This window comes from Sparus aurata, chromosome 15 (genome assembly GCF_900880675.1).
Source record: "Sparus aurata chromosome 15, fSpaAur1.1, whole genome shotgun sequence".
NCBI lineage: Eukaryota > Metazoa > Chordata > Actinopteri > Spariformes > Sparidae > Sparus > Sparus aurata.
The window spans coordinates 29,438,827-29,507,965 of NC_044201.1; the positions used below are offsets into that span (position 1 = coordinate 29,438,827).

At 40.2% G+C, this 69,139-nt stretch overlaps 9 protein-coding genes across 10 annotated transcripts; all 9 read left to right on the forward strand.

Moving 5' to 3' along the window:
- The first annotated feature begins 13,943 nt into the window (after nt 1-13,943).
- LOC115596952 (ovarian cancer G-protein coupled receptor 1-like) lies at nt 13,944-16,500 on the forward strand. Its single transcript, XM_030442450.1, has 4 exons — nt 13,944-14,010; nt 14,231-14,413; nt 14,913-15,097; nt 15,859-16,500. The coding sequence occupies exons 2-4, from the start codon at nt 14,249-14,251 to the stop codon at nt 16,409-16,411; spliced, it is 903 nt and encodes a 300-aa protein (XP_030298310.1). The 5' UTR covers nt 13,944-14,010; nt 14,231-14,248; the 3' UTR covers nt 16,412-16,500.
- A 4,046-nt stretch (nt 16,501-20,546) lies between these two features.
- Nucleotides 20,547-21,792, forward strand: LOC115596811 (mas-related G-protein coupled receptor member A6-like). The gene is made up of 3 exons (XM_030442223.1): nt 20,547-20,714; nt 20,945-21,129; nt 21,239-21,792. The coding sequence occupies exons 1-3, from the start codon at nt 20,547-20,549 to the stop codon at nt 21,744-21,746; spliced, it is 861 nt and encodes a 286-aa protein (XP_030298083.1). The 3' UTR covers nt 21,747-21,792.
- Nucleotides 21,793-24,837: 3,045 nt separating this feature from the next.
- LOC115596910 (G-protein coupled receptor 183-like) lies at nt 24,838-26,803 on the forward strand. The gene is made up of 4 exons (XM_030442380.1): nt 24,838-24,924; nt 25,149-25,287; nt 25,585-25,769; nt 25,872-26,803. The coding sequence occupies exons 2-4, from the start codon at nt 25,153-25,155 to the stop codon at nt 26,398-26,400; spliced, it is 849 nt and encodes a 282-aa protein (XP_030298240.1). The 5' UTR covers nt 24,838-24,924; nt 25,149-25,152; the 3' UTR covers nt 26,401-26,803.
- Nucleotides 26,804-28,050: 1,247 nt separating this feature from the next.
- LOC115596812 (G-protein coupled receptor 4-like) lies at nt 28,051-29,708 on the forward strand. Its single transcript, XM_030442224.1, has 3 exons — nt 28,051-28,245; nt 28,718-28,899; nt 28,975-29,708. Exons 1-3 carry the CDS (start codon nt 28,051-28,053, stop codon nt 29,501-29,503), a joined length of 906 nt encoding a protein of 301 aa, XP_030298084.1. The 3' UTR covers nt 29,504-29,708.
- A 6,146-nt stretch (nt 29,709-35,854) lies between these two features.
- LOC115596813 (psychosine receptor-like) lies at nt 35,855-37,148 on the forward strand. The gene is made up of 3 exons (XM_030442225.1): nt 35,855-36,031; nt 36,328-36,503; nt 36,605-37,148. Exons 1-3 carry the CDS (start codon nt 35,855-35,857, stop codon nt 37,128-37,130), a joined length of 879 nt encoding a protein of 292 aa, XP_030298085.1. The 3' UTR covers nt 37,131-37,148.
- A 3,600-nt stretch (nt 37,149-40,748) lies between these two features.
- LOC115596900 (proteinase-activated receptor 2-like) lies at nt 40,749-45,225 on the forward strand. 2 transcript variants are annotated; one of them, XM_030442360.1, is made up of 5 exons: nt 40,749-41,095; nt 42,614-42,695; nt 42,922-43,114; nt 43,395-43,579; nt 43,681-45,225. In XM_030442360.1, exons 3-5 carry the CDS (start codon nt 42,923-42,925, stop codon nt 44,201-44,203), a joined length of 900 nt encoding a protein of 299 aa, XP_030298220.1. In that variant the 5' UTR covers nt 40,749-41,095; nt 42,614-42,695; nt 42,922; the 3' UTR covers nt 44,204-45,225. The 2 variants fall into 2 exon arrangements, with proteins under 2 accessions (XP_030298220.1, XP_030298221.1); XM_030442361.1 differs by lacking the exon at nt 40,749-41,095 and having other exon boundaries at nt 42,582-42,695.
- A 789-nt stretch (nt 45,226-46,014) lies between these two features.
- LOC115596814 (psychosine receptor-like) lies at nt 46,015-48,765 on the forward strand. Its single transcript, XM_030442226.1, has 4 exons — nt 46,015-46,061; nt 47,502-47,628; nt 47,927-48,105; nt 48,211-48,765. Exons 1-4 carry the CDS (start codon nt 46,015-46,017, stop codon nt 48,737-48,739), a joined length of 882 nt encoding a protein of 293 aa, XP_030298086.1. The 3' UTR covers nt 48,740-48,765.
- Nucleotides 48,766-55,129: 6,364 nt separating this feature from the next.
- On the forward strand, nt 55,130-56,418 carry LOC115596815 (ovarian cancer G-protein coupled receptor 1-like). The gene is made up of 3 exons (XM_030442227.1): nt 55,130-55,303; nt 55,603-55,787; nt 55,890-56,418. The coding sequence occupies exons 1-3, from the start codon at nt 55,130-55,132 to the stop codon at nt 56,416-56,418; spliced, it is 888 nt and encodes a 295-aa protein (XP_030298087.1).
- Nucleotides 56,419-65,533: 9,115 nt separating this feature from the next.
- On the forward strand, nt 65,534-66,949 carry LOC115596816 (mas-related G-protein coupled receptor member A4-like). Its single transcript, XM_030442228.1, has 3 exons — nt 65,534-65,707; nt 65,998-66,179; nt 66,289-66,949. The coding sequence occupies exons 1-3, from the start codon at nt 65,534-65,536 to the stop codon at nt 66,812-66,814; spliced, it is 882 nt and encodes a 293-aa protein (XP_030298088.1). The 3' UTR covers nt 66,815-66,949.
- Nucleotides 66,950-69,139: the final 2,190 nt, after the last annotated feature.

The window sequence follows — 69,139 nt, forward strand, 5'->3', positions numbered from 1 at the left end:
GAGCCTAACTCACCTACAGCCAAGGACGAGTCCTCAAACTCTTGGAGCTGCTGGAGGTGTCACCCTGAGCCTGATCCGAAGATCCTGATGACTAATAACTTTAGAGAGTTATGGTCACTCCCTCCCCCATCTCCTCCTTTACTCCCACTACTGTAGCAATTACATGCAAGTACATCAACCCCCAACACCTTACTGATGCATCTGCATCTGTAATTATCAGTAATGGTTCATGCACAGTTACACCACATGTTATGTTTCCAGTAAGCAGCCTCCATGATCTACAAAGGTTTGTTCTTCGGAGTCTGGGTCAGCTTTGGAGTCATTATTTGGATTGAGTTTCTGGAGAGGTCATTTCAATCTCAAGGTCCCTTTAAAAACGGTGAAAACGCTTTGTCCAAAGTCGCTCTTTTGATCACTCATTAGCTAGATTTTAGACAATTATATACTTGGATGGATTGCAAGTTTGGTAATCCTAGTTTACTTTCATCCATTAGAGGAGGAAATTTCAAACCATTGCAACTCGCCATTCTTTTTCAGTAAAACTTCATTCACTTATGCAGTAACTGGCAGATTAGTCCATGGCAGGTGTTCCCAAAAATGTTGACGGTCATGTCAACCTGTAAAACCTCAAAAATGTCATGCCCTCCTCCAAGCCCTCCCTGACGCCTGAGTCAACGAGCCTGTTCGGACACTGACAGTCGTACCTCTTGTTTTTCCAATCGCACTGCGGTGACAAACATATTCGCTGCCTGGAAAATGTTCAGCAACAGCGACAGTCACAGTGGGTGGGTTGGGTGGATGGTGGGAGTGGTAGAGATTCTTGCACATAACTGGAGTGTGCGAGTTGATTATAGACCACTATAGCACACCGTTGTATAAATAAAAGACAAACAAGTTCATCGTCTCATGTGTATATGAGAGGCCCACAGGAGAGGTCATCAGCTGTCAGTAGAATCTCTCACTAACGCTTCTTGATTGTCATTGACCTACTTACACTGTAATGAGAGTCGACAGCCTCTCTCCAGTTAGACGAGTGTTCGACTTCTCCACAGAGGCTTCTCGATCTGACAATGGTCTGAAGGCTCCAATATGAGTGACCTAATTCCTAGAAGAATTTTGCATCCTGACCGAAAGACTCTGAGATGAAATTAATAAAATCACGGAGCCCCACGGGAGCGACAATAAACTCATTTAAGTGTTATATATCAGACATGCTATTCTCTGACAATGATTCCTTGCTTTGTATTCAGTGTGTCTCTTTGAATGTTACTCACATATTGTTCGCGCTGCCCCTTTTGTGTTACTCTCATCCTATTTTTTACTCTCCCCTTTCTCAGGTGCCCCTAATCAGGTGATAAGTCCCCCATACTTGAGTGAGACTGAGGAGAAGGAGCTCTCATTGCAGACCAAGTAGTCCATCTGATAGTGATTCAGTCTTTTTCCTCTAGTAGTGTTTTTATTTCTTTTAAGAATGGCGATCTGGTAGTCCTCCATCCTTTGTCCATATGGCCAGGCCTCCAGACTCTCATAGTTTAATCGTGGTATTATTTGTGAATAAAAATGTCTTGTTCTTGGGTATGGTGTCCTCTTTGTATGTTGCTGGTCACAAGGTAGAGCCAGCTTGGTATTTTGTTGTTGCCGTACCACATATCTCGCAGCAGAGGGGGCGTGGCTTCAGCGCTGAGGCTCCGTGGCTCGGCGGGTCGTGTCACACAGCAGAAACACCACAGATATTTTTCTCTCTAATCTTAAACATGCACACACCAATAGAATTAAAATAATGGCAGATCACACACTACACACACTATCATACCAGATCACGTGATCTCACGGGGACACACGTTAAAAAATGGAGATTAAGCTATTGTTTATGTTGCATATGCTATTTTTACTGAAATCTATTTTTTACCTGTTGCTGTGCAGCACCGTCAGCCTCTTTCATTGTTTTTTGTAGTCCGATTTGGAAAGTACAGATTTACTCATCCAGGTTTTGATTGTATATAACGTGTCTGCCGACCTGATGACTCTGGGAGCCGTTCAGGAGGCTTAAGAAACTGCATTTGTATACTCCTCACATAACCAGATAATCTGAGCGGGACGGCATGTTTTGGAGTCTTTCAAACACAAAGACATTGTCGGAAAGTTCTTGGAAGACTTCAAGCTGAAAAACCTCCAGGGAGGAATGCAATAAATCCCTTTTTTAAAAGGAAGCCTGAACCTTCTCACAGAGATTCTACTTTCCAGGAGAGACGGCGCCTGTGTGTCACAGCCGCAGGTTAATGGGCGCTATGTATAAAAGCAGCTCGCGCATCTCGACTAAGTGCATGACAGACACTTACTCATCTTCTCTTTCTATCATTTGGCTCCTCGGAGAGGAAACAGTATCTAAATAAATAGCAGAGGTGTCTGAAACAGGTAATCTTCTGCCCATCATCTTCAAAATGAGACACTGCCTGACTTTTTGAATTTACAATAGAATTCAAAATGCTGCCTCAGATACCAAGATAAAATGCATCACGTGTGACACATGGTTAGAAATGTTGATGACCTTGTAGATATGAATGAGCTCATTCTAAGGCAACATAACACATTTTAAGAGGATTATAGACTAATGAAAACACAATTATCCTAACCAATAATCATAATAATAATTATTGTATTCAGTCTCTGCCAATAGATCCCTGTATGTCCTACACACTGTACATCTTTACATGGAGCGAGACCAGTTACAGATGGCTTTTTGCAGCCTCAGATTTCAGTGGGGACACAGAACGTCTTTCATACAGAGCTGCCTCCACCTTGTTACCGAGGATCCATGGCTCGAGTGGGACCAGTGGACACTCAGATAAATCCCAGAAGCCATTAGAGTGTGCTTCAGCATATAACCCAGCTCTGTAATGAGAAATGCTTTAAAAAAATGATATGGACTGAATGTATTTTTCCTACAATCTTGCTACGTTAACCATTATTTTAGATTACTGCTGCCTCATTTTTTAAGTGCATCCAGAGACTGAATGAACAGTGAAGGCTGTCAGACTGCACGTAAACTGGGAATTAACCATACTGGATATGTCTCATTAGAGTGCTGTTGATGTTGTCCTGAATTTATTATTCCCAGTCAATCAGTGGGCTCTGGTGTTTGTTTGCATCATCCTTACTTCCTTCCTTTAACTCCTCTCCTCACATGGTAGCTCCTCCTCTTCCACCTCAAAAAGCCTCCACCTGCTCAGCGTCTTGTACAACAATGCCCCCCCTGGAACAGAGAGGCTGCTCTTTACTGCCCGACTTATGCTGTTATAACACAGCAAAGCACTCTGCCTACCCCTCAGTTTGTTACTCACATACAGCCATGCCTTAAAGGTATCTTCAATGCTGTTAACTTTTAAAATGAAAAGCCTTGGAAGAAGACAAAAAGAGAGAGAAGTTGAGGCAATAGGCGGCACAGTGAGCAGTGGTCAGCACTGTAACCTCAGAGCTGGAAGGGTTCGATTCCCGGCTGGGGAAGGGATTTTCTGTGTGGGATTTGTATGTTTTCCCCATCCTAAGCTCTATTGTTGGACTGTACCTTGAAGGGTGCTATACTAATAGTAAAAGGCAGAAGTTTGATTGTGCATTTGTGCTAATATGACCTACAATAAAGGAACATTTGCAGAGTTCTACTCATGCAATAGTTTGTGTACTCCAGTTGTGTGTCATGAGTACAGATGTGCATCCAGGCTCATAGCTCCTCCAACAAGCCTCCTCTCTGCTCACTCCCCTCTGATTGAGATGCATTCTAAGAATGGAGACATCCTGCAATAGATCAATTTCCAGGTCACAGGAAGGGGAAAGGAGGAGAGAGCAGACCATCAACGTATAATAGACCTGGATCCTAGGGCGCCTCTCATCCTTGCTCCTATCTTTGCCCAGCAGCTTCTCGTGTCATTGCAGTGAAAAACTCCCCTACGACCCGAAAAGAACTTTCCCCATAAGCCGCTATTATAAAAGAAACGCCTGCAAGACTGTTGACCGGACACCCCGAACTGCAAACAAGGTCATTATGACTATGTTGTGAATTTTGGATCCCGAGATGTGAAGTCTGTGGACCAAGCAGGAACTCGCAGGTGGGGTTAACAGGAGAAACTCTAATCCGCCTCGTCAGTGGGTCGTTAGTAAACCCAGAAGTTTAAGAGCTGCTTCAGCATTATATGCCAGGCATCACCTATCTAGTTCTATTTAAGATCTATGGAGGTACAACATAGAAAAATGAGCAGAGCCCAGCCTCCTGCTCACTGTTCCCTTTTCAGGTACCTCTAGTTACATCCTCCTTGATGCAACCCTCATTGGTCAGTTGGATGAGCACTTTCCTCGATTAGCATTTCAGTTTTTCTTTTTTACATTGCAACTGTCATCTTTATCTCCTTTTCCCCCTTGCATCTTTGTGTGGGTGTGTGTGTGTGTGTGTTATTCCTCCTATATCTCATATGTAGACACACAGATCTCAGTGTGAGGACAGAAACTTTTAGATATTCAACTACAATATTTAAAACATAATATCATGTAACATATGCTGATGTTTTCCGTGAGGACACCGTGGCTCCAAGGATGTTTCCTGACAGTAGGAGATGTCAGCTACATGTTGCGTTGCTGAGACATGCTCCACGGCAAGCAACTCAGCATAATCTCCCTCAAACTGCAGGATTTTACCAGGCACGACTGTCAGAGCTCTGCCACAATGATTTCCAGCACAGCAAAATCATCAGTGCTCATTGAAGTGTAAGGAAAAGAAAAAAACAGTGCCAGTGTTTATAGGTTCATCCCAACAAAGTTAATTTAGCCGCCCCAGAGGCATATCAGCTATTTAGGGGAACAAACAACTGTATAATCAGCACCTGTCAACACCAAATAATCAGTTCCTGAAGAATCAAAACGCAATATCACTGCAGAATTTGCTGTGTTGTAATTGACATGATGACCGCAGCAGCAGCACTTCTGTATCTGTAAACAGACTTCCTTGAAAATAGCAAATTCATGTGGGTGCAATTTTTTTCAGTTGAAAGCAAATGTAGTTAATTGTGCCGCCACAGCAGCAAACATCAAGGGAGCTGAAAAAGAGTCCTGATATCACAGGGCATATTCAAAGGATGTTGTAATGGGGAATTTTTAGTCCATAATGACCCTTTCTTCATCTCAAATTGACATGAGTTTCTTTACTCTTCAGAATCCCAAGAGTTCTCCTAATTTTGCCTCAGGCATCAGAGTAGGCCGAGTGCTTATTTCCCAAGGATTCATAAATGGCTAGATTGTTTTAATCTAGGAGATATCAAATGCGTGCACGTCATGGATGGAGCATTCACGGTTTTTGGGGAAAAAAGCCCTGTTATAAGTATTCATACTGTCAGTTTTCAATTCAACACATAACTGCCCTTAAGATGCAAATAAAATAAGACATTTTAAACAATTCACACTGATAGTCCCGCCTCTGCAAATCAGATTTCTAATTAGTAGTGAGAAAATATACAAAATCTTATTCCAGCTGGATCAGTCCAGTAGTCGACCTGCCGTGTCTGCTGCAGTGGCTGCGACGGTCAAAGTTACGCCCACTGAGAGTGCTTGCTTTTGCCACTGACAGGCTGATGTTGTTATAAGTGTCTTACTACAATAAAGAGCCCTACAGACATTTTTCTCTCTTTTCTTTTTAAAGACTCCATGTGGCAGGAGGTAGAAGAATAAACTGAATAAGAGGTCTTTATCCTTTCACTGCTAATCATTATTCATTTATTTTGACACATTGCTCTTATTATTCCTATGTCACAGTCATACTTGAATAAAAGCTTCTTTTCCTAGATTCCACCTCCAGGCGTCATGTCACCTCTTTGAAAACATACGCTCCTTTTTGAAACAATATCTACCAGAAGTGATGTGTGATAATGATGCGGTGCAGGTGTGAAACGGCAGCATCGGGGGGGTCACACCTGCCCCTGTCACAGTAGACATGTTATTCACTTATATCCAGTAACACCCACACTTAATTAACGATAGATAGATAGATAGATAGATAGATAGATAGATAGATAGATAGATAGATAGATAGATAGATAGATAGATTGATTAGGGGTGCACAATATATCAGCATTAATATCGGTATCGGCAGATGTTTTTTAACATATTGGCATCAGTCCGATGTTTATAACTGATGTTTATATCCGTCTAGTTGCTGTTTGTGTATGTGTCAGGAGGGGGAGGGGGATTTGGCCATGTGGTATTTGTTTGGGCATGTGACAGTGTCAGTGAGTGTTAAACTGAAGAGGTGAAAAACTGTCAGCGGTTTAGTCGTTTCACACGGTGTCGAAAGAAGAAAAGTAGTATGCAACACTTAAAGTCGAGGTAATGAGAGGAGGATGCCATGTCAATTCATTCAACATGACAAATTCGGTATGTCATTTGAAAAACCGCCATCCAGATGTTCACAACCAATGGTAGGAAGCTAACGCTAACATTAGCCTGCAGGCAAAAATGAAGGCAGTAGCAGCCGCAGTTGGGAGCCCAATACAGCAAGTACTCGACCAAACCAAGAAACTTGCCAAGGACGGTGGTATCTCTTGACGACCAGCCATTTTCCATAGTGGAGGCCGATGATTTTGGCGGTTGATAGAGCATATTGAACCCCGCTACAGCCTTCCAAGTCAGCGCTACTTTTCTGACGTTTCCCTCCCTGCTTTGCACAAAGTCGTGGCCACGCATATCCACAAACCGTTATTTTGACACAGTCACAAGCAAGCGGCTGTAAAATATGCTCCAGAGGCAAGTGGACAAAATGATGCAGTGACGGAACTACGGAAACACCGGACACAGAAGAACCGCAAGAGAAGAAGATAAGAACAAGCGACGAGGGTGGAAAGTTGCTGCTTGTCATGCATGGTGAAATTCTGGAGGAAACCTCGATCATGGAACAGCAGGCAGGCCTGACAAGCCACACAAGTGTGCAGGTACAGTATTATCAGACTGAGAAATAAAATACCTTTATTTTAACATATATCAATATCGGTAAATATCGGTAATCGGCCATAACAGCAATATTAATATTGGATATTGGTATTGGCAAAAACTGTTCATATCGGTGCATCCCTAATAAATAAATAAATAAATAAATAAATAAATAAATAAATAAATAAATAAATAAAGTCAGCATCTGTGTTTGTAGATCTAAAAGACGGACTCTTGATTGTTTGTAAGTGATTTGCTCTTAACCTGGACTCGTCAGTGTCGGGGCGCTGCACTTCTGTCCTGAGATCATAATCCTTCACACTCAGTATCTTCCCGATACCTGAAACCTTTTTGGGAGTTTCCGAGCTGCTACACATGTCTAGTAATGTCTTCCTTTGTCCACTGGGTGGTGGTGTTCAAACAACTTCTGTTCTAGAAACCTCCCTGCTGTTTTTTTTTACACTGAAGTGAATCCTTTGCTGATGTTGTAATTTATTTTGTCTACATTTCAGGACTCAGAAGATGCTCAGCTATGTGATGTCAGCACAGTGTCCTTTCCATTACAGAGCAGCAGAATAAGGAGCTGCTCCTGTAAGGACAGGTCTCTGGAGTGGACACGCAGTCTTCCTGTAGAGATGGCAGATCATTTCACTTCAGCATTCCCCCCCGTGAAGCAGCTGCTGACTTTGATGTTGTGGTTACATTCCTGCAAGAGAGTCGAAAAAGAGAAAAAAAAATGACTGTGTGTGCATGTTTGTTGAAGAGGAGCAGGAATAAAATGGCTCAAAGGCAAGATTTTAACTTTGTTGTCCTGCATTTTATGGCTTTGAATTTATTCCCTGACATATATGCAGGACATTTTATCTGACATTTAATCACTAACCCTTAGCCTCTACCTAACATGAGCTACATTCAAAGATGAGCCAACAACCCCATACCTATAAATGGCAACTGACTTATAATTCCCTCCTTGTGAGGACAGCGAATTCCCATAAAGTTCATTCGAGAACACACACCAGCGGCTGCATCAGCTCTATTTATTTTATGAATCAAAATATGACTTCAGCTAACAGCGAGACATGATGGAGGAAGCAGGAGGATCATGCAGAGAATCCAGATGCAGCAGGGAGAGGTCTTAAAATGCTCTGAGCACGATTCTTTCATACAAGTCAGGCACTGCTTTACTGACATCTAGTGGTGGTCAGTGTGAATTGCAACAAGACTGAGAGGTACAGCAGAAAGTCAGATATCACACTGATGGTAAAAATCAGCCTGCTACCACCTTAAAAACATTGCAAGAATTAAAGGATTTCTTTGAGGTCATACGCATGAACACTGATTACTCATGAAATGATGTACGACTCAGTACGACAAATCACTGATCGCAGTTTTGCTTTGTTGCAGTCACAGTAACACATGGAATAACTCTAGAACTAAACTTTTCTTTCATCCTTAGATTACAGTGGCTCATGTTGCACCATCTGATGCCGGGTACACTGGTGTATCCCAACACAGAAGTAGTTTGAAGTTTACAAAAAGAAAATCATAGCTGACGTGTGATAAATACTTATGAGCCAGAAAATTAAACCTGCAGTCACGAAACCCACTCAGAAGTAACCACACACACACAACATTTCTTGTTTTTACTGCCTTTCTACGGGATCTAACCCTCACATAACATCGATTAGTTTGACACCACATACTGGGATGTAGCACATATTTACATCTGAATCATTTTTGACAGTTTAAGAAACTCTGTTACCGAAATATAAACAGAGTTCAGGTGAGTTTAACCCACCAAATCCCAGGCGGAGAGGAACAAGAGTATCCATGAAATAGAAAAATGTAGGAAATGTTAAGAAGCTTAAGCCTTCATATTTGTGACAAGGATCTGGAGATTTTTGGAGGATTAGTGTCTGTGACTGTGTCCCCACATCCTGCCAACAGAACTGATCAAAAGAGCAACAAGAACAGGATAAAAAAAAAAGGCTGATCAAAGGAGTCTGTGCAGTTATTAGGTGTAATCTGTAGTCACTGAATGTGAGTCACGACAAGTTCATGCCTTCATGGCGCATTTCGCTCTGGAGTCATTGTTTAGAGGCATTCATTAAATTAAGAAACTCACGAGCCTTTTATTAATCACCAACTACACCATCATGCATTTGTTTCCTTGATTATAGTGCAGGAAACCGTGTGGCCAGGATAAAATGTTAGCAGTTAACTCTTCTACAAACCACAGAGATGTGTTGGTTACCTGAACTCAAATCAGGAGACTGGAGGAGCTGATGGTGGAGTTACAGGTGAGAAGGCAGCCAAGTCAGCGACTGAGCTGTGAGTCTGCGTTTCAACATTTGTAAGCCCGACACTTCTGGACAAGTCGGGAAATTTGCAGTTGTTTCATGGCAACATAACCAGGTGTTTGAAAGAAGACCTCAAGACATGTCCAGCCGTGTCTTAGCAATCAAAACAGACGCTTGAAGCCCAAATATAATGTTCTCCTAACCCCAACCAACCAGAGCATGATCACAGCATTGTGACAAGAGAACAAAAATGAAGATGCACTGATACGTTACAAGTGGAAAAGTAGAGGAGGACTCTTCCTGACCGACCCCGGAGGATACTTGAATCATATGTATGTTGAAATTCTCGTGGAGTTCGCTGAATATAGAAGAGATAGTTCAGACACATCTGGCCCCAGGACATCATCCTACATGGAGAGAGAGAGTCTGATTGATGTGATGAATATGAAACAGTCGGGAACAGAGACAGGAACCATCTGTAGTGGGACATCTGGTGTACAGAATCGGATGTTGGCTCACATCAGCTTGTTTGGGAAATTAAAGAAAAGTGATGTTTCAATTTACCTCAACAAGTGAACAAGCAATGAATACATTGTTTGATAGTTTGGACCCTTTTCACAAATATCAGCCTGTGAGTGTTACTTACAGCTGACATGATGAAGCTTCCATCCTGATCGTCCTGAAGCCTTTTCTTTACCCGCTTCTCAATCAGGGTGTTCTCGAAGTTCATGTCACTGATGTCACTTGTGTGTTCAAGGCAACAGGATTGAGGACCCAAACACTCCGGCACAACAGGTCGAAGAACAGGCTTACAAACAAGCAAATAAATCCATGATGGCAGTTAGGTTATAAACAGACAGCCGGTGCGTCAGCAAGCAGAGGCTGATTGGCGAATGTGAACGGGTGAAGAGGTGGATGAGGGAGTCGGGGGACCATTAGCATCCAAGGACAGCTGGAGGAAAGGTGGAGAACGGCAAGTCTGAGTCTCAGAAATGCATTGTGGGATGTGAGAGGTGGCTGGAGGCAGTGACAGAGGAGCACACTGACTGAAGAAGCCGTCATGAAGGCTGTATTAGAATATCCATCAGAACATGAAGTCTGTCTCTAAGACTGCTGTTTACGTCACTTCTCCAGCCTGAATGTGTTTCAGACTCACGATTAGAACGGCTGTATGCACCTGAAACTTTGACTTCTTCTTGATACACATGAAGGTGAAAGTTTTCTTCTTTCTGCAGATTCCTCCCTCAGTCTGATCTCCCTGCAGAGGAGTGCTGCACAAAGACATGAAAACATGGAGGGAACATGTGAAATCGTGGGCCGAATCCCAGCTGGGACAAGTCAGAACATTACAAAGTGAATACATGAACAGAACCCGGGCCAGTGGGGATGAAATGTTAGCAATGTGGTGCCCCGGTAGCTCAGGACAGAGAGCGCTGTGAGGTTGTGTCCTCGCCTCCTCGGGACAATGTCCTGCTGAGTTTGTGCTGACAAAAAAATAAACATACTTTAAAAAGACAGTGTGATAATATTAGGTCTAATTTGTCAGGGTGCTTAGAAAGATACCATACCAATATTGTATTTCTAGAACTGTAGCTAACACGCAAAAAGCAGACCTGATAATAACGTGTCCCGTGTGAGTGCTGCTGCCTTAGATCCCTAATCTGAATACAATACCCATTAAGTCCATGAGAAAGTGTCTTATCTTCAAAGTGACAAATCTGAGCCCAATTAACATCCCACAGAATAGCAGTTCTATCAGATACTGGATGCAGTGGCTGCTCAGCTTCAGAGAAATGAGTATGTTGCGTGTTTACAGCTGGTATTGATCACTGTGTGGGCTGTGTCGATTGCTTTGTTCCAGCTCTGAGGGAATTCCCCACCGCAGGATCAATCAAGTAATTATAATGCTCACGCAGCAATTACAACCAGTGATAATCACCGTGTTACCAGAGCGCGTGTGTGTGTGTGTGTGTGTGTGTGTGTGTGTGATGGGGTTTCCTTTGGCAGACAGCAGGGGTCAGAGGATTATCACAGCTCCCTCCGTCTCCGGCCATCTCTCGCTCCGTGGATTAGTTTTTATCTACAAGGTAATCGGGGCTTTAAACTCTTGTCTGACAGGACTACAACTCCCACAGTCACACACAGCATATATCAACACTGCACGGCCTCATACTGTCTGCTGTGGTATTGACTCGAAGACTTTAAAACAGACAGAGAGGGCAGCAGGAGTGATAAAGCAGAAAAATCTGCAGGAACCCTTTTGTACGGAAAGTGCTGCTATCAGTCGAGACAATATGAAACCACCTGAATGAGATTTTCCACTCTGACCGTCTCTGCACTCGACATTAACAAGTGCTATAGGCGTTTGGTTTTCATTCAAGAAGCGCAGAAAGATATGGAAGCTCAGCGTGCATATATATCTGACACATCTTGGAGATGGATGATAATACAAAAACACTGCAGGGAAAAGTCAAAGTTACGTTTGGCTCCAGCAAAAGAAGCACAAATGTTGTTTTTCCTCTTCTTATAATTCGAGCCTGCAAAGAAATAATGAAAGCGGCTCTGCAGCTGAAGGTCTTGTCCTTGGAAAATATTTATGTGTGTTTAGAGGCCTGTGGGAGTTTACCGTCGTCCATAACACACATTTCAGACATGCTGGATATTTGAAGGAAGGACACTTTTTAGACTCACATACAAAAAGAAATGAATGTAACGATCAGAATGTGGAACAAAACCTATATAAAACCACAGGCTACATCACACGATTGAGATCAACATAGAAATCGTTTTTCTGATATTTGCATAAAGCTTCATCAACATTGATCAGGTTAAGATATGTGCACAGTTGTTAGTTTTGGACGTGTTTCTACATTCTCTCTCTAGAATCTAAGCTAAATTGTAAATCACTCGCGTGGCTTTTCTTCATATACTGTAGAATTTGATGTTAAGTTTTGAGCTCTGTATAGTTAAAATTTGGATAACTGGCTTATAAACCCTGATTTGATTGGTTTAATTAACATTTCAGCTGCTGATTGGGGCAATTAATATGATTTTCAAATATGAAAAAATCATAATCACATCAGTGGGATTTACCATCCGTACAGTGAGCGACATCCTCTGTCCTTACATCCTCGATTGGAGTGAGGAAAAACTTGCCATGTTGAGGGAAAAAAAAGATTGAAATACAACTAAGACATGTAACATAAATGTAGTGGAAAGTTTAAATATCTAATTGACTTTTAATACTCAGTGACCTGCTCACTTGGGGAAGGAGGAGAAGGAGCAGCAGCTTTGGTGCAGCTGTATCACCCTCAATAAACCGCAAACTCGCATGTGAAATATAAATGATATAATACATTTCATATGTCAGCTCTGTTAATATTCCTTCATGGAGACTGTCACTTGTGGTTGGCTGTGTGTGAGCATCATTATATCTCTCTCCATAAATGTTCCAATAAATTACAGACTGACAACTTTCATGCCAGACTGTTAAATGTTACACTGCAAATCACAGACGACCTACATTTGACTCGACATTTGTGCTGGTATTTGTAGAATACATTTGATGATCCTCCTCTGCGTTTCTTTTTTACAGGAGCTGTAGGTAACACAAAACTTTATTCGTATGAAATACCTATTTTGACCAGCAGATGTCACCATAACTCCATGAATCTTCTCTTTAGGTTGTTCTCTCTAGTTTTAGTCAGACCCTTCCTGTGCCAACATTACTCACATTACAGCGATAAAAAAAAACAAAATGAGCCACTGAGAAATGTCACTCTCTTCCTCCATGGAGTCTACGCTTACACATTTAACCAGTGTTGTTAAAGTATCCAAAAGTCAAACTAGAAGAGAGATATTGTGTTAAAATATGACTTTGGTAAAAGTGAATGATATCAGATTCTGATTATAGGAATCAGTGTTTTTTTATGCATCTGCCTTCCTGATACATTTGTGTTACTTTGGCTCTGATGAATTCTGGGAAACTTGGTTCTGGTGCTGCTTAGTGACACGTGGCTGTTCCTGTCCACCATTATTGGGCACCTGGCAGCGGGTGACATACATGACTCTTCTATAGAAAACACTGGCATCAGCAGCATTAAATCAGAGAACATGCAGCCTCGCTCTCAGGCTGTATTCGTTTTCCTACAAAAACCTTTTCAACTTGCTTTTCAAGTATTTTAAATTAAGAAAAAATGCTATATTCCTTTTTTTTTAAGCCAATATTTTGAGATGCTCCTCCACACTTTTAGCTGATGTGAAGGCAGACAGCCATGTCAGGATGCCCAAGTAGTAAACCATATATACAGCATCTGAGTCATTTAAATGTGACATAATTTTGGGTGCCGTTTAGCTCAGTTGGTAGATTGGCGTCCCATGTGCTGAGGCTCTGCAGCGGATCCCGGGTCCCTTTGCTGCGTGTCACTCCCCCTCTCTCTCTCCCTGTTCCCTGTCATATCTTCAGCTGTACTGTCAATAAAGCCATTAAAGGCCAAAAAAAAAACTAAAGAAAACATAATTTTCCTCATGAAACTAGAACAGAATAATCATTTCAAATCTCTGGCCAGCACAGCGCTGGGGTTGGGGCACATATTTGTTCTGAATGTTTTTCTTTCACTTTCCTGCAGGAAACTGCTGCCTGATATAATCTGTTTATTGTCTGTAGATCGTTGAATGCAGAGGACAAAAACATCAGACGCTGGTGGAGGGAAGTCTTTCCTACAAAGTCCTTCAGCATTCAAAGGTAAACCTTGTGTCACTGCTGTTTTCTTAATTATAGAAATGATGAAAGTTAATCTACAGGAATATTTATATGAATGTTTTAAACCGAAAATACAAACTTTTTGATTTCGTTTTGAGTAAATAGGTAAAATACATTTGTGTTTTCTCAAACATAGAACTGAACAGTGTCAGGTAGATATTAAACCTTGTGCTCCCTTTCTACAACCTGATCTGTCAAACAGCAGGTTTCTCTCTGAAGAATGGCAGATTTCAACACCAACACCTCACAGAACTACAGCTATGATAACAACACCACCGACAGCTACTCTGAGTATTCCATCGAAGTCATATATGTGGTGACATATGTAATCATTTCTATTGGACTCTTCCTGACCCTATTAGCCATCTATTCTCTTTATACTATGGTATGTATGCATTATAACTGAGATTTGTTTATTAACTGCCACTGTCAAAAAGATTCTCAAAGGTATTACTGAAAAAATGATTATGTTCTAATGTAAACCATAATTTGTAGTACATTAGGAGGGAACATATTCATGGGAAACGAAAAGCAGATGAAGTGTTGGGAGAGCAAGTGGGGGCAGGTTCAGGTGGAGCTGGAGATGGTGTGGATAAGAAAAGTAACTCTGAGGTCAAGTCAGCCAAGTACACACTGTAGTTATCACTCCAGCATCATTTCTTGGCACGCTTCTTAGATGCAATAGTATCATGAGCGAAAGAGCAAGAATGTCCAGGTCAGACAAACTTTAAAAATGCATAAACATGTGACTACAGTTGCCGGGCAAAGTCCATCCGTCCATCCATTTTCTTCCGCTTAAAAAGTAAGATGACATATTTTGGAAGAGGTGGAGTTCTCAACATGTTTAAAACTGTTTGCTTACTTTTAACAATGTTTCCCTGCAGGTGAGAAAGGATCATGTTGTTCCGATCTACGTCATCAACCTTCTCATTTCAGACCTCATTCAGCTCTGCTGCCTGATCCTTCTGGTGACAGGACGTGAAGGGATGATGATTATCATTTCAGATTTAATCCACTCAGTTTGTCTGATAGTCAGTGTTTGCTTCATGGTGTGCATCGCCCTAGAAAGGTAACTATCTGTCTCACCAGTATGTGTGTAGCTTCTTCTGTGTCTTAAGGCCCCCACACACTGGCCCAACCATTGGACGTCCGAAGCGTTTGGAGAGACTCGGACGAGGTTGGGAACAAATATGTTTGGTGTGTTTAGCTGCGTCGGAAGCTTTCAGAGCCGCGCGGACGTTGTCGGATCCGACTGAGCATGCAAAGTCTGAGGAGGTGGGCTGTCGGACATCTCAGCCATTGGATTCTCTGATTGGCGGTGTGCTAGCGAATCAGCGCGGTGTGTGGGAGGGGCGGAATACTGTGTGCGCATTGGTTTTCGACGCACTCCGTTCCATCATTTCTTGTTTTCATGCTTTGGAGTACTGGCACGAGACTAGCTGTTATTATGTCTGTTCAGGATGAATAAATCTGTGTTCGTTTGGTAATGCCTCGCTGCATATTTAGTATGCAGCTGTTTGTGTCTGAAATAGTTAAGTTTTGTTTGATCGAAAGTAAAGAGAGTTGCGTGCATAAACCTCTAGTCCAACACTAGAGCCACCCGTTTATTGCATCTCATGCAAGCGCAGAATGTACACACTACTGTGAAGCAGGCAGCACGTCAAAGCGGTGTGTTCAATGCAACTTTTGTGCCAAACGGGTCAGACGAGAGGCAACAGAGTGGTCGGATAAGGCAGTTGGACGTCTGGGCGGTGTGTGGGGGCCTTTACAATTAAATTGTGATATAAATGTGAAGCCTCTTGAACACAGTATGTTCATCTTGTTTTACAGGTATCTGGCCATCACCCGTCCACTGTGGTACCGCTCCAGACACACCATCAAGTTCTCTGTGGTTCTCTGTGTTATAGTCTGGGTCCTTTCTTCTGTCCTGTATGTCCCCACACATCGGGCGCCGCAGGATGATTATATCAAAGACATCATCATAGGGACTTTCTTCCTCCTTCCTCTTCCACTGTTCATCTTCTTCCTGGGTGGGACCATCAGAGCTCTGTCTGCCAGTTGTGTCGCCTCTGATGAAAAACGAAGAATTGTTGGAATTTTGGTCCTGGTGTTGCTTATTTACACACTGCTGTTTCTGCCATCCATCATTTGGCTCATGGCAGATAAGCACCGTCACCACCACTTCACCAACCTGGTTTATGTGTTTATGCTGTTGAGTCCCCTTGCAGACTTATTTCTGTATGTTTTCATGAGGAAAGCGACCATAGACAAGCTTCTGGTCTCTCTGTGTTGCTGCAGAATGGACAGCAATGACAGCAGCAGAATGGACAGCAATGACAGCAGCAGAATGGACAGCAATGATATCAGCAGTTCAACAGCATGAATGATGAAAACATTCACACAGTCAGCTTCATGTAAGCAGAGAAAGAAGCGAGTTCGATCCTGTCATCTACTGATGTGATTTCCAATAAGACACCTAACTGTTAGGATGTGTTGCTGTAACTCTGCTGTGGGAGAACTGGCTGCTGGGAAATGTTTTGGTGAACTTGTTCTGGTTCACTGTGATGACTCCAACAAATGTAAATAACTTTTTGAGTTGTAAGTTGATGTCTATCATTACTATCCTATAATCACCCAAGTAAATCAGATATGATCATTCTATTAGCTGAGCTCATTAAACTCACCACACCGTCTTGTTCCTGAATCTTTTTACTCTGACTGTTAACACATGGAGAACATCTGAACAAGTCTTGAGAACATCTCCCTTTATTGGTCATTGTGATAACTAATTTTTTATTATATTGTTGAATGTAAGAGACACAAGACTACACACTGTTTGTTTACCTTGAAGTTGTATTTTTGGTGTTTTTGTGGTAGACATGCTAGTTTTTAGGATGGAGCAGCTGTTGTGTGCTTTCAAACAGATGACATCATGTATCACTGCCCATGTTCCATATGAAACTGAGCATGTTTTGGATATCTAATTAAAAATCTGTCTCCGTACAAAAATGTGTGTTTACTTTTTACTAGCTCGCTAAATTAAAACCTGATGAATGAAGTTTCAACTAAATCTCTGCTGGTTGACAAACCTCTGGACAGAAGGTCAAACTCTTAGCAGGGAGGCTTCATGTACTCTTAAAATGATCCTAGTTTTTGCATGATAATGTTGGTTATGAATCAAGGTAAATAGTTTTTAGGGTGAAATATAATGGTATAATCAAAAGTAGTCAAAAACAGCCAATTATATCCCTGACGTCCCACCTTCAAACACAGGCTCATTTGGCCATCCATGAAAAAGCTACTTAACCTCCCACTTTTTTATAGAAATACATGCTTCCTACGATGCACTAGTTAAGATGATTCTAAACAGATTTCTGCAGTTCAAACAACTCAGAATTGTACTTGAGAACGTCAGTTATAACAGCCCACATATTAAAAAACTGTCTGGTTTAAATCGGGCTTGTGCTCATAATTACAGTGTGTCAGGCCGGGCCGGGCCGGGCCAGGCTCGGACACAACGTGCACAGACTCGGGTCGGGCTTGATTTTTTGGGCCCAATCTGAGCTCTAATACGGGGTTCCACGGTAGAGAAAATGTAGTGCCAAAAGAGATGCCAGTCTGACGGCGATGTAAAGCGATGTGAATTTTCCCTATACAGCGTACACTTGAACTGATATAGATTTTGCCTTGTTTTAGGTGGTTAGTTTTGCTTTTTGCCTGGACCCCGTTCACTGCAGTACAAAGCTGAGCCTCTGTGCTGGAGCGGCTCTCTACTTAACTGAGGCTGCGCTGATCGGTGATTACGGTAGGAAACAGATAGACTATAGATATGTACTTTATATGACCCCACTTCAAAAAACCCGAACTATCCCTTTAAAACAGAGAGGGCAGCATGAGTGATGAGCAGAAAAATCTGCAGGAACCCTTTTGTACAGAAAGTGCTGCTATCAGTCGAGACAATATGAAACCACCTGAATGAGATTTTCCACTCTGACCGTCTCTGCACTCGACATTAACAAGTGCTATAGGCGTTTGGTTTTCATTCAAGAAGCGCAGAAAGATATGGAAGCTCAGCGTGCATATATATCTGACACATCTTGGAGATGGATGATAATACAAAAACACTGCAGGGAAAAGTCAAAGTTACGTTTGGCTCCAGCAAAAGAAGCAAAAATGTTGTTTCTCCTCTCCTTATAATTCAAGCCTGCAAAGAAATAATGAAAGCAGCTCTGCAGCTGAAGGTCTTGTCTTGGAAACACACATTTCAGACATGCTGGATATTTGAATGCAGGACAGGACACTTTTTAGACTCACATATACAAAAAGAAAAAATGTATTGGGGCAATAAATATGATTTTCAAATTAAAAAAAAAGGAAAAACAAAAAAAAGATTGAAATACAACTAAGATCTATAACAATTAATGTAGTGGAGAATTTAAATATCACTCAAATTTCTAACTGACTTTAATACTCAGTGACCTGCTCACTTGGAGAAGGAGGAGAAGGAGCAGCAGCTTTGATTCACTGCATGTGATCCATCCACTGTGCAGCTGTATCAGCCTCAATAAACCGCAAACTCGCATGTGAATCATAAATGATATAATACATTTCATATGTCAGCTCTGTTAATATTCCTTCATGGAGACTGTCAATTGTGGTGGGCCGTGTGTGAGCATCATTATATCTCTCTCCATAAATGTTCCAATAAATTACAGAATGACAACCGTCATGCCAGACTGTTACATGTTACACTGCAAATCACAGACGACCTACATTTGACTCCACATTTGTGTTGGTATTTAGAAAACATTTGATGATCCTCCTTTGCTTTTCTCTTTTACAGTATGTGTTGGTAAAACAGAAATCTGTGTTCTTATGAAATGCCCAGCTTGACCAGCAGATGTCACTATAACTGCCATTAAAGTTTTACTCAGACCTTTCCTGCAACAACATCACTCACATTCCAATGATTAATGATTTATTCTTATGAAATACCTATCTTGACCAGCAGATGTCACTGTAACCGGATGAATCTGCCCTTTAGGTTGTTCTCTCTAGTTTTACTCAGACCTTTCCTCTGCCAACATTACTCACATTACAGCGATAAAAAAAAATAAAAAAATGAGCAACCAAGAAATGTCACTCTCTTCCTCCATGGAGTCTACGTTTACACATTTATTGAAGCTTATATGGCGAAGTTTCAGGAGCAGGACCACACCTCAACAGCGCCAACTTCCGATATTCCTATAAATAACCTCCTGTCCCTCTCCTCGTCTTCGCTCTCGTATTCTGCGCCCCTCCCCCCCCACCCAATTTCTCTCTCCCTGTTTCTTCTTTCCTTTCTCTCCTTCGTAGGACCATGAGGGGATCCGTCGCTGCCCGAGTGCGGCAGCGGATTCTCTACAGAGCTTCCCCACAACGCACTCGAAGAGCTCGAAGAACCAAGATCTTCAACATTTTCGTTTTCTCTTTCTTTCATGATAAATCGTTTAAACGTGTCTTGTTGAAGGTGTGGTCCTTGCTAGTGAAACCAGTGTTGTTAAAGTATCCAAAAGTCAAACTACAGGAGAGATTCTGTGTTAAAATATTACTTAGGTAAAAGTGAATGATATCAGATTCTGATTATAGGAATCAGTGTTTTTTTTATGTAACTGCCTTCCAGGTACATTTGTGTTACTTTGGCTCTGAAGAATTCTGGGAAACTTAAGGTTCAGGTGCTGCTTAGTGACACACTGCTGTTCCTGTCCACCATTATTGGCCACCTCGCCGCGGGTGACATATATGACTCTTCTGTAGAAAACACTGGCATCAGCAGCATTAAATCAGAGAACATGCAGCCTCGCTCTCAGGCTGTATTCGTTTTCCTACAAAAACCTTTTCACCTTGGTTTTCAAGTATTTCTAAATTAAGAAAAAATGCTATATTCCTTTTTTTCTAAGCCAATATTTTGAGATGCTCCTCTACACTTTTAGCTGATGTGAAGGCAGAAAGCCATGTCAGGATGCCCAAGTAGTAAACAATTATACAGTATCTGAATCATCTAAATGTAACATCATTTTCCTCATGAAACCAGAACAGAATAATCATTTCAAATCTCTGGCCAGCACAGTGTGGGGGTAGCAACACATATTTGTTCTGAATGTTTTTATTTCACTTTCCTGCAGAAACGTGCTGCCTTATATAACCTGTTTAATGTCTGTTGACTGTTTGAATGCAGAGGACAAAAACATCAGACGCTGGTGGAGGAAAGTCTTTCCTACAAAGTCCTTCAGCATTCAAAGGTAAACCTTGTGTCACTACTGTTTTCTTAATTATAGAGATGATGAAAGTTAATCTACAGGTATATTTATATGAATGTTTAAAACTTAAAATACAAACTTTTTGATTTCATTTTGAGTAAATAGCTAAAATACATTTGTGTTTTCTCAAACATAGAACTGAACAGTGTCAGGTAGATATTAAACCTTGTGCTCCTTTCTACAACCTGATCTGTCAAACAGCAGGTTTCACTCTGAAGAATGGCAGATTTCAACATTAACAACGCCTCACAGGACTACAGCTATGATTACAACACCACCAACAGCTACTCTGAGTATTCCATTGAAGTCAAATACGTGGTGACATGTGTAATCACTTCCATTGGACTCTTCCTGACATTATTAGCCATCTATTCTCTTTATACTATGGTATGTATGCAGTATAACTGAGATTTTTTTATTAACTGCCACTGTCTAAAAAGTTTCTCAAAGGTATTACTGAAAAAATGATTATGTTCAATGTCCGGGTCACACAAACTTTAAAAATGCATAAATGTGTGACTACAGTTGCCGTGCAGAGTAAGATGACATTTTTTGGATGAGGTGGCGTTCTCAACATGTTTAACTGCTTGTTGATGTTTACCAATGTTTCCCTGCAGGTGAGAAAGGATCATGTTGTTCCGATCTACGTCATCAACATTCTCATTTCAGACCTCATTCAGCTCTGCTGCCTGATCCCTCTGGTGACAGGAAGTGAAGACATGATGTTACCCATGTTATCTTTAATCCACTTAATTTGTCTGATGGCCAGCATTGGCTTCATGGTGTGCATCGCCCTGGAAAGGTAACTATCTGTCTCACCAGTATGTGTGCAGCATCTTCTGTGTCTTACAATTATATTTCTATATAAATGTGAAGCCTCTTGAACACAGTATGTTCATCTTGTTTTACAGGTATCTGGTCATCGCCTGTCCACTGTGGTACCGCTTCAGACACACCATCAAGTTCTCTGTGGTTCTCTGTGTTATGATCTGGGTCCTTTCTTCTGTCCTGTGTGCCCTCACACTTTGGGTGCTGCAGGATGGTTATATCACAGAAATCATCATGGGGACTTTCCTCCTCCTTCCTCTCCCACTGTTCATCTTCTTCCTGGGTGGGACCATCAGAGCTCTGTCTGCCAGTCGTGTCCCCTCTGATGAAAAACAAAGAATTGTGGGAATTTTTGTCCTGGTGCTGCTCATTTACACGCTGCTGTTTCTGCCAGCCATCATTTGGTTCATGGCAGATGGTGACATACATGACCAGACCCTCTCCAACCTGGTTTATGTGTTTGTACAGTTGAGTCCCCTTGCCGACTCACTTTTGTATGTTTTCATGAGGAAAGGGACCATAGACAAGCTTCTGGCCTCTGTGTGTTGCTGCAGAATGGACAGCAATGATATCACCAGTCCAACAGTGTGAATGATGACAACATTCACACAGTCAGCTTCATGTAGGCAGAGAAAGAGGGAGGGAGAGAAAGGAGAGAAATCCGAAGGAGAAACATGAGCTAATAGAAAAGATAGACGAGACAAATCCTGTCATCTACTAAAGAGATTTCCATTAAGACGCCTGACTGTAGATAACAGGAAGCAATGCTGTAGCTCTGCTGTGGGAGAACTGGCTGCTGGGAAATGTTTTGGTGAACTGTGATGCTCCAACAAATGTAAATACTAGCTGAGCTCATTAAACTCACCTCACCGTCTTGTTCCTGAATCTTTTTATTCTGACAGTTTGTTAACACAGTGAGAACATCTGAACAAGTCTGTAGAAACTTTCCTTTATTGGTCATTGTGATAATTAATGTCTTTTCATTTTTCATTATATTGTTGTATAAATAAGAAACAAGACTACACACTATTTGTTTACCTTGAAGATGTATTTTTGGTGTTTTTGTGGTAGACATGCTAGTTTTTAGGATGGAGCAGCTGTTGTGTGCTTTCAAAAAGATTAAATCATGTATCACTGCCCATGTTCTATATGAATCTGCGCATGTTCTGGATATCTGATTAAATCTGTCTCTTTACAAAAATGTGTGTTTACCTTTGACTTGTTCTTTATATTAAAACCTGATGAATAAAGTTTAAACTAAATCTCTGCTGGTTGACAAACCTCTGGACAAAAAGTCAAACTCTTAGCAGGGAGGCTTTATGTACCCCTGAAACGATTAGATTTTTTGCATAATAATTTTGGTTATGAATCACAGATTGTTACAGGGACAGTCACAACTGATAAGACACATAGTTCTTAATGTAAATTAGCAAAGTCAATTGTATGTTTCTAACCAAAGCTGATTATGAACTGAAATCCAGCAACATCAAGCACACACATCACAAAATGTCGGACTGTCTCTTTAGATTTCTTTTAGCTCACAGTTACAGTCATGTTCATCTATTTGGCACGCTATTTGACGCTTTTTATTCAAAGTTCTGTATTTGAGTTAGATTGTGGAGTGTAACTCTATTTGTTTTACATACACTTACACACTTTAAGAAGCTGATGCAGAAAAGCAGGAGGCTGCTGCAGGAGATCACTGAAACACCTGTTAATCTACAGATCAGCTGTTTCAACATGTGTGTGTGTTTTTAATGCTGTACGGACTGCACATTAGAGTTTAAGCATCAGGTAAGATTATTAATTGAAATAAATTATCTGGAGTTTAATTTTCCACCCCAAAACTTAACTGATATTTCTATAAAGCAGATTTCTGTGTCTGTGTCGGATCATCCTGACAGTATTTATATTTCTTGTTGTTTAAATACAGTCAGAGCAGCTTAATGCTGTTTATCAGACTGTAATAACAAAAATTAACAAGTCACTGCAGCAGGAAGATGGAAAAGAAGAAGGCCTTTTCAACCTTGTCAATGGACATTTTAGTGTTTTGCTGTGAAACCAGGTCCCAATGCAAAATGTCTCAATGGTAATTAAGTTATTTCTATTCGTAGCACTAACCCCAGTGCTGTCTTTCAGATCCACCAGAGGGCCCCACCTACCTACCTATCTACCTACCTTCCTACCTACGTTCCTACCTACCTACCTACGTTCCTACCTACCTACCTATCTATCTACCTACCTACCTACGTTCCTACCTACCTACTTATCTATCTACCTATCTACCTACCTTCCTACCTGCCTACCTACCTACCTACCTACCTTCCTACCTACCTTCCTACCTACCTAACTACATACCTACCTTCCTACCTACCTACCTACCTGCCTGCCTGCCTGCCTGCCTGCCTACCTGCCTACCTACCTACCTACCTGCCTGTCTGGCTGCGGGGTCTCTGCAGCTCCCTGCAATCATCCACTCACACAGACCTGCTCAATCAGCCTGTGGGAGTACTATCTTATTTGTTTTTAAGAATCCATTAAATTGGAAGTTCACTTCTCATGAGCAATGCATTAATTTCCAAACTGGCCTTATGTTCCTTTTTTATGAGGGTTTCATTTATCGAGTCATTGTTTCCCAAACTAATTAAAATTACATGTGTAAATGTTACGCGCATTTACAAGAAAGATAAGAACATGACAAAACCAAATATCAGCTGCATCTTTATGGCAGGAAATTCATCTGATATCTGTTCAGAAGAAGATGTAGATTTACATGCAGTACTGAGTGTCACACAATGATCCATCTGATTGAAGGCATTTAAACACCCAACAACTTTCACTGATGCTGACTCATCAAAACTGCAAAACCACAAGAACAACTGTCTGGAGGAAACTGACGTAACACGCATGGGCTGCTTCCACCCAACCTGTTTTATTTGATTTCTCAACAGTCTGATGCTGGTAACTGTGGCTTGATGGTGTTGCCGAGACATGTCTGATGGAACAAATTCCTGCTGTGAAGGCAGTCACCAGTGTGAAGAAAGGGACTAAAGTGTTGTAGTGGTGAGGGTATATTTGAGAGAATTGGTATGAATCAGTCATCAATCCTTATTCTTGCTCCCTAGCATTGGATAACCACAATGAAACTTTTAACAAGTTTGATCACAAGTCAGCTGATTGAAACCATGCAGAATAAAAGTGGAAAAACAAACAAAAAATTAATGAAGGTGTTTGTGTGATTTTAGGCCAAAAACAAAACCACTGGATCTGCAGCATTAATTACACCAAATGCAGCCTCAATCCACTGGATACTATGTTTATTTTCTCAAAGACCCTTTTGTTTTGTTTGTTGGAATAGTTTTAATGTACAAAAATGCTATTTTGTGTTTTCTGTGCCATTATCTTTCCATGGCCAGTGATGATGAGCAGCTCCTCTACACTTTCAGCTGTGGTGAAGGCAGACAGACATCTCAGGATACTTCAGTAGGAAAAAATGAATGTGTTGATTGTTCAATTTGACAATAAATTTCATACGCGAACCACAACAGCATAATGTATCCACAATCACTTGAACACAAACTGTTGAAATGCATATTGCATATCATATCATGTTTGACTAACTGTCTCCCTTCCTTAAAAGAGGAGGAGTAGAATAACAGGATCCTGCTGCATGTTGTCTCTTGACAGACTGACTGCAGACTGTACGCTGAGGACAAAACAGACATTTGTGCAGGGAACTCATTCAGGTGGAGGCTTTCAGCAAGAAAAGGTAAAATGTATAACTTTACTTTGTGTCTCATAGGGATGAGAAAGACCGCAAACAGTCATTGAATGTTTTTAGAATAAAAGTTACATTAATATATTAAACTTAATTGACTTAGCAGTTTTTGAAATGATTGTGGAGATATTAATATTGTGTTTTACTCTCATGATTTCACTGAACAGAGTCAGGTGGATATTAAATCACTTGCTCTTTTTCTATCACATGTTCAGAAGAATGCACGGTTTCGGCAAGCCCTTTGACCCTCCTGGAGTAGTCCGTCCCATGTATGGTCCCATTGTGGTTACATACATAATAACTGCTATCGGCCTTCTTCTGACCCTCATGTCCATCTGTGCTGTTTATTCTCTGGTACATAAATTTTGACTGAGATTTATTTAATAACTGTCTGTGTCATGTGTCTGTAGTGCAGTCAGTCTGTCTGTGACGGATCTTGCTCTGATCTTTAAGTACAGTAATAATTAACCTCGTTATTAAAATTAACATGATGTTTCTTGGATTGTAAACTCATGCAGTTTGCGTGTGTGGCACCATTCCAGCCTTCTGTTAAACAGTTGAAGTTAATGGCTCCATTTAGTAAGAACTCCAAGAAAAACATTTTTAAGTCTTCAAGTTTGGGTGTTTTGTAATTATAATGTTTCCCTGCAGGTGAGAAAGGATCATGTTGTTTCGATCTACGTCATCAACCTTCTCATTTCAGACCTCATTCAGTACTGCTGCCTAATCTTTGCAGTGACAGGAAGTGATTGGATGTTGTTTGGAATTGCACTTTGTATCTACATTAGTAGTCTGACGGTCAGCATTGGCTTCATGGTGTGCATCGCCCTGGAAAGGTAACTATCTGTCTCACCAGTATGTGTGTAGCTTCTTCTGTGTCTTACAATTATATATCTATATAAAGTTGTTGTTCATTATATGTCTATCTTGTATTACAGGTATCTGCTCATCGCCCATCCACTGTGGTACCGCTTCAGACACACCATCAAGTTCTCTGTGGTTCTCTGTGTAATGGTCTGGGTCCTTTCTCCTGTCAGTGTCCTCTCCCTTTCGGCACTTTCGACGCTGCAGGATGTTTCTATCGCACCAATCATCATAGGGACTTTCCTCCTCCTTCCTCTCCCACTGTTCATCTTCTTCCTGGGTGGGACCATCAGAGCTCTGTCTGCCAGTCGTGTCCCCTCTGATGAAAAACGAAGAATTGTTGGAATTTTGGTCCTGGTGCTGCTTATTTACACACTGCTGTTTCTGCCAGCCATCATTTTGTTCATGACTAAGATGAACACTGACCACCACACATTGAAAAGTGACCAGCTCCCATACCTGGCATATGTGTTTTTGATGTTGAGTCCTCTTGCAGATGCATTTCTGTATGTTTTCATGAGGAAAGGGACCATAGACAAGTTTCTGTCCTCTGTGTGTTGCTGCGGAATGGACAGCAATGATATCACCAGTCCAACAGTGTGAATGATGAAAACAAGTTTGTTATTTCAAGTATTTTATTTTGCGTTGTGAGTTGATGTCTATCATTACTCTCCTATAATCACCAAAGTAAATCAGATATGATTATTCTATTAGCTGAGCTCATTAAACTCACCACACCATCTTCTTCCTGAATCTTTTTATTCTGACTGTTAACACAGGGAGAACATCTTAACAAGTCTTGAGAACCTTTCCTTTATTGGTCATTGTGATAATTAATGTCTTTTCATTTTTCATTATGTTGTATAAATAAGAAACATGACTACACACTATTAGTTTACCTTGAAGTTGTATTTTCTGTGTTTTTGTGGTAGACATGCTAGTTTTTAGGATGGAGCAGCTGTTGTGTGCTTTCAAAAAAGATGAAATCTTGTATCACTGCCCATGTTCTGGATATGTAATTAAAAATCTGTCTCTATACAAGAATATGTGTTTACTTTTGACTTGTTCTCTAAATTAAAACCTGATGAATGAAGTTTCAACTAAATCTCTGCTGGCTGACAAACCTCTGGACAAAAAGTCAAACTCTTAGCAGGGAGGCTTCATGTACTATGTGTACATCATGTAATTATCCTCTTTTTTGCATAATAATTTTGGTTATGAATCAGAAATTGATACAGGGAAAGTCACAAAAGAGAAGACACATTGTTTTTAATGGAAATTAGCAAAGTCACTTGTATGTTTCCTGTTTTTAACCAAAGCTGATTACGAACTGAGATCCAGCAACGTCAAGCACACACGTCACAAAATGTGTTTCTTTAAATTTATCTTTTAGCTCAAAGGAAAGTAAGATTTTTGAGTCTCATTCCAAACTCATCACATACTGGTGATTTGGGGTGGTGACCATCCCGACCTACCATCCCAAATCATCAGCTTTAACCCAATTGGGAATGAGAGTCAAAAATCTACTTTTCTTACAAGAAGCACCTTTTAAATCTGAAACTTGCCTGGAAATAATATGATAGGACGATAAACGGTATGATCTGTCTGACTGAGTGCATTAAAACCTGCCACAGGCTCAGGTGATGCCGATTTTGATTTATAGTGTTACATTTTATTTTACAACAGTCTGATGCTGGTGTTAAAAAAATTAAACCAATTAATCTGCTGTACATAACTGTTGCTTAGTGGTGTGCAACACTCGAGACACTATAGACACCTGATTGAACAGATTCCTGCCGTCGTCAGACGACCGTACTTGTGTGGTCACATGTCAGCCAGTTATTCAGAGATTATTTCAGAAGTGCGGACAGTGTTGGGGGTGGATGTGTGATAATGCAGATTCATGCCTGGCTATTTTTTTCTCGCTTACTTAGAAGAGGGAGAGTTGATCAACAGGAAGCTGCAACAACTGCATGTTGCAACTTAATATATTGACCGCAGAGGACCGCAAATCAGTCACTGCTGTGGAGAACCGATACAGGTGTTACAAGTATTTCAGCTTTACACAAGGTAAATGTACATCGAGAGAGTTTGCATGAGTATTTGTCTGAAATTGCACAGCAGTTTTTGATTTGATATCATACTGGGACTGGGACTACTACTACTACTACGAAATTACATAAGGGATATCATTGAACAGTGTCGGGAAGATAATACAAAACTTTTTGCTTTTTCCAGGTTTCACTCTCAAGGATGGAAGAGTTCAACATTACCAACAACACAACACAGAACAACAGTTATAATAACAGCAACGACACCTCTGGCTACGATCTCTTAGAGACTGAGGAATACAAAAAACTCTGGTTCATCACGTATGTGGTGACATGCATGATCATTTCTGTCGCCTTTCCCCTGATCCTCATGGCCATCTATTATCTTTTTTCTCTGGTATGTACATTAAGATTTGTTTATTAACCATCATATATCAAGTGTCTGACAGTCTGTAAAGGATCTTGATGATGACGGATTGATGATGATGATGTGATCTTGTAAAACTGGTCTTGTTACTGTAGTGATCGAAGTGTGTGTCAGAACTGATGTTTCTGACAGCACAGAGAAGATAATAATTAAATGTCTCTGACTACAGTTGTTGGGCAGAGCAAGATGACATGTTTGCAAAAAAGGGATTTTTTTGAATAACTGCTTTAAAAGCCTGCTATGCAGCTACTTACTCAATTAGAATTTTTTAGTACTTATAGATCCTGATACGAGCCTGTGACTCATGAATGTGACATCGCAAAATTGATGTGACACAGCAGATAAACATCCATGATTGTCATATTTTAATGTTGTTGTATCTGCCGACAGTCAACAAGAAGAATATCATCCGATATCTCAGTCCATCCCTGTTTTCCTGCAGGTGCGAAACAATCATGTTGCTCCAATCTACATCATCAACCTTCTGATTTCCGACCTGATTCAGCTCTGCTGCATGATCGTTTGGGTTGCTCAAAATAATGGAATACCTAAAATTGGCCTGTTTCCTTATACTGTAAGTCTGACGGTCAGTGCTGGCTTCATGGTGTGCATCGCCCTGGAAAGGTAACTATCTGTCTTTCCAGCACATGTGTAGCTACTTCTAAGTCTGAGCATCGTGTTGTCCATCTTGATTTACAGGTATTTGGTCATCGCCTGCCCACTGTGGTACCGCTTCAGACGAAACATCAAGACCTCTTTGTTTGTCTGTGTCGTGGTCTGGGTCCATATCCTTGTCTGTCTCATCAGTGCAGATTTCTTGCGTGATATTATTGTCTCGAAAGTCGTCTACGGCTGCTTGTTCTTTCTTCCCTTCCCACTTATCATCTTCTCCCTGGTTGGGACCCTCAGAGCTCTGTCTGTCAGCCGTGTCCCGTCTGATGAAAAACGAAGAATTGTGGGAATTTTGGTCCTGGTGCTGCTTATTTACACTCTGCTGTTCATGCCGAACATCATTTTTCACCTGGCAAAGACACAAATGTCTAAGTATACCCTCTCGGACCTGTCTTCTGTGTTTGTCCGGTTTTGTCCCCTTGCAGACTCTTTTCTGTATGTTTTCATGAGGAAAGGGACCATAGACAAGCTGTTGGCCTCTCTGTGTGGCTGCAGAATGGACAGCAATGACAGCAACAGAATGGACAGCAAAAATATCAGCAGTTCAACAGTGTGAATGATGACAACATTTACAAAGTCAGCTTCATGTAGGCAGAGAAAAAGAGAGGGAGAGAGAGAAGAGAAGGAGAAATCTAGTCAAATAGAAAGGATGGAGACGGGACAGATACCGTCATACTGATGTCATTTCCAAGGGTAAAATGAGTTGTGTTGTGGGAGAAGTGGCTGCTGGGAACTGTTTTGGTGAACTTGTTCTGGTTCACTGTGATGACTTCAACAAATGTAAATAACACTGGTTATGTTGTTTAATTATTCTTTTATCCAATAATTGATTGCACGCTTAACTCAGTCTCAAGTCTTTTACTTTTGTTTTCTCTCATTCAGACTATAATATGTTTAGATTTAAGTTGTAACTAATGTGTGTCCAGCCAAAACTGTTTGATGTTATTTCTGGTGCAGATAAGAAACAAATGTACATATTATTTGTATCTTTATTTTCAATAAGAGATTTACTTTTGTTGTTTTTAGTGGAAGGCATTTTTAAACTATGATTCAGAGCAACTGTTGTGTGTCGGGGCGACTGTGGCTCAGGTGGTTGAGCGGGTCGGCCTATTTTTCGGAGGGTCAGCGGTTCGATCCCGGGTTGGCCAACTGCATTATGGTTGTTGTGTCCTTGGGCAAGACACTTCACCCACCTTGCCTCATGTGAATGTGTATGGCTGCTGTATGTTTGAGGTGGTGGTCACAGGGGCAGTAGGCGCTGAATGGCAGCCATGCTTCCGTCAGTCTGCCCCAGGGCAGCTGTGGCTACTATTGTAGTTTACCACCACCAGTATGACTGTGTGTGAATGAGCGACTTTAGGTAATTGAAAAGCGCTATATAAATAAAATGAAATATTAATTATGATAAAATCTTATATTACAGTGTATTCAATTGAATATTTAATTGTACACTTTCTGAAAATGCAATTAAAACTCTGTGGTCAGCAAAAGTCTGGACGTCTTTACTGACTCACTGAATTCAAACCTGATAAATGAAGGTGCAACTTTATCTCTGCTGGTTGACAAATCTCTATTGTCTATATGAAAATAAAGCCCACCATGCTGTTAACAGGGAAGCACTCTTAAAGTTCTTATACTTAATTTAGATAATCATTTAGTGGCAGAAATTATAAATTGTTACACATACAGTCACAAGAGGAAAGACAAATAATTTTCAGTGTAAGTTAGTTAAGTCTCATGTATGTTTTACCCTTTTAAACTTTAGCGGATTATCATTAACTCCTCCAATAATAGTTATATTTCAGAAAATGTTGGACATTTTTATTTATTAATTTGCAGACACGTTGTCTAAAATGCTCTATAAACACTGATGAGTTACTATATTTGCCCATACACTTTACATACTTTAAGACATACTCGCAGAGAAAAAAAACAGGAAGCTACTGCAGGAAATCACTGATAACATCATTAGGCCAGGCGGTCGCTCACTACAGGAGTTTTAAAAACTGGACGATTGTGAAATCAGGTTGCGTTACACACAAAGTGAGTCCTCACAGATGTTCTTCTTGACCAGTGTCACATGAGACCATGTGTGTTAAGAAACGGGACAGTGATGTGGTCAGGATTTGTGTCACTTGCCATGCATTAAAGTGCTTTGAATGTGCTTTACTTTCTATATTGTCTATATTTCTTTATTACACTGTTGGCATTCTGTGGACAGCAAAGGAAGAACGTCATTGCATAATTGAGAACATGTTTCTTTACTGTGCATATGACAATAAACACTTTGAATCTTGACTCTTGAATCACTTGTGCTTTTTTTTACCTGCTGAAATATCTATTGTCACAGGCACATAGCAGCAATCCCTCCTGATTTGATTCACCTACATCAACCCATTATTATCCCATTTATTAGCAAGTATTACAAGATTCTTGTAAGTATTACAAGATTCTTATGTTAGGAGCGTTTAACATACATCATTTAACCTCACTCTGTCATTATCCCAGTTTATGTTCTCCTATTTCCTGTTTCCTGTTTTATTTTGAAAATGGTGCCCTCTTGTGTCTTGTCTGGCTTTTCGTTTCCTGCTGTGTCCCTCCTCACTCTGCTGTTCCTCGTCCAGTCATCAGTGCGTCTGTATACAGTCTTTTCTCCTCCCTCTCGTCTCTGTCAGTTTGATTCTTTGTGTCTTCCGTGATGTTTTCCGTGTGCGACATTCCTCCTTGTATAAACTCCTATCAGCGTGATAGCTTTTTAGCTTGGTCTGTATCCCTCCCCGTGTTTCCACCCGCTTCTTCAAGGCAAGGCAAGTATATGTGTATAGTATCTTAAAGCAAAACTGTCGCCAAAAAGCAACCGAGGCTTTATTTGGGATTGAATATGAGTCAAACCTTCGCGTGAAAGCATAATTACGACTAAAGAGGCACTTTTAAGATTTACCGTAGTTTCGGTTTTGGGCACGTTAATTTTGAACGGGAGTGCATGGGGCAAGACATGCTAGCATCAAAGTCGCTATTTGTAGAACACTAAGAAGGCTCGACACAACATGAAACTTTGCTCGTAGCATCACCAGGGTCTCTACTCATGAACAAGAGCATTGAGAACATTGTTTGTGGAGCGGTTCACCATTACTCTCCTGCCTGTCAGGTCGCACTTGGGGATCAATACTTTTTGTCTGGCATGACGGCAACGCGCCGGAGATGCAGCAGCTAACGTGAGTAGTTCAAAAACCTTCTTTCGCATAAACTCTGTGTACACAAACAATGTTCTCAATGCTCTTGTTCATGAGTAGAGACCCTGGTGATGCTACAAGCAAAGTTTCATGTTGTGTCGAGCCTTCTTAGTGTTCTAAAAATAGCGATTTTGATGCTAGCATGTCCTGCCCCATGCACTCCCGTTCAAAATTGACGTGCCCAAATCCAAAACTACGGTAAATCTTAAAAGTGCCTCTTTCGACGTAATTATGCTTTCACACAAAGGTTTGACTCATATTCAATCCCAAATAAAGCCTCGGTTGCTTTTTGGCGAGAGTTTCACTTTAATTCATCTACCTCTAAGCACAGGGAGAACATCTTAACAAGTCTTGAGAACCTTTCCTTTATTGGTCATTGTGATAATTAATGTCTTTTCATGTGTCATTATATTGTTGTATATATAAGAAACATGACTACAGACTGTTTTTTTACCTTGAAGTTGTATTTTCTGTGTTTTTGTGGTAGACATGCTAGTTTTTAGGATGGAGCAGCTGTTGTGTGCTTTCAAAAAAGATGAAATCTTGTATCACTGCCCATGTCATATATAAATCTGTGCATGGTCTGGATATCTAATTAAAAATCTGTCTCTGTACAAAAATCTGTGTTTACTTTTGACGTGTTTTCTAAATTGAAAACCTGATGAATGAAGCTTCAACTAAATCTCTGCTGGTTGACAAACCTCTGGACAAAAAGTCAAACTCTTAGCAGGGAGGCTTCATGGACTCTTAAAATGATCCTAGTTTTTACATAATTTTGGTTATAAATGACAAATACCACAAGGACAGTCACAACAGATAAGACAAATAGTTCTTAATGTAAATTAGCAAAGTCAATTGTATGTTTCCCTTTTTTAACCAAAGCTGATTATCTGAGATACAGCAACGTCAAGCACACACGTCACAAAATGTTGGACTGTTTCTTTAAATATCTTTTAGCTCACAGTCAAAGTCATATGTATGTATTTGGCAGACACTTTTATCTAAAGTTCTGTATTTGAGTTAGATTGTGGAGTTTAACTCTATTTGTTTTACATACACGTATATACTTTAAGAAGCTGATGCAGAAAAGCAGGAGGCTGCTGCAGGAGATCACTGAAACACCTGTTAATCTACAGATCACCTGTTTTCAGCATGTGGTTTGTTTTTTTATGCTCTACATTCTGTACATCAGAGTTTAAGCATTTATGTCTTCATTCATGCATTGAGCTAAAATTATTAATTGAAATCGATTATATTGAGTTGAATTCAACACCTGAAACTTAGCTGATATTTCTGTAAAACCAGATTTCAGGCAACATCTGTGTGTGACTGAAGACAAACCACAAAATAAAAAGCCATCAGCATTTGTGTGACTCTGGGTTGATTGCAGTGTATCAGATCACCTGTGTGCAGGATGTGGAGACTGACTCCTACTGAGTGAAAGCAGCTCGGGGCATTCCCCTCCCAGCCAATCACGGTGTGATGACGCCCTTTTGTGACGACTTAAGAGAGGTGGGAGAGGCACCCAGGTGGGACTCTGTCCATGATACACTGCAGACACAATCTCCAGACTGTCAGCCAGAAACTCTGTTCTGTTTAGGGCCCAGTGAAACAACTGTGTTGTTCAAAGCACAATCACCCTTCAACTACAGGCCACCTGCATCAGGACCAGGCTTATTTGTGCTGTGTGACTTTCAAGCAGCCTGACGCCTGCAGGTTTTCTTCTGTTTGCTTAGCTTCTGTTTTTAACTGAACCTCTTGAAACTGAAGCTCCTCTGTACACCTTTAGTCTTCTAATGTAGGAGATGGACAGCAGAGGGAGACACAGATGAGGAGGAGGACAGGAAAAGTTTGTTGGCATGATTGTTAGTGAGATGCAGGGTGGTGGTGGGGCACCCTGCCTGATAAGGTTTTTCTTTTTTCTTTTAACACACTCCCTTTACATATCCAGCTTTTCCTGTTTCCAGGAAAAGGAACTTCTTTTGCAGGCTTAATGCATCTTCATTATACACTGAGAGCATTTTGAGGTTTAACAGGATAATTGTTCCCATCAATCTGTTTTCTAAAAGGGGGAGTGGAAGGAAGGATGTTGTTGTGTCAGATGGATAGTTGAGAGTGGCAGAATATCATCATGAATGTGGCAGAGGAGGAGGACAGCCAGGATTCTCTATATTATGAAGAGAAAAGTACTTGAGCACAATTGAAAATGTTGGTGGATTCATTTTGAAATATCTGACATTTTTCAGCAAAAAAACAAGTTTATAAACTTCAGTACATTCTTTTCGTTTGTTAAAGGTTGAATATGTAATATGCTTATTAAAAGCTATATTTTTTCAAAAATAATACATCTACGGGGCGTTTGGAGGGGCGCAGAGTAAAAGTAATGCGTTTCCTTGAAAAATTATATTTAGTCTGAAATAAATAATTTAAGAAATTTTGACGGGTCTGACAATGACTTCCTGTTTACATCGTACCAGCCAAATAGCGGCCGGCATTGCGGGTTGCCAATTTCGCAACCTCGGCAATGCTCGGCAAAGCTCAGCACAGCTAGGCTGACACTGGGTAAAATGGCGGAGTCTGCAAGCTCTTCAGAGCCCCAGCAAACGGTGCGTTATCTGTCCCAGCAGCTGAGTGACCGGAGAAGAGCAAAAACCAGAGTAAATATCGGTGAAGCATACGCTCGATGGACTCAGGTAAAGGATTTCCACGGCATCAAAACACACGCGGAAATGGCGAACTTTCTCCTGGATCGGTAAGCTAACTCGCTTGCCAACTTAGCTAACGTTACCTGCCGGTCAAACTCCTCTGCTATACTTATTTTCATTATATCACGTTGATCCTAGATATGAGAATACTGATCGTGACCCATCGACCTCCAAACCCAGTAAACGGAGGAAACGGAGGCGGCTCAATCCTCCTGCCCTGTCCAAACCTGGCAACCCGACCGCCGGAATTACCTTTTTGTTGTCGTGACAATGATCTTGAGACACTAGATGGTGGCATTCAGCTCATATTCCATATTACACCTTTAACACTTCTTAAATGATGAAAAATGCTATTTTGTGTTTTCTGTGCCATTATCTTTCCATGGCCAGTTATGATGAGCAGCTCCTCTACACTTTCAGCTGTGGTGAAGGCAGACAGACATGTCAGGATACTCAGTAGGAAACAATGCATATGTTAATGACTGAATTTTACCATAATTTTCATATGCAAACCACAACAACATGATGCATCCACAAGCACTTCAACACAAACTGTTGAAATGCATAGTGCATATCATATCATGAGTGACTAATGGTCTCCATCCTTAAAAGAGGAGGAGTAGAATAAAAGGATCCTGCTGCATGTTGTCTCTTGACAGACTGACTGCAGACTGTACGCTGAGGACAAAACAGACATTTGTGCAGGGAACTCATTCAGGTGGAGGCTTTCAGCAAGAAAAGGTAAAATGTATAACTTTACTTTTTGTCTCATAGAGATGGGAAGAACTGTAAACAGTCATTAAATGATTTTAGATTAAAAGTTATATGAATGTATAAAACTTAATTGACATAGCAGTTTTTCAATTGATTGTCAGTATATTAATATTGTGTTTTACTGTCATGATGTCACTGAACAACATCAGGTGGATATTAAATCACTTGCTCTTTTTCCATCACATGTTCTGAAGAATGGAAGAATTCAACATCACCAACACCTCGCAGGACAAAAGCTTTAATTACAGCAACATCACCTATTGGGATCCCAATGAGACTCTTGGAGAAGTCGTTATAGATGTGGTGTCATGCATAATAATTGCTATCGGCCTTCCTTTGACCCTCATGTCCATCTATGTTGTTTATTCTCTGGTACGTAACTTTTGACTGAGATTTGTTTAACAACTGTCTGTATCATGTGTCTGTTGTACAATGTGTCTGTTTGTGACAGATCTTGCTCTGATCTTAATGTACAGGAATAATTAACCTCATTATTAAAAGTAACATGATGTTTATTTGATTGTAAACTCATGCAGTTTACATGTGTGGCGCCATTCCAGCCTTCTGTTAAACAGTTGAGTTTAATGGCTCCATTAAAGAACTCCAAGAAAAACATTTTTAAAAGTCTTCAAGTTTGGGGTTTTTGTTATTATAATGTTTCCCTGCAGGTGAGAAAGGATCATGTTGTTCCGATCTACGTCGTCAACCTTCTCATTTCAGACCTCATTCAGTTCTGCTGTATGATCCCTCTGATGACAGAAATTGATAAGATGATTGTAGTTCATATCTACTTCAGTAGTGTGACAGCCAGTGTTTGCTTCATGGTGTGCATCGCCCTGGAAAGGTAACTATCTGTCTCACCAGTATGTGTGTAGCTTCTTCTGTGTCTTATTTCTATATAAATGTGAAGCCTCTTGAACACAGTATGTTCATCTTGTTTTACAGGTATCTGGTCATCGCCTGTCCACTGTGGTACCGCTTCAGACACACCATCAAGTTCTCTGTGGTTCTCTGTGTTATGATCTGGGTCCTTTCTCCTGTCCTGTGTGCCCTCACACTTTGGGCACCGCAGGATGTTTTTATCACAAATATCATCAAAGGGACTTTCCTCCTCCTTCCTCTCCCACTGTTCATCTTCTTCCTGGGTGGGACCATCAGAGCTCTGTCTGCCAGTCGTGTCCCCTCTGATGAAAAACGAAGAATTGTTGGAATTTTGGTCCTGGTGCTGCTTATTTACACACTGCTGTTTCTGCCAGCCATCATTTTGTTCATGGCAGCGATGTTCCGTCGCTACCTCTCCAACCTGGTTTATGTGTTTATCCGGTTGAGTCCCCTTGCAGACTTATTTCTGTATGTTTTCATGAGGAAAGGGACCATAGACAAGCTTCTGGCTTCTGTGTGTTGCTGCAGAATGGACAGCAATGACAGCAGCAGAATGGACAGCAATGATATCACCAGTTCAACAGTGTGAATGATGACAACATTCACTCAGTCAGCTTCATGTAAGCAGAGAGAGGACGAAGGTAGATCCTGTCATCTACTGTTGTGATTTCCAATAAAACACCTAAGTGTAGATAAAAGTGATGCTGTAACTCTGCTGTGGGAGAACTGGCTGCTGGGAAATGTTTTGGTGAACTTGTTGTGGTTCACTGTGATGGCTCCAACAAATGTAAATAACTTTTTGAGTTGTTGATGTCTATCATTACTATCCTATAGTCACCAAAGTAAATCAGATATGATTATTCTATTAGCTGAGCTCATTAAACTCACCACACCGTCTTGTTCCTGAATCTTTTTATTCTGACTGTTTGTTAACACAGGGAGAACATCTGAACAAGTCTGTAGAAACTTTCCTTTTATTGGTCATTGTGATAACTAATGTCTTTTACGTTTTCATTATATTGTTGTGTATATATAAGAAACAAGACTACACAATATTTGTTTACCTTGAAGTTGTATTTTTGCTGTTATTGTGGTAGACATGCTAGTTTTTAGGATGGAGCAGCTGTTGTGTGCTTTCCAAAAAGATGACATCATGTATCACTGCCCATGTCATATATGAATCTGTGCATGTTCTGATATCTAATTAAAAATCTGTCTCTGTACAAAAACGTGTGTTTACTTTTGACTAGCTCTCTAAATTAAAACCTGATGAATGAAGTTTCAACTAAATCTCTGCTGGTCGACAAACCTCTGGACAAAAAGTCAAACTCTTAGCAGGGAGGCTTCAAGTACTCTTAATTTCATCCTAGTTTTTGTAAAATAATGTTGGTTATAAATGACAAATACCACAAGGATATTCACAGCAGATAAGACACATAGTTATTGATTTAAATTAGCAGAGTCAATTGTATGTTTCTCTTTTTTAACCAGAGCTGATTATGAATTGAGATCCAGCAACGTCAAGCACACACGTCACAAAATGTTGGACTGTTTCTTTAAATATCTTTTAGCTCACAGATGCAGTCATATTTATCTATTTGGCAGATACTTTTTACTAAATTACTGTATTTGAGTTACATTGTGGATTTTACATACACTTACACAGGAGGCTGCTGCAGGAGATCACTGAAACACCTGTTAATCTACAGATCAGCTGTTTCAACATGTGTTTTTTTTTTTTTTTTAATGCTGTACGTACTGCACATTAGAGTTTAAGCATTAATGTATGTATCCATGCATTGAGGTAAGATTATTCATTGAAATAAATTATCTGGAGTTTAATTTGCCACCCTAAAACTTAACTGATAATTCTATAAACCAGATTTCTGTGTCTGTGTCGGATCATCCTGACAGTATTTATATGTCTTGTTGCTTAAATATGGTCAGAGCAGCTTAATGCTGTTTATCAAACTGTATTGACAACAATTAACAAGGAACAGCAGGAAGATGGAAAAGAAAAAGGCCTTTTCAACCTTGTCAATGGACATATCACTGTTTTGCTGTGACACCAGGTCACAATGCAAAATATCTCACTGGTAGAAAGAGATCTCAATTCGTAGTACTAACTCCTGTGCTGTCTTCCAGATCCACCAGAGGGCCCTACCTACCTACCTACCTACCTACCTACCTGCCTGCCTGCCTGCCTGCCTACCTACCTACCTACCTACCTACCTGTCTTCCTACCTACCTGTCTGGCTGTCTGCGTGCGGGGTCTCTGCAGCTCCCTGCAATCATCCACTCACACAGACCTGCTCAATCAGCCTGTGGGAGTACTCTTAAATTTGTTACTAATTTGTTTTTCCATTAAATTGGAAAATCACTTCTCATGAGCAATGCATTCATTTCAAAACTGACGTCCTGTTCCATTTTTATGAGGGTCTCATGTATTGAGTCATTGTTTCCCAGACTAATTTAAATTACATGTGAAAATATTAAGTGCATTCACAAGAAAGATACAAACAGTCTGATGTTGGTGTCACACAATTGACCTTGATCTCCAAGTAACTGTGGCTTGATGGTGTTCCCTAGACATGTCTGAAGGAACAGATTCCTGCACTTGTGTTTTATTTCACCTGATGAAATATTTATTGCCACAGGCACATAGCAGCAATCCCTCTTGATTTGACTCACCTACATCAACCCTGGATGTCTCAGAATCTGCTGAGTTATGATCATATTTATTACTATCACAAGTATAACAAGTTTCATTTTTTAGGAGCGTTTAACATACATCTTTTAACCTCATTTTGTCATGATCCCAGTTTATGTTCTACTGTTTCCTCTTTTATTTTGAAAATATTGCCCTCTTGTGTCTTGTCTAGCTTTTTTCGTTTCCTGCTGTGTCCCTCCTCACTCCGCCTGTTCCTCGCCCAGTCATTAGTGCGTCAGTTTGTTTAGTGATGTCTTCTGTGATGTTCTCCGTGTCCGTCATTCCTCCGTATAAACTCATAGCTTGTTGGCGTCTTGGTGTGTCTCCCTCCCTGTTCTCCCTGTGTTTCCACCAGCTTTTTCAAGGCAAGTATATCTGCATAGTATCTTTCTCATGGGTAAATATCACATTCACTGTAGCAAATGGGAGAGAAGTAAGCCCTCCTTTATTTGGTTTGTAAATTATTTTAAATTAGTTTTAACATCACTTTCCTTTATTTCATGGTCTTGCCTCCTTTTTTCTGTTTGTATTTTCATGGTCTCTCCAAGTGATTGGAAAATATGTATTTTTAGCATGTATACTTTGTAAGGTTCCCCCTTTTTCTGTTTTGTTTTTTTATTTGTGTTTTTTCTTCTGGGAGATTGCACTATTGTATTATGTTGCTTATGTTTTTCCTCTACGAGCTTTTGTATGTCTGTGGTATGTTCAATAAAGAAAAAATAAATACATCAAAATATATGTGTATGGCACAATTTACGCACAAGGCAACTCAAAGTTCTTTACAAGATCATGAAAATAACATTAAAAGACAAAAATGTGGATACAACAATGATTAAAAAAAAAATAATACGTCAAGAAACAAGACATTAAAAGAAGTTAAGATCAAGGTAAGTAGGCTAAAATAGAAAAGGTTAAGATACAAGACTAGAAAATAAAAAATCACAGTGCAGTTAAAAGCTTTAACATTGCTTCAATGAAAAGCAGTGTCAAACAGAAAGTCTTCAGTCTTGATTTAAAAAAGAGTTTCTGAGCTTTTCACTGGTGATGTTGTTGTAAATAATGACAAGAAGAAATATAATATTACTTTTTACCATTTATATTACTACCTGATGTTCTGTTGCAACATAATAAGAGATCACTACATCTACAGTGTTAAAGATTAGATAGCATGCAGCCTCACTCTCCAACTCATTTTCCTAAAAAAACCAAAAAAAAACAACACGCACTATTTTAAATGGTTTGGAATATTTAAAGTGATTTTTTTTTTTTTTATATACATTTATAAATATTTTCTGTGCCATCATTTTTGCTATGACCAGTTGGCCAGCCCCCAGCCTAAACCACCTCTACTTTAGTATAGAACCATGAACAGTGTGTTAATCATTTACCAGCAACAACAGAATCATGTGCACCCAGAAGCACTTTAACAGGAACCGTTGAAAGAGTGATGCACAATCATGCCTGACTAATGTCTTTTCCTCACTTCCTTAGAGAGGAGGAGTAGAATAACAGGATTCTGCTGCACGTTGTCTCTTCATATATTGGCTGCAGACTGTTTCGCTGCAGAGGACAAAACATCAGGGAACTGCAATTGATTTGCATTAATATATGAATATACGTTTTTGATATCTTTGTGGGTAGACAAGGAATAACGACTGTGTTTTACTTTAGTGAAATCACTGAACAAGGTGAATGGGAGATTTCTACATCGACAACACCTCGCAGGACGACAGCTATGATTCCTGCAACGTCACCTCCTCCATCGTGTGTGTGTGCTGACATGTGTGATAGTTGCCGTCAGCCTTCCTCGGACCTTCGTGGGCATCTATGCTGTTCACTCTCTGGTACGCACATTCTGTTCTGACACTCTGAGTTTGATTTTACCTTTTCATTTCTTTTGTGTTAGAACTTTCATGCATTCATCTCTTGTAAACTCTGTTTATGATGTGTTTTTATCAATGTGTTTGTTTTCTTTTTGTTTTTTAATGTAGGTGTATTTTCTAGTGTGATGTTGTGATGAACATGAGAGAAATGGTTAGACTCAACTATACATCTGCACAGGGGATTGAATCAGAGAGACACAGGTGGTTTAATTAGATAGAGCCAGGTGGCATGTTAGCGAGAGAGAGTGGCGTGGTGGAGCTGAATTTTAGTTACAGTAACTTCATTGATATGATGTTGGATAAGACTTGATTGAATTAAAGCAGACAGTTGAGCATTGGCAGAGAAATGCACTCCACTGAGTGCAATTCTAGTTATTATCATTGCTGTATCGTCTTTCCTCCCATTACATTTTCACTTAAAGCTCAACAATAAAACATAAGCACGATGTACAAGCATGGCTGTAATGTGGATCAATATGAAAGTGGTTGATTAGCTGGGATGAATAATTCAGTATAAGTGAAGCTACTGACATTAGCCTCATTAGAACTGGCTTCTGTCCTGTGTGTTTCATCATTTACTTGCTGACGTCACTGTTAATGTAACATCCTTCTCAACCATCCTATCAGGGGAATGCTTTTGTTTCTTTCCCTCATCAAGACAGACGTTTGCAACTGTTCCAGGCTGGCAGCCAGAACCTCTGCTCTGTTTGGGCCCATTGAGATTTATTTGCAGCCCGATTCTAATTTCTAATGGAGCGAAACTGATTGTGCTTTGGACAACCAAGTTGTGTGACCAGCATTAATCACCCTTCACCTACAGGCCACCTGCATCAGGACCAGGCTTATTTGTGCAAGTGTGACTTTCAAACAGCCTGACGCCTGCAGGTTTTCTTCTGTTTGCTTAGCTTTTATTTTTTATTGAACCTCTCGAAACCGAAGCTCCTCTGTACACCTTTAGTCTTCTAATGTAGGAGATGGACAGCAGGGGGAGACACAGATGAGGAAGAGGACAGGAAAAGGGCGTTGGCATGCTTGTGTGTGAGATGCAGGGTGGTGGTGGGGCACCCTGCTTGATTACTTTTTCTTTTTTCTTTTCTTAACACACTCCCTTTACACATTCAGCTTTTACTTGTTCCAGGAAATGCGCCTTGTTTTTGTACTTAATGAATCTTCATATTACACTGAAGGCATTTTGATGAGTTTACTGAGTTTCTGTTTCTTAGAACAAGGAGAGAACATTGGATCTACAGCATTAATTAGGTCAAATACAGCCTCAATCCACTGGACGCTACATTTATTTTCGCAAAGACCTTCTTTATTATTTGTCACAACAGTGTAATGCATCCACAAGCACTTGGGCAGAAACTGTTGAATTGCAAATGCACATCGCAGATCATATCATGAGTGACTAACTGTCTCCCTTCCTTAGAAGAGGAGGAGTAGAATAACAGGATCCTGCTGCATGTTGTCTCTTGACAGACTGACTGCAGACTGTACGCTGAGGACAAAACAGACATTTGTGCAGGGAACTCATTCAGGTGGAGGCTTTCAGCAAGAAAAGGTAAAATATATAACTTTACTTTTTGTCTCATAGGGATGAGAAGAACTGCAAACAGTCATTAAATGATTTTAGATTAATATTTATCTTAATATATGAAACTTAATTGAGACAGCAGTTTTGATTTGATTGTTGGTATATTAATATTGTGTTTTACTCTCCTGATGTCACTGAACAACATCAGGTGGATTTTAAATCACTTGCTCTTTTTCTATCACATGTTCTGAAGAATGGAAGATTTCCACATCAACAACACGTCGCAGGACAAAAGCTTTTATTATCACCACGATTCCAGCAACATCACTTATTTGACTCTCTATGAGCCTCATGGAGAAGTCCATCCCATGTTTGTGGTGTCATGCATAATAACTGCTATCGGCCTTCCTTTAACTCTCATGGCCATCTGTGCTGTTTGTTCTCTGGTACGTTACTTTTGACTGAGATTTATTTAATAACTGTCTGTGTCATGTGTCTGTTGTACAGTTTGTCTGTTTGTGACAGATCTTGCTCTGATCTTAATGTACAGGAATAATTTACATCATTATTAAAAGTAACATGATGTTTATTGGATTGTAAACTCATGCAGTTTGCATGCGTGGCACCATTCCAGCCTTCTGTTAAACAGTTGAGGTTAATGGCAAAATTTAGAAAGAACTAAGTCTTCAAGTTTGGGTATTTTGTAATTGTAATGTTTCCCTGCAGGTGAGAAAGGATCATGTTGTTCCGATCTACGTCATCAACCTTCTCATTTCAGACCTCATTCAGTACTGCTGCCTGATCCTTCTGATGACAGGAAGTGATCATATGATGCTTTTATTTGTATTTTATATCTACTGTAGTAGTCTGAATGTCAGGGTTGGCTTCATGGTGTGCATCTCCCTGGAAAGGTAACTATCTGTCTCACCAGCATGTGTGTAGCTTCTTCTGTGTCTCATTTCTATATAAATGTGAAGCCTCTTGAACACAGTATGTCCATCTTGTTTTACAGGTATCTGGTCATCGCCTGTCCACTGTGGTACCGCTTCAGACACACCATCAAGTTCTCTGTGGTTCTCTGTGTTATGATCTGGATCCTTTTTCCTGGTGGTGTCCTCACACTTTGGGTGCTGCAGGATGTTTTTATCACACAAATCATTGTAGGGACTTTCCTCCTCCTTCCTCTCCCACTGCTCATCTTCTTCCTGGGTGGGACCATCAGAGCTCTGTCTGCCAGTCGTGTCCCCTCTGATGAAAAACGAAGAATTGTGGGAATTTTGGTCCTGGTGCTGCTTATTTACACACTGCTGTTTCTGCCAGCCATCATTTGGTTCATGGCAGATATGTACATTCCCCACCTCCTAAACCTGACTCTTGTGTTTGTCCAGTTGAGTCCCCTTGCAGACTTATTTCTGTATGTTTTCATGAGGAAAGGAACCATAGACAAGCTTCTGGCCTCTGTGTGTTGCTGCAGAATGGACAGCAATGACAGCAGCAGAATGGACAGCAATGATATCAGCAGTTCAACAGCATGAATGATGACAACATCTTTACAGTCGCTTTCATGTAGGCAGAGAAAGAAGCGAGGTAGAGTCTGTCATCTACTGATGAGATTTCCAATAGGCCGCGTAACTGTAGATAAAAGGAAGCGTTGCAGTAACTCTGCTGTGGGAGAACTGGCTGCTGGGAAATGTTTTGGTGAACATGTTCTGGTTCACTGTGATGGCTCCAACAAATTTAAATAACCTTTTAGAGTTGTTGATGTCTATCATTACTATCCTATAATCACCAAAGTAAATCAGATATGATTATTCTATTAGCTGAGCTCATTAAACTCACCACACCGTCTTGTTCCTGAATCTTTTTATTCTGACTGTTTGTTAACACAGTGAGAACATCTGAACAAGACTGTAGAACTTTTCCTTTATTGGTCATTGTGATAACTAATGTCTTTTACGTTTTCATTATATTGTTGTATAAATAAGAAACAAGCCTACACAATATTTGTTTACCTTGAAGTTGTATTCTTGGTGTTTTTGTGGTAGACATGCTAGTTTTTAGGATGGAGCAGCTGTTGTGTGCTTTCAAAAAAGATGACATCATGTATCACTGCCCATGTCATATATGAAACTGTGCATGTTCTGGATATCTACCGTTTGACCCAAATATAGGACGACCCTGATTATAAGACGACCACTCTTTTCAAGACTAATCTTCAGAAAAAGACTCTGATAGCCAAAATTCGTTTCTCAATAACAAACTCACATACCCTCCTGTCAGTCTCTTGGAAGCAGCCGCTTAGAGGACCGCGATAAGCTTTTCTCTTACTGTTAGCGTTCACAGACAGTCTTTTTGGACCCGCCATCTTCGGACGTTACACTCCGTAACTCCATATTTCTTGGCTGGCTGAAAGTTTTTTGGCGCCTCCGCTTCATTGACCACCATTATCTTAAAATTAGCATCATAGCTCCGCCTCAGATGTCTGTTAACTTGCCACACTTGATCCACTTTGCTCCGTAAAGTCGCCGCGTCTCTCCATTTTTCATTTCCTGTCACTTCTTCTCCGCTGTGATTGACAGATAACCCAGCCACAGTGTCAGTGACGTCTCTACAATAAGCTGGCGCCCTCTGCCATTGCGGTCATGTAGCGACCCAGACAACTATCAGCATGTGTCAACGGTTAGACCCCGATAATAAGACGACCCCACTTTTTCACATAATTTTCATCGAAAAAAACTTTGTCCTATATTCGGGTCAATACGGTAATTAAAAATCTCTCTATACAAAAATGTGTGTTTACTTTTGACTTGTTCTCTAAATTAAAACCTGATGAATGAAGTTTCAACTAAATCTCTGCTCGTTGACAAACCTCTGGACAAAAAGTCAAACTCTTAGCAGGGAGGCTTCATGTACTCTTAAAATGATCCTAGTTTTTGTAAAATAATTTTGGTTGTAAATGACAATACCCCAAGGACATTCACAACAGATAAGACACATAGTTCTTAATTTAAATTAGCAAAGTCAATTGTATGTTTCCCTTTTCTTAACCAACTCTGATTATGAACTGAGACTCAGCAACGTCAAGCACACACGTCACAAAATGTTGGACTGTTTTATCTTGAGTTGATTTCAACAACTGAAACTTAACTGATATTTCTGCAAAACCAGATTTCAGGCAACATCTGTGTGTGACTGAAGACAATCCACAAAATAAAGAGCCATCATCCTTTGTGTGACTCTGGGTTGATTGCAGTGACTTCAGATCACCTGTGTGCAGGATGTGGAGACTGACTCCTACTGAGTGAAAGTAGCTCGGGGCATTCCCCTCCCAGCCAATCACGGTGTGATGACGCCCTTTTGTGACGACTTAAGAGAGGTGGGAGAGGCACCCAGGTGGGACTCTGTCCATGATACACTGCAGACACAATCTCCAGACTGTCAGCCAGAAACTCTGTTCTGTTTAGGGCCCAGTGAGATTTATTTGCAGTCCTATTCTTTCTAATGGAGGGAAACTCTGTAATGCTGGTCATTCGACTAGGTTGTCCAAAGCACAATCACCCTTCAATTACACCAGATTTCTCCTCTCATTGTTCAGGAGAGATGAAACATGATTTAAATCAGCCAGAAACTCCTGCAGTGTGAGCCTGTCCATGGTCAGAACACACACTCAGTGGGATCCAGTGAGAGTGATCCCAGAAATGGTTCAGGATCACTGTTTGCTCTTGGGTCAGCAGAGTTGTTGGAACAATGTCATAACGTGGACGATACCAAGTTGCTGATGATTAAAAGACGGTCTGGATGAAATCAATCTCCATTATTTAGTTGAAACAAATATCAATTACGTCTTTACAGCAGGAAAAGCATGTGATATCTTAAGCAGAAAAAGATGTTTAACAGGTGATTTTAATGCGTTTTGACCAAGTTGGGTATCCAAAATATAGTGGAACAGAAGTGCACTGAGCTGTCGACGGGCCTGATGGATAAAAAATGGAGACCTGAGTTTCTGTTTCATAGAAGAATGAGAGAACTTTGGATCTTCAGCATTAATTAGATCAAATACAGCCTCAATCCACTGGACACCACGTTTCTATCTTTTACTTTATTTATTTTATTTTTTCACCTTGTGTTGGAATATTTTAAATGTAGGAAAATGCTATTTTGTGTTTTGTATGCCATCATCTTTCCATGGCCAGTGATGATGAGCAGCTCCTCTACACTTTCAGCTGTGGTGAAGGCAGACAGACATGTCAGGATACTAAGTAGGAAACAATGAATATGGTAATAATTCAATTTGACCATAATTTTCATATGGAAACCACAACAACATAATGTTTCCACAATCACTTTCATACAAATTGTGGAAATGCATATTGGATATCATATCATGTTTGACTAATTGTCTCCATCCTTAAAAGAGGAGGAGTAGAATAACAGGATCCTGCTGCATGTTGTCTCTTGACAGACTGACTGCAGACTGTACGCTGAGGACAAAACAGACATTTGTGCAGGGAACTCATTCAGGTGGAGGCTTTCAGCAAGAAAAGGTAAAACGTATAACTTTACTTTGTGTCTCATAGGTATGAGAAGAACTGCAGTCATTAAATGATTTTAGATTAAAAGTTATATTAATATATAAAAGTTAACTGACTCAGCAGTTTTTGAATTGATTGTGGGTATATTTATATTGTGTTTTACTGTAACGGTGTCGCTGAACAACATCAGGTGGATTTTAAATCACTTGCTTTTTTTCTATCACATGTTCTGAAGAATGGAAGATTTCCACACCAACAACACCTCGCAGGACTAAAGCTTTTATCATGACTACGATTACAGCAACATCACCTTTTCGGATCCCTATGAGCCTCCTAGAAAAGTCGATCCCTTGAATGTGGTGACATACATAATAACTGCTATCGGCCTTCTTTTAACCCTCATGTCCATCTGTGCTCTTTATTCTCTGGTATGTAACTTTTGACTTTTGACTTTTGATTTATTTAATAACTGTCTGTGTCATGTGTCTGTTGTACAGTTTGTCTGTTTGTGACAGATCTTGCTCTGATCTTAATGTACAGGAATAGTTAACCTCATTATTAAAATTAACATGATGGTTATTGGATTGTAAACTCATGCAGTTTGCATGCGTGGCACCATTCCAGCCTTCTGTTGAGGTTACTGGCTCCATTTTGTAAAAGCTGCAAGAAAAACATTTTTAAAAGTCTTCAGTTTGGGCATTTTGTAATTATGATGTTTCCCTGCAGGTGAGAAAGGATCATGTTGTTCCGATCTACGTCATCAACCTTCTCATTTCAGACCTCATTCAGTACTGCTGCCTAGTTCTACTGATGACAGAAAATTTTGTGTTTGGAATTGTAGTTATTACCTACTTCAGTGGTCTGACAGCCAGTGTTGGCTTCATGGTGTGCATCGCCCTGGAAAGGTAACTATCTGTCTCACCAGTATGTGTGTAGCTTCTTCTGTGTCTTACTTTTATATTTCTTAATGTGAAGCCTCTTGAACACAGTATGTTCATCTTGTATTACAGGTATCTGGTCATCGCCTGTCCACTGTGGTACCGCTTCAGACACACCATCAAGTTCTCTGTGGTTCTCTGTGTTATGGTCTGGATCCTTTCTTCTGTCCTGTGTGTCCTCACACTTTGGGTGCCGCAGGATCGTTATATCACAAACATCATCATGGGGACTTTCCTCCTCCTTCCTCTCCAACTGTTCATCTTCTTCCTGGGTGGGACCATCAGAGCTCTGTCTGCCAGTCGTGTCCCCTCTGATGAAAAACGAAGAATTCTTGGAATTTTGGTCCTGGTGCTGCTTATTTACACACTGCTGTTTCTGCCGGCCATCCTTTTGTGTATGGTAGAGATGTATCGTCACTACCGCGTCACCAACCTGGCTTATGTGTTTCTCCAGTTGAGTCCCCTTGCAGACTTATTTCTGTATGTTTTCATGAGGAAAGGGACCATAGACAAGCTTCTGGCCTCTGTGTGTTGCTGCAGAATGGACAGCAATGACAGCAGCAGAATGGACAGCAATGATATCACCAGTTCATCAGTGTGAATGATGACAACATTCACTCAGTCAGCTTCATGTAGGCAGAGAAAGGAGTGAGGGAAATTATGTTGTCTACTGATGTGATTTCCAATAAGACACCTATCTGTACATAAAAGGAAGCGTTGCTGTAACTCTGCTGTGGGAGAACTGGCTGCTGGGAAATGTTATGTTGAGCTTGTTCTGGTTCACTGTGATGGCTCCAACAAATGTAAATAATTTTTTGAGTTGTAAGTTGATGTCTATCATTACTCTCCTATAATCACCAAAGTAAATCAGATATGATTATTCTATTAGCTGAGCTCATTAAACTCACCACACCGTCTTGTTCCTGAATCTTTTTATTCTGACTGTTTGTTAACACAGGGAGAACATCTGAACAAGTCTGTAGAACTTTTCCTTTATCGGTCATTGTGATAACTAATGTATTTTCCAATTTCATTATATTGTTGTGCATATATAAGAAACAAGAATACACACTATTTGTTTACCTTGAAGTTGTATTTTTGGTGTTTTTGTGGTAGACATGCTAGTTTTTAGGATGGAGCAGCTGTTGTGTGCTTTCAAAGATGACATCATGTATCACTGCCCATGTAATATATGAAACTGTGCATGTTCTGCATATCTAATTAAAAATCTGTCTCTGTACAAAAATGTGTGTTTACTTTTGACTTGTTCTCTATATTAAAACCTGATGAATGAAGTTTCAACTAAATCTCTGCTGGTTGACAAACCTCTGGACAAAAAGTCAAACTCTTAGCAGGGAGGCTTCATGTACTCTTAAAATTATCCTAGTTTTTGCATGATAATTTTGATTATAAATGACAAATGCCACAAGGATATTCACAGCAGATAAATCACATAGTTCTTAATGTAAATTAGCAACGTCACTTGTATGTTTCCCTTTTTTTTTAACTAAAGCTGTTGGACTGTTTCTTTAAACATCTTTTCGCTCACAGTCACAGTCATATTTATCTATTTGGCAGATGTTTTTATCTAAAGTTCTGTATTTGAGTTAGATTGTGGAGTGTAACTCTATTTGTTTTACATACACTTACACACTTTAAGAAGCTGATGCAGAAAAGCAGGAGGCTGCTGCAGGAGATCACTGAAACACCTGCTAATCTTAATCAGCTGTCTTCAGCATGTGTTTTTCAAAAAATGTATGCTGTTTCATAATGTATATTCCAGTTTAAGAATTTATGTCTTCATCCATGCATTGTGGTGACATTATTATTTGAAATCAATTATCTTGAGTTGAATTCAACACCTGAAACTTAACTGATATTTCTGTAAATCCAGATTTCAGGCAACATCTGTGTGTGACTGAAGACAATCCACACAAGAAAAAGCCATCAGCCTTTGTGTGACTCTGGGTTGATTGCAGCGGCTTCATATCACCTGTGTGCAGGACGCGGAGACTGACTCCTAATGGGCGCGTTCAAGTTGACCTCCTGCTGCCTGACTGCATCAGCGAGATCTGCTGGCGACGGCAGGGGCGGGGATACTAACGCTGCTATGAAGTCGGACACTCTCTCTTCCCGTAGACGTGACGTGACCTGGCTGAGCTTGCGGTGTTTGCCTTCTTCATCTGCGAAGAAGTGGAGGAAATTGAAATTCCATTAATGTTTGAGGAAAATCAACAACGACGGCGATCAGTTTTCTTACCTGATGCTATGGGAACTTTACTGGCCTTTTCCTAGACCCACCTTCACTACAACAGTTAGACACCATGAAGCAAACACTGACCATCACACTAATAAGGTAGATAACAACTACAATTTCAGTCATCATCTCATCAAATTCTGTCTCCAGAAGGATCATGCAGCAGAACTGAATGAGGTCTGAAATGAGAAGGTTGATGACGTAGATCGGAACAACATGATCCTTTCTCAGTATTTATGCATCAGGACCAGGCTTATATGTGCAAGTGTGACTTTCAAACAGCCTGATGCCTGCAGGTTTTCTTCTGTTTGCTTAGCTTCTGTTTTTAACTGAAGCTCCTCTGTACTCCTTTAGTCTTCTAATGTAGGAGATGGACAGCAGAGGGAGACACAGATGAGGAGGAGGACAGGAAAAGTTTGTCTGCATGATTGTTGGTGAGATGCAGGGTGGTGGTGGGACACCCTGCCTGATAAGGTTTTTCTTTTTTCTTTTAACACACTCCCTTTACATATCCAGCATTTACTTGTTGCAGGAACTAAACCTTTTTTTAAGGCTTAATGCATCTTCATTAAACACTGAGAGCATTTTGAGGTTTAACAGGATAATTATTCCCATCAATCTGTTTTCTAAAAGTGGGAGTGGAAGGAAGGATGTTGTTGTGTCAGATGGATAGTTGAGAGTGGCAGAATATCACCATGAATGTGGCAGAGGAGGAGGAGAGCCAGGATTCTCTATATTATGAAGAGAAAAGTACTTGAACACACTTGAAATTGTTGGCGGATATAATTTCAAATACCTGACATTTTTCAGAAAAAAAATCATAAAGTACATTCTTTTCTTTTATTAGAGCTGAATGTACACCTCAACATTTCTTAAATGATTGATGTGTTGATTATTTAACAAGTTGTAAGTTAATTGGCAAAAGAAGCATAAAATCAGTAACAGTGTTCATCAGTGCTTCCCTGTCTAAGTTAGCTTCAGGACTAGGTCATAAAATTCATCCAGGTAGGACTTTGATCGTTTTTATGAATCCATCAATTATAATCATAATTTGTGTTTTTGTTTGGTCTATAAAATGTCATTATCATCTCCAGTGATGTTTTTATTGTCATGTTAAATTGTTTGCATTTACATGGGTCAGAACAGCACACTCAGTGGGATCCAGTGAGAGTGTAAAGGAGGTTCTGAGTGATATCGGGGGAGAGCACGCTGCCGGTGACGTTTCATGAACAGAGGGCAAAGAGGTAGATGCCGGTGCACACAACCATTTATTACAAGCAATTATTTTACAAAGGTCAACAATACAATGATAAAAACTCTCTGCGTGAGGAGTACCAGTCAGTTTCTTAAAAGACAAAGTCTTAAAAGATCGTCAGACCAGGGCCCGTATTCACAAAGACTTTTATCTTAACGTTAGGAGTACTCCTAAATCGGACTAAAAGTTTTTTTGTAGGAGTCGTTTCTTAAAAGTAATTCACAAAGCTGCTGAGACCTACTTTTAGTTATGAAAACAGTGAACTCCTAAACTAGAAGTAACTCTCTGTTGCTACGGATGATGTCATTTTATAAGGACGCACTTAGAGGCGGTGACAACGGTGATTGGCTGTTGAGTGACAGGGCAGCCCATTGAAAAGTCATTTAGGCTACGCAATGCATGAAGTGAAAATAAGGAAGTTGCCTACAAGCCCATGACAAAGCCTATGAATAGATACTGGATAAAGAAATGTATTTATGAGGAGAATTCAGTGCCCCCCCCCCCCCAAAAAAAAAAATAAAAACACAAAACACTTAGGACAAAAATTACAAATTAGAAGATTGCGATGAAAAGCGTGAATTGTCAATAAAAGCGGCATTTGCTCGAAAAGCTGCGTCAAACAACTCTGCCATTAAAATTCGGGAATCGGGCCATTTGTGCAACAATGTCCAGTATATTGTAACGTGTGTCAAATACAATTTGCGTGTTGATGGAATGCAACTTTTTCCGATTGACAAAAGCCCTATTCACACGGGACTAGTATAACGTGGGGACCTCCAGTAATTTGTAATAATTGCGGAGGTCGTCTGTGGTCTTAATCTCGTGCGAATCTGTAATTTGTAATGTAAAAATTCCACTGCAAATTACCTATTATATTTCACCAAACACAGAGTTCATGTGATAATATGAGTCCTGTGCGAATCGGCATCTCTGTGATTTGGGGTCGTTTTTTGTTTTTTCCACCTTTTTTCCGGTCGAGAATTATGGAGACTGCGTTGGGAATTATAAATGAAAGTTTTGACAGCATTTTGGGTGTAAATTCAGGAGGCTCATCAGAAGAGCGAAATCTCGAAAGATGATTGGATGGATTACATGCATGGCAGCATGCGGTAAGGAACATTTTTCCATCTTTCATCAGGCTCACCAGTTATTATATTAAAAATATCCATATCCAACCGTTGTGCTGCTCCAGTAAGGGCTCCGGTTCGATCGACCCGGGGGATAATGTCAGTAAATCCGAGTTAAAACACAATCTTCGCTTATCCTGTGCGAATGCGCCGCACGAAACACAGACGTGGTGGGATAATTTCTAAATCACTTGAGGTCCCCAGGTAATACTAGTCCCTTGCAAAGAGCTGCATTTTCCCCGTAGACAAATACCGGAGTGTTGCCAAACATTTTAACTGCGGCGTTATTGGATTGTTTCAGTTGGTTGGGAGTGTTATTGCGTCCCTCACCAACTCATCCACAACTTCAATCCCTTCACGGTCCATCTGATATCGTTTTAATAATTCCCTGTTATTTAGCGTCTTCAAAACATTCGGCTGTGACCAGGTCTTGGCGAGTTAGGAGTCCGCTGGACTACTTCTAAGGTCTCCCACACTTAGGTGCTACTTTTAGGCTCAAAATGTTTTGTGAATAACTCTTATTTTCAAAAATTAGGAGTCCTAAAGTTACGATTGACACGCCCATTATTTTTAGGAGTTGCTCCTAAATTCGCCTGTTAGGAGCAACTTTTAGCCTTAAGATTCTTTGTGAATACGGGCCCAGGAAAGTTGTGTCACATGAGGTGCAGAGGAGAAGGCTGGCGGCGGCGTCCGATTTCTCTGGTGCCTCGGCTATTCCAGCGTCCTGGAAGCCACCTGGAAAACACAAAATCACTGCCAGCACGGTCGTCCAGTAGCGCACTGCCCTAACATAGGGATACCTACACACCAGAGTGTTACTAATGGCTCGAAGGGATACTCACACACCAGGCAGAGCGAATAGGCTCTGCCGCTGCGGTTGTGACGCGTCGTAACACTGTGGAGTTTTCCGTCGCCGTCTCGAACTAGGTGCCTTCCACCTCGCCTTCCTCTCTCTGCCATGTTGCCCGGTCCCCGCATCCTCTGCACACACTGACCTCGCCACTCTCTCCTTTTCTTGTGTGTTCTTTCCGGTTAAAACCCCTGTTCCTCCACCGTTGATTGGCTCCTGCTGAGGACAAGGGCAGAACCTCCAGGTGCAGTGCATTGATCACTCTGGTGCGTTCACAGGCAGTGGGACATTTCTAAAAACATGCAATAAAAACTTAAAAATACACTTGTTAATAAAACCATGCAAAAACTCTTAAAATATATAATAATCAATAAAATACAATCATCAATAAAATATACAATAATCAATAAAACATAAAATAATCAATAAACCCAGTCCCAACTGCCATGTGACAGAGAGTGATCCCAGAAATGGTTCAGGATCACTGTTTGCTCTTGGGTCAGCAGAGTTGTTGGAACAATGTCATGACGTGGACGATACCAAGTTGCTGATGATTGAAAGACGGTCTGGATAAAATCAATCTCCATTCTTTAGTTAAACCAAATATCAATTACGTCTTTACAGCAGGGAAAACATGTGATATCTTTATCAGAATAATATGTTTAACAGGTGATTTTATGCAAATCGACGGGCCTGGTGGATAAAACATGGAGGCCTGAGTTTCTTTTTCATAGAAGAATGAGAGAACTTTGGATCTACAGCATTAATTAGATCAATTACAGCCTCAATCTACTGGATGCTACATTTCTTTCCTTATTTTAATTTTTTTAACTTGTGTTGGAATATTTCATATGTAGAAAAATGCTATTTTGTGTTTTCTGTGCCATTATCTTTCCATGGCCAGTGATGATGAGCAGCTCCTCTACACTTTCAGCTGTGGTGAAGGCAGACAGATATGTCAGGCAACTTCAGTAGGAAACAATGCATATGTTAATGATTCAATGTGACCATAATTTTCATACGGAAACCACAACAGCATAATGCATCCACAATCACTTGAACATAAACTGTTGAAATGCATATTGCATATCATATCATGAGTGACTAATTGTCTCCATCGTTAGAAGAGGAGGAGTAGAATAACAGGATCCTGCTGCATGTTGTCTCTTGACAGACTGACTGCAGACTGTACGCTGAGGACAAAACAGACATTTGTGCAGGGAACTCATTCAGGTGGAGGCTTTCAGCAAGAAAAGGTAAAATGTATAACTTTACTTTTTGTCTCATAGGGATGAGAAGAACTGCAAACAGTCATTAAATGGATTATAGATTTATGTTGATATTTGTATAAATATATATCATATATATATGTCTTAATTGACTCAGCAGTTTTTGATTTGATTGTGGGTATATTAATATTGTGTTTTACTGTCATGATGTCACTGAACGACATCAGGTGCATTTTAAATCACTTGCACTTTTTCTATCACATGTTCAGAAGCATGGACGATTTCCACATCAACAACACCTCGCAGGACAAAACCTTTGATGACAGCATCAACACCTTCTCGGATCCCTATGAGCCTCCTGTCGATCCCATGATTGTGGTGGCATACATAATTACTGCTATCGGCCTTCTTTTCACCCTCATGGCCATCTATGCTGTTTGTTCTCTGGTACGTAACTTTTGACTTTTGATTTATTTAATAACTGTCTGTGTCATGTGTCTCTTGTACAGTTTATCTGTTTGCAACGTATCTGGCTCTGATTTTTATGTACAGGAATAATTAACCTCATTATTAAAATTAACATGACGATTATTGGATTGTAAACTCATGCAGTTTTCATGCGTGGCACCATTCCAGCCTTCTGTTAAACAGTTGAGGTTACTGGCTCCATTTTGTAAAAGCTGCAAGAAAAACATTTTTAAAAGTCTTCAGTTTGGGTGTTTTGTAATTGTAATGTTTCCCTGCAGGTGAGAAAGGATCATGTTGTTCCGATCTACGTCATCAACCTTCTCATTTCAGACCTCATTCAGTTCTGCTGCATGATCCCTCTGGAGACAGAATTTGATGAGATGATGACTAAAATTGTAGTTGTTATCTACCTTATTAGTGTGATGGTCAGTATTGGCTTCATGGTGTGCATCGCCCTGGAAAGGTAACTATCTGTCTCACCAGTATGTGTGTAGCTTCTTCTGTGTCTTACAATTATATTTCTATATAAAGTTGTTGTTCATCATATGTTCATCTTGTTTTACAGGTATCTGGTCATCGCCTGTCCACTGTGGTACCGCTTCAGACACACCATCAAGTTCTCTGTGGTTGTCTGTGTTATGGTCTGGATCCTTTCTCCTGTCCTGTGTGTCCTCACACTTTGGGTGCTGCAGGATGATTATATCATAGACATCATCATGGGGACTTTCCTCCTCCTTCCTCTCCCACTGTTCATCTTCTTCCTGGGTGGGACCATCAGAGCTCTGTCTGCCAGTCGTGTCCCGTCTGATGAAAAACGAAGAATTGTTGGAATTTTAGTCCTGGTGCTGCTTATTTACACACTGCTGTTTCTGCCAGCCATCATTTTGTTCATGGCTAAGATGTACCATCACTACCACCTCACCATCCTGACTTATATGTTTGTCCAGTTGAGTCCCCTTGCAGACTTATTTCTGTATGTTTTCATGAGGAAAGGGACCATAGACAAGTTGCTGGCTTATGTGTGTTGCTGCAGAATGGACAGCAATGACAGCAGCAGAATGGACAGCAATGATATCACCAGTTCAACAGTGTGAATGATGACAACATTCACTCAGTCAGCTTCATGTAGGCAGAGAAAGAGGGAAGGTGAGAAAGGAGAGAAATAAGAAGGAGAAATTTAGGCAACTAGAAAAGATAGAGACGAGACAGATCCTGTCATCTACTGATGAGATTTCCAATAAGAAGCTTGACTGTAGTGAAAAGGAAGCATTGCTGTAACTCTGCTGCTGTGTTTATATATATAAATATATATATATATATATATTTCCCAGCAGCCAGTTCTCCCACAGCAGAGTTACAGCAATGCTTCATTTTCACTACAATCAAGCCTCTTATATATAATATGTGTGTGTGTGTGTGTGTGTGTGTGTATGTGTATATATATATATATATATATATATATATATATATATATATATATATATATATATATATATATATATATATATATATATATTAGGGGTGTCTCGGTTTTGAGGTCACGGTTCGGTTCATTTTTGGTACCGTATGGGAACAAAATGCAAAGCATAAATTTGATTGTTGTTTATTCAGAACTTTAGTAAACCACCAATTTATTGTAACTTCATACAAAATGTGATGATAAAATAAAAATTCCTGGTAATAAGTTAAATAAGTTATTGTCAAATAAACAAAATAAATATATATATAAAAAAGCTTTCCAATAAATAAAGTATTCTCAAACAAAAAATATATGAAATATTATAAAAAATAAATTCCTTAAACTTGTTAAAACATTTCCACAAGTGCAGCACTTACAGTTCCAGCATGTAGCCCTTGGTTTAGACCTTCATATTTTTTGCTAGAAAAATTAACTTGTCCACATTGTCTGCAGTAAGTGCAGATCTGCTGGCAGTTACAATGTCCCCAGTGGTTGAAAATACCCTCTCGCTAGGGACAGAGGTTGCGGGTATGGCGAGGTAGCGCTTTGCTAACTTAGCAGTTAGGGGATATATGGGCTCATTGGTCTTCCACCATTGAAGAGGGTCAGAATCTACTGAAATACAGCTCACTGCCTTGTATGCAGCAACCTCTTCCTTCACCAGTTGCAAAGTATCCTTGTTTCCCACCTGCGTCTTGAAAAACTCACCAAACAGTTGAGCCATCTCTGACTTCTTGACAGGAGGAGGTGATTCAGAGGCCTCTGGGTGTCCTGTCTCTGGCGATGAAGTGGCTGCTGCAGTCCCTGTGGCCTCCTCACTCTGTGAAATAAAATACAAAAATGATCAGTGAAAAAGACATTTGATGCACATGAAATTATAGTTAAATTATTATTATTACAAAATTATTACAATTCCTCTTCTTATATCACCACAATCTCTGTGATGAGGCTGTTGTAGCTCCTGTCACGACAGGTATCATCCACATGAGGAAGAGTTTTAAACCTCAGGTCAAGCGCTGTGCATTTGTGGAGAAATTCCTGACAAGAAGAGTACCTGTCCTCCAGGTTTTCTCTGACGGCAGCCTTGATTTGGGTCACTGTTGCACTGTCTCCCTCATTTGGTTCCATAGAGTGGAGAACTGTGGTTTTGAGGGGCAGGATCATAGATGCTGAAGGTGTAGCGTCAGTGCTTATCAGTGTTGTGAGAGTTTTTAGTGGCTTAAGGACCACAATCACCTCCTCTCCCATCCTCACATCCTGGTCAGACAATGTGCTGATATCTTTCTTCTTGAGAGCCTTCTCTGTCAGTGCCGAGTACACTGCTGCTTGCTGCTCAAGGTACCTCTCAAGCATATCATAACTTGAGTTCCAGCGGGTGGTGACGTCCTGAATAAGGGTGTGTTTTGCTGCACTAAGCATCTCCTGTTTGCTTTCCAATATGTGCACATCTGTTGGGCTATGGTGAAAGAAAGACACGATCCATCTCACTTTACCAAGCAGTCTGGATATTTGGTTGAGACCTGTTGCTTTCTGTGAAGCTAAATGAATAGTGTGTGCAAAACACCTGATTTGGGGGCCCATTCCAGCTTCACTCACTGCATTGACCATATTTCTGGCATGGTCTGTTGTGGCTGTAATTGTTGTTCCTGGCTTCTCTAATTTCCACTCCAACACTGTCTCTTTAAGTCCCTCTGCCAGGTTTGCGCTGGTGTGTTGGTCATACATGGTCCGAGTTTGCAGAACATGGCTCAACATGTTCCACTAAGGGGCGATGTGATGGGCAGTCACAGTTATGTAGCTCTTGTTAGCTCTTGATGTCCATCCATCAGTCGTTAGTGCTACTGCACATGCTTTGGACAAGTCTTTGACAACAGCAGATTTAGCTTGTTCATAAAGGCCTGGTATTATTTTCTGACTGAAGTGCGGACGAGTGGGTACTTTATACCGGGGCTCAATCACCTTTAGCATGTGTTTAAAACCAGCGTTTTCAACAACTGAGTATGGTCTTAGATCCGCTGCTATAAAAACTCTGATGGCAGTTGTTATAGCTTTGGCTCGATCTGAATTGTTGGGCAGAGGCTGCTTAAATGCCGAAGTCAGCTGCGTTTTTTTACTAAGGTCGTTTTTTTTTCTTGTAGCAGTGATATTCACACTCGGGTGGTGCCGTTTCAAGTGAGTTAGCATGTTTGTCATGTTGCCGGAAACATACCCGATCTCAGCTGAACAATGTCGGCACACTGCCCTCGTTTTATCCACCAGTCTTTCTCTGTTGCAATACTTCACCCTGAAGCCGAAGTGTTCCCAAGCAGGAGACTTTAGCAACAGGGGAGGGTCTTCCAGCTCTGGTTTCTCGCTAGCGTTAGCCATGACGTAAATGGGCTGCACATGTAGCTGCAGGCGGAAATAAACACACGCAACCTCCATACAAATACATGTATTGTTACACCCCTAATATATATTGGGAGTTGTAAGTTGATGTCTATCAATACTATCCTATTGTCACCAAAGTAAATCAAATATGATTATTCTTTTAGCTGAGCTCATTAAACTCGGCACACCGTCTTGTTCCTGAATCTTTTTATTCTGACTGTTTGTTAACACAGGGAGAACATCTTAACAAGTCTGTAGAACTTTTCCTTTTTTGGTCATTGTGATAACTAATGTCTGTTCATTTTTCATTATATTGTGTATATATATAAGAAACAAGACTACACAATATTTGCTTACCTTGAAGTTGTATTTTTGGTGTTATTGTGGCAGACATGCTAGTTTTTAGGATGGAGCAGCTGTTGTGTGCTTTCAAGAAATATGACATCTTGTATCACTTCTCACATAACATGAAACTGTGCATGTTCTGGAAATCCAATTAAAAATCTGTCTCTATACAAAAATGTGTGTTTACTTTTGAATTGTTCTCTAAATTACAACCTGATGAATGAAGTTTCAACTAAATCTCTGCTGGTTGACAAAAGTCTGGAGCAGGACGGCTTCATGTACTCTTAAAATGATCCTGTTTTTGGCATTATAATTCTGGTGGGCCTATGTGCTCCAATGAGCACTGTTACAATTATTGCTGTAAAATCTTTCCTCCTACCAAATTCCCACTAAAGGCTAAACAATAAAACAACATGATGTATGATGTACGTTGTGATGTCGATCAATATGAATGTGGTTGAAAAGCTGGGATGAATAATTTACTTCAAGTGAAGCTACTGACTGAAGAAAATCCACAAAAGAAAAAGACATTATCCTCATTAGAACTGCTTTGTGTCTCATGTGTTCACGTGTTCAGTTATTTGCTGATGTCACTGTTAATGTACCAGCCTTCTCAACCATCCTATCAGGGGAAAACTGTTGCTTCTTTTCCCTCATCAGGACAGATGTTTATAACTCAGGGTTCAAACTTTCCTGTTCCCTAAAGAGGGATGTAATGCTTTCATACTTTCAAAACAACGTATTTTACGAAAAAGAAAAGGTGGAGAAAAAGAGACAAAGAGAAACTGTTTAGAGTACATATGCAAGCAAAAATGAAAATCATATTTAGCTGATCTTGAAATTGTTGTAGCTGTCTGTTACAGGTGAAGGCCTGCATGTTGTCTACAGCATGACAGTTACATAGCATGTTGTACAGAGGAAAAAGAGATGTGTTGTTAAAGGCCAAGGTCAATTATTTTAGGCAACATTTATGCAAGTTAGCTGAAAATACAGGGACACGAGCAACCACAGTGAAGAAACACTGAAAGGTTGAATCCCATCTACTTAAAAATATGGACAGAAAAGCTGCATGAGTCATTAATTCTCTGATGGACAGGAAGTACTGACACATTTAAACCAACCAAATGATTCTGTTGGTATTCAGCAGCCACAGTTTTTACAAGGTTTTACAAATGCAAGCTTCGACTGCAGGAAACTCCAGAATGTCCTCATGCTTTATGTTCGGTAACATAGGAAATAGAAAGCAGGGAGACAGATGAGGGGAGTGTCACACAGCGGTAAGGTCTTGTCTTGTCTTGGTTTTTTGTCTTGTGAACTTCCTGTTTTATTTTGAAAATCTAACCTCCCTATCGTTTCAGGTCACTTGCTTTTCCTCTTGTGTCCCCAGTCTGACGTCATCCCTGATTCCTGATTGTTTCCACCTGTTCCCCTCGTCCTCATGCCTTAAATAGTCTGTTTGAAGTGCAATTACGTCACTAAGCCGCGCAAAGCCTGTCCCAATTCAAAGTGTGCTCCAAATGCTCCCCACAAATGCCTCCTTCTTTTGCCTGTTCCTGGAGGACAAACCGCTACTATCCTTCGCGGCTACAAATTACCCAAGATTCATTGTGCGCCTAAAGAGAATAAATAAATAAATAAATAATGGTGACCTCAAGTGGCGCACATCTCTCATTTAAATGTAAGTATTGGGTCTGTACTCAGTTTTTGGTCATTTGAGCATCAAACGCCAGATATATTAAACTCCAAGGGACCTTAAAACCTCAAAATATCAGTTAAAATACGTTGGTAATGCTCAACTTGATGACTTTTACTTTCAACCATTAGACGTTCAGAGGTTGACTTATATCGTATTGTGACTGCGGAGATGTTATAGACTCATTTTACTTCTTGTACATAAATGGACCGAGATGAACAGATTTAGATCAGGCTGTGATCTGTGAAAAGTCTAGTTAAACGTTGGAATAAAGAGCTATGTTTATGATTATTATCCTTATGATGATTATATTTTTTTGCTGTATTAGAACTCTTTTGTCTGTTTCACATTTCATTGTGTTTTAGGGAGCAAACAGAGAAGCTTCATCACTGTCCGAGGTCAGAACAACATTTGGGAGTAAGGCTATAATATATAATAATAAATAATAAATAGCCGATTTGTCAGTCCTGATGTCACTTTTTGTAAATCTTTGCATCCCTGTGTTAATGTGATCTGATGTTTACCTTTTCTCTTGCTTCGAGGAGGAGGAGGACATGAGGCTGCAGAGAGGATGGAGAGGCTCTTCTCTGCTCCAGAGGACAATCCTTACATTATTTCTGTTATTTAGTTAATTTATGAGTTATCTTTAAATTATTTGTTCATAATTGTTCATTTTATATAATTCATTAAATGAAATATTGTTCTATTGTTACATGTTGTCTATTCCATTCAGTATTTACAACTTAAGTACAGTTTAGAACAGCAAAAGGCATCAAGTGCTACTTTTCAGGGACAACAAGGGATTTAATGTTTTCTTTTATTATTAAAGTCTTAACATTTACAACTACATTTCACAAAATTACAGCATAAATAACTATTTACAGATTATTATTCACTATTAACAAAAACAATTATTATTAAAAACAATGTTAAAACAGTAACAGATGATAGACAGTAACAGGCTGAGCAGGAGTCCCTGCAGTGCTGCTGGGCTGGATGGTGTCAGTGGGACATCATCTGGGTTGGTACTCAGGGTGTTTGGGGGTCCAGTCTCCTCTGTCCACCACATCCTCCATCAACTGGGTCTGCAGTTCTGACTCGATCGACGGCTGCCAGGTCACTAAGAATGTTTTAAGAAAGAGGCAAGAATTATAATTTCATACTCTAATTATAATAATAATAATCATGATAAATTACAGCAAACAAAACTACCTATCTACCAAACGCTTTAAATACAACGCCTTTAAAATCATAATAAAATCATAAGTGGCAATCAGTAGTTTATATGTCAGCATTAATATAATGTGTCGGTATGATAATGACCCCAAACTGTTAGCTAGCTAATAATGATAACATTGATAACATTACTGTGGGTTCAATAACAGGTTTACCTCTCCACGGTCCTCTCAGCCGGAAATAAACCAGAGCCGCTTCTCCTCATCCTCCACAAGCAGGAGGATTAAAAAGGAAATCAGGAATTCCTGAAGCTCAAACAGATCTGACAGTCAAACTTTACTCTTTTTGTCACTTTCGCGGACCTTACCTCACCAGAAATAGTGAGGTGCGGGTAGGGGCGGGAACATCTGGTGACGCAACCAGGAAATGCTGCGAAGGGTAGACCGTCCAATTTCACAACAGGCTGACGCTGCCTGCAGGTCTCTCTGAAGGACCCTGCCTTTGCTGGCGGCGAAGGACGGGTCCTTGAAGGATGCTGCCCCTGAATTTGGATACAGCCTTTGTGTGACTCTGGGTTGATTGCAGTGGCTTCAGATCACCTGTGTGCAGGATGTGGAGACTGACTCCTACTGAGTGAAAGCAGCTCGGGGCATTCCCCTCCCAGCCAATCACGGTGTGATGACGCCCTTTTGTGAAGGCTTAAGAGAGGTGGGAGAGGCACCCAGGTGGGACTCTGTCCATGATACACTGCAGACACAATCTCCAGACTGTCAGCCAGAAACTCTGCTCTGTTTAGGGCCCAGTGAGATTTATTTGCAGTCCGATTCTTTCTAATGGAGGGAAACTCTGTAATGCTGGTCACTCAACTGTGTTGTCCAAAGCACAATCACCCTTCAACTACAGGCCACCTGCATCAGGACCAGGCTTATTTGTGCTGTGTGACTTTCAAACAGCCTGACGCCTGCAGGTTTCCTTCTGTTTGCTTAGCTTCTGTTTTTAACTGAAGCTCCTCTGTACACTTTTAGTCTTCTAATGTAGGAGATGGACAGCAGAGGGAGACACAGATGAGGAGGAGGACAGGAAAAGTTTGTTGGTATGATTGTTAGTGAGATGCAGGGTGGTGGTGGGGCACCCTGCCTGATAAGGTTTTTCTTTTTTATTTTAACACACTCCCTTTACATATCCAGCATTTACTTGTTCCAGGAAAAGCACCTTTTTTAGGGCTTAATGCATCTTCATTATACACTGAGAGCATTTTGAGGTTTGACATAATAATTATTCCCATCAATCTGTTTTCTACAAGGGGGAGTGGAAGGAAGGATGTTGTTGTGTCAGATGGATAGTTGAGAGTGGCAGAATATCACCATGAATGTGGCAGAGGAGGAGGACAGCCAGGATTCTCTATATTATGAAGAGAAAAGTACTTGAACACACTTGAAATTGTTGGTGGATTCATTTTCAAATATCTGACATTTTTCAGCAAGAAACTGAAAATAAACTTAGGTAAAGTCTTTTGTTCAACACTTCTTAAATGATTGGTGTGCTGATTATTTGACACTTTTAAAGCTGATTGGCATAAGAAGCATAAAATCAATAACAGTATTGATCAGTGCCTCCCTATCTACGTAAGTTAGCTTCAGGACTAGGTCATAAGATTTATCCAGGTAGGACTTTGACCATTTTTACAAAATCGTCAATTATAATCATTATTTAACTTTTTGTTTAGTCCATAAAATGTCATTATCATCTCATGTGATTTATTCATAATCATTTCAAATTGTTTGCATTTACATTGCTGAAAACAAATAAAGATTAATTCATATCAAATATGATAATTATTGGAGCGGCCCTGACGAGTCTATGAGCAGTTCAGGAGGTTTAAGTCTGGATCAGTAAACCCAAACCAGATAATCTGTGTTAGACATCAGTACAGACAGACGTCCCACACCAGATTTCTCCTCTCATTGTTCCGGCGAGACGAAACGTAATTTAAATCAGCCAGAAACTCCTGTAGTGTGAGCTTGGCCATGGGTCAGAACAGCACACTCAGTGGGATCCAGTGAGAGTGATCCCAGAAATGCTTCAGGATCACTGTTTGCTCTTGGGTCAGCAGAGTTGTTGGAACAATGTCATAACGTGGACGATACCAAGTTGCTGATGATTAAAAGACAGTCTGGATGAAATCAATCTCCATTATTTAGTCAAACCAAATATCAATTACGTCTTTACAGCAGGAAAAACATGTGATATCTTTATATATGATCAGAGAAAGATGTTTAACAGGTGATTTTATACATTTTCACCATAAAGTTAGGTATCCAAAATGTAGTGGAACAGAAGTGCACTGAGCTGTCGACGGGCCTGCTGGATACAAAATTGGAGGCCTGAGTTTCTGTTTGATAGAAGAATGAGAGAACTTTGGATTTACAACATTAATTCGATCAAATACAGCCTCAATCCACCGGACGCTACTTTTCTTTCTTTTTCTTTCTTTTTTAAACTTGTTTTGGAATATATCAAATGTAGAAAAATGCTATTTTGTGTTTTCTGTGCCATTATCTTTCCATGGCCAGTGATGATGAGCAGCTCCTCTACACTTTCAGCTGTGGTGAAGTCAGACAGACATGTCAGGATAATCAGTAGGAAACAATGAATATGTTAATAATTCAATTTGACCATAACTTTCATACGGAAACCACAACAACATAATGCATCCACAATCACTTTAACACAAACTGTTGAAATGCATAGTGCATATCATATCATGAGTGACTAATTGTCTCCCATCCTTAGAAGAGGAGGAGTAGAATAACAGGATCCTGCTGCATGTTGTCTCTTGACAGACTGACTGCAGACTGTACGCTGAGGACAAAACAGACATTTGTGCAGGGAACTCATTCAGGTGGAGGCTTTCAGCAAGAAAAGGTAAAATGTATAACTTTACTTTTTGTCTCATAGGGATGAGAAGAACTGCAGTCATTAAATGATTTTAGATTTATGTTGATATTTGTATAAATATATATCATATATATATGTCTTAATTGACTCAGCAGTTTTTGATTTGATTGTGGGTATATTAATATTGTGTTTTACTGTCATGATGTCACTGAACGACATCAGGTGCATTTTAAATCACTTGCACTTTTTCTATCACATGTTCAGAAGCATGGACGATTTCCACATCAACAACACCTCGCAGGACAAAACCTTTGATGACAGCAACATCACCTTCTCGGATCCCTATGAGCCTCCTGTCGATCCCATGATTGTGGTGGCATACATAATTACTGCTATCGGCCTTCTTTTCACCCTCATGGCCATCTATGCTGTGTATTCTCTGGTACGTAACTTTTGATTTTTGATTTATTTAATAACTGTCTGTGTCTGTTGTACAGTTTGTCTGTTTGTGACGGATCTTGCTCTGATCTTAATGTACAGGAATAATTAACCTCATTATTAAAATTAACATGATGTTTCTTGGATTGTAAACTCATGCAGTTTGCATGCGTGGCACCATTCCAGCCTTCTGTTAAACAGTTGAGGTTAATGGCTCCATTAAAGAACTCAAAGAAAAACATTTTTAAAAGTCTTCAAGTTTGGGTGTTTTGTAATTGTAATGTTTCCCTGCAGGTGAGAAAGGATCATGTTGTTCCGATCTACGTCGTCAACCTTCTCATTTCAGACCTCATTCAGTTCTGCTGCCTGATAATTCTTGTGACAAAAATTCAGGCGATGAAGTTTGTAACTATTCGTATCTATTTGAGTAGTGTGATGGTCAGTATTTGCTTCATGGTGTGCATCGCCCTGGAAAGGTAACTATCTGTCTCACCAGTATGTGTGTAGCTTCTTCTGTGTCTTACAATTATGTTTCCATATAAATGTGAAGCCTCTTGAACACAGTATGTTCATCTTGTATTACAGGTATCTGGTCATCGCCTGTCCACTGTGGTACCGCTTCAGACACACCATCAAGTTCTCTGTGGTTCTCTGTGTCATGATCTGGGTCCTTTCTCCTGTCTTGTGTGTCCTCACACTTTGGGCACCGCAGGATCTTTATATCGCAAACATCATCATGGGGACTTTCCTCCTCCTTCCTCTCCCACTGTTCATCTTCTTCCTGGGTGGGACCATCAGAGCTCTGTCTGCCAGTCGTGTCCCCTCTGATGAAAAACGAAGAATTGTTGGAATTTTGGTCCTGGTGCTGCTTATTTACACACTGCTGTTTCTGCCAGCCATCATTTTGTCCATGGCAGAGAAGCACAATTCCCACCTCACCAACCTGGTTGCTGTGTTTCTGATGTTGAGTCCCCTTGCAGACTTATTTCTCTATGTTTTCATGAGGAAAGGGACCATAGACAAGCTTCTGTCCTCTGTGTGTTGCTGCAGAATGGACAGCAATGACAGCAGCAGAATGGACAGCAATGATATCACCAGTTCAACAGCGTGAATGATGACAACATTCACTCAGTCAGCTTCATGTAGGCAGAGAAAGGAGTGAGGTAAATTATGTTGTCTACTGATGTGATTTCCAATAAGACACCTATCTGTACATAAAAGGAAGCGTTGCTGTAACTCTGCTGTGGGAGAACTGGCTGCTGGGAAATGTTTTGGTGAACCTGTACTGGTTCACTGTGATGACTCCAACAAATGTAAATAACTTTTTGAGATGTAAGTTGATGTCTATCATTACTATCCTATAATCACCAAAGTAAATCAGATATGACTATTCTATTAGCTGAGCTCATTAAACTCACCACACCGTCTTGTTCCTGAATCTTTTTATTCTGACTGTTTGTTAACACAGGGAGAACATCTGAACAAGTCTGTAGAACTTTTACCTTTATTGGTCATTGTGATAACTAATGTCTTTTCCAATTTCATTATATTGTTGTGTGTATATATATAAGAAACAAGAATACACACTATTTGTTTACCTTGAAGTTGTATTTTTGCTGTTATTGTCGTAGACATGCTAGTTTTTAGGATGAAGCAGCTGTTGTGTGCTTTCAAAGATGACATCATGTATCACTGCCCATGTTATATATGAATCTGTGCATGTTCTGGATATCTGATTAAAAATCTGTCTCTGTACAAAAATGTGTGTTTACTTTTGACCAGCTCTCTATATTAAAACCTGATGAATGAAGTTTCAACTAAATCTCTGCTGGTTGACAAACCTCTGGACAAAAAGTCAAACTCTTAGCAGGGAGGCTCCGTGTACTCTCAAAATGATCCTAGTTTTTGCATGATAATTTTGATCATAAATGACAAAGGCCACAAGGACATTCACAACGGATAAGACACATAGTTCTTAATGTAAATTAGCAAAGTCACTTGTATGTTTCCCGTTTTTTTTAACTAAAGCTGTTGGACTGTTTCTTTAAATATCTTTTAGCTCACAATTGCAGTCATATGTATCTATTTGGCAGATACTTTTATCTGAAGTTCTGTATTTGAGTTACATTGTGGAGCTTAACTCTATTTGTTTTACATACGCGTATCCACTATAAGAAACCGTTGCAGAAAAGCAGGAGGCTGCTGCAGGAGATCACTGAAATACTGTTAATCTACAGATCAGCTGTTTTCAGCATGTGTTTTTCAAAAAACATATGCTTTACATACTGTATATTAGAGTTTAACATGTATGTCTTCTTTTATGCATTGAGGTAACATTATTATTTGAAATCAATTATCTTGAGTTGAATTCAACACCTGAAACTTAACTGATATTTCTGTAAATCCAGATTTCAGGCAACATCTGTGTGTGACTGAAGACAATCCACACAAGAAAAAGCCATCATCCTTTGTGTGACTCTGGGTTGATTGCAGTGGCTTCAGATCACCTGTGTGCAGGATGTGGAGACTGACTCCTAATGAGTGAAAGCAGCTCGGGGCATTCCCCTCCCAGCCAATCACGGTGTGATGACGCCCTTTTGTGAAGGCTTAAGAGAGGTGGGAGAGGCACCCAGGTGGGACTCTGTCCATGATACACTGCAGACACAATCTCCAGACTGTCAGCCAGAAACTCTGTTCTGTTTAGGGCCCAGTGAGATTTATTTGCAGTCCTATTCTTTCTAATGGAGGGAAACTCTGTAATGCTGGTCACTCAACTGTGTTGTCCAAAGCACAATTACCCTTCAACTACAGGCCACCTGCATCAGGACCAGGCTTATTTGTGCTGTGTGACTTACAAACAGCCTGACGCCTGCAGGTTTTCTTCTGTTTGCTTAGCTTCTGTTTTTAACTTAACCTCTTGAAACTGAAGCTCCTCTGAACACCTTTAGTCTTCTAATGTAGGAGATGGACAGCAGAGGGAGACACAGATGAGAAGGAGGACAGCAAAAGTTTGTTGGCATGATTGTTAGTGAGATGCAGGGTGGTGGTGGGACACCCTGCCTGATGAGGTTGTCTTTTTTTATTTTAACACACTCCCTTTACATATCCAGCATTTACTTGTTCCAGGAAAAGGAACTTCTTTAGGGCTTAATGCATCTTCATTATACACTGAGAGCATTTTGAGGTTTAAGAGGATAATTATTCCCATCAATCTGTTTTCTAAAAGTGGGAGTGGAAGGAAGGATGTTGTTGTGTCAGATGGATAGTTGAGAGTGGCAGAATATCACCATGAATGTGGCAGAGGAGGAGGAGAGCCAGGATTCTCTATATTATGAAGAGAAAAGTACTTGAACACACTTGAAATTGTTGGTGGATTCATTTTCAAATATCTGACATTTTTCAGCAAGAAACTGAAAATGAACTTAGGTAAAGTCTT

Excerpts from the sequence above, each read along its gene's own strand:
- LOC115596952 (XM_030442450.1), top strand. The coding sequence starts at position 14,249 with ATGGCAGATTTCAACACCAACACCTCACAGAACTACAGCTATGATAAC. Across the intron at positions 14,414-14,912 it reads TCTATTCTCTTTATACTATG|GTGAGAAAGGATCATGTTGT; the intron begins GTATGTATGCAT and ends GTTTCCCTGCAG. Across the intron at positions 15,098-15,858 it reads GTGTGCATCGCCCTAGAAAG|GTATCTGGCCATCACCCGTC; the intron begins GTAACTATCTGT and ends CTTGTTTTACAG.
- LOC115596811 (XM_030442223.1), top strand. The coding sequence starts at position 20,547 with ATGGCAGATTTCAACATTAACAACGCCTCACAGGACTACAGCTATGAT. Across the intron at positions 20,715-20,944 it reads TCTATTCTCTTTATACTATG|GTGAGAAAGGATCATGTTGT; the intron begins GTATGTATGCAG and ends GTTTCCCTGCAG. Across the intron at positions 21,130-21,238 it reads GTGTGCATCGCCCTGGAAAG|GTATCTGGTCATCGCCTGTC; the intron begins GTAACTATCTGT and ends CTTGTTTTACAG.
- LOC115596910 (XM_030442380.1), top strand. The coding sequence starts at position 25,153 with ATGCACGGTTTCGGCAAGCCCTTTGACCCTCCTGGAGTAGTCCGTCCC. Across the intron at positions 25,288-25,584 it reads TCTGTGCTGTTTATTCTCTG|GTGAGAAAGGATCATGTTGT; the intron begins GTACATAAATTT and ends GTTTCCCTGCAG. Across the intron at positions 25,770-25,871 it reads GTGTGCATCGCCCTGGAAAG|GTATCTGCTCATCGCCCATC; the intron begins GTAACTATCTGT and ends CTTGTATTACAG.
- LOC115596812 (XM_030442224.1), top strand. The coding sequence starts at position 28,051 with ATGGAAGAGTTCAACATTACCAACAACACAACACAGAACAACAGTTAT. Across the intron at positions 28,246-28,717 it reads TCTATTATCTTTTTTCTCTG|GTGCGAAACAATCATGTTGC; the intron begins GTATGTACATTA and ends GTTTTCCTGCAG. Across the intron at positions 28,900-28,974 it reads GTGTGCATCGCCCTGGAAAG|GTATTTGGTCATCGCCTGCC; the intron begins GTAACTATCTGT and ends CTTGATTTACAG.
- LOC115596813 (XM_030442225.1), top strand. The coding sequence starts at position 35,855 with ATGGAAGAATTCAACATCACCAACACCTCGCAGGACAAAAGCTTTAAT. Across the intron at positions 36,032-36,327 it reads TCTATGTTGTTTATTCTCTG|GTGAGAAAGGATCATGTTGT; the intron begins GTACGTAACTTT and ends GTTTCCCTGCAG. Across the intron at positions 36,504-36,604 it reads GTGTGCATCGCCCTGGAAAG|GTATCTGGTCATCGCCTGTC; the intron begins GTAACTATCTGT and ends CTTGTTTTACAG.
- LOC115596900 (XM_030442360.1), top strand. The coding sequence starts at position 42,923 with ATGGAAGATTTCCACATCAACAACACGTCGCAGGACAAAAGCTTTTAT. Across the intron at positions 43,115-43,394 it reads TCTGTGCTGTTTGTTCTCTG|GTGAGAAAGGATCATGTTGT; the intron begins GTACGTTACTTT and ends GTTTCCCTGCAG. Across the intron at positions 43,580-43,680 it reads GTGTGCATCTCCCTGGAAAG|GTATCTGGTCATCGCCTGTC; the intron begins GTAACTATCTGT and ends CTTGTTTTACAG.
- LOC115596814 (XM_030442226.1), top strand. The coding sequence starts at position 46,015 with ATGACGCCCTTTTGTGACGACTTAAGAGAGGTGGGAGAGGCACCCAG. Across the intron at positions 46,062-47,501 it reads GAGGTGGGAGAGGCACCCAG|CAACATCACCTTTTCGGATC; the intron begins GTGGGACTCTGT and ends CTACGATTACAG. Across the intron at positions 47,629-47,926 it reads TCTGTGCTCTTTATTCTCTG|GTGAGAAAGGATCATGTTGT; the intron begins GTATGTAACTTT and ends GTTTCCCTGCAG.
- LOC115596815 (XM_030442227.1), top strand. The coding sequence starts at position 55,130 with ATGGACGATTTCCACATCAACAACACCTCGCAGGACAAAACCTTTGAT. Across the intron at positions 55,304-55,602 it reads TCTATGCTGTTTGTTCTCTG|GTGAGAAAGGATCATGTTGT; the intron begins GTACGTAACTTT and ends GTTTCCCTGCAG. Across the intron at positions 55,788-55,889 it reads GTGTGCATCGCCCTGGAAAG|GTATCTGGTCATCGCCTGTC; the intron begins GTAACTATCTGT and ends CTTGTTTTACAG.
- LOC115596816 (XM_030442228.1), top strand. The coding sequence starts at position 65,534 with ATGGACGATTTCCACATCAACAACACCTCGCAGGACAAAACCTTTGAT. Across the intron at positions 65,708-65,997 it reads TCTATGCTGTGTATTCTCTG|GTGAGAAAGGATCATGTTGT; the intron begins GTACGTAACTTT and ends GTTTCCCTGCAG. Across the intron at positions 66,180-66,288 it reads GTGTGCATCGCCCTGGAAAG|GTATCTGGTCATCGCCTGTC; the intron begins GTAACTATCTGT and ends CTTGTATTACAG.